Source organism: Semicossyphus pulcher, unplaced genomic scaffold (genome assembly GCF_022749685.1).
Source record: "Semicossyphus pulcher isolate SPU_LCO1_2020_fin unplaced genomic scaffold, fSemPul1.0.p SCAF_9, whole genome shotgun sequence".
In the NCBI taxonomy this organism is placed as follows: Eukaryota; Metazoa; Chordata; class Actinopteri; order Labriformes; family Labridae; genus Semicossyphus; species Semicossyphus pulcher.
The window spans coordinates 19,144,628-19,214,214 of record NW_027211770.1 but is presented as its reverse complement, the minus strand read 5'-3'; the positions used below and the strand labels follow the sequence as shown (position 1 = coordinate 19,214,214).

Below are 69,587 nucleotides of genomic sequence, written 5' to 3'. Positions count from 1 at the left end.
GAAACAAGGCAGAGAATGAAAGAGTCAAGTGAAAGCATCGTATGGAAGGATGACAACAAAGAGACAGAGGGACCCGCAAAGTGTAGGAGGAAGAAATGGAGATCAATACACAGCGACAAGGAGGGAGAGAAAAAGAGGCAGGCTGAGAGGCAGACGGAGGTAGAGAAGCGTGGAGGAGTGACAGAGAGAGAGAAAGAGCAAAAGATGGACACAGTCTGACAGTACAGGAAGGGAGGGGGGGTGGATGAGCGGAATCTGGTGAAAGAAAAGGGAGAGCAACAAAAGGGACGGATGAGACGGAGGGAAAGAAAGAATCTTTACATAAATTACTGTTGCGGTCCGAGGCACAATGGAGCATTGTGAGGGCATGAGAGAGTGCTTTTACACACACGCTAACACACACATGTATGTATGTACACACACGAACACACACTGGGCTATTGTGGTCGCTCAGGCCGGTTCAGAGAAAAGCAACAATGGGTGCCCCCCTTTTGGTCCAGCCACATCGGGAGCAGAGCGATTGTGTGTGTTGTGTCCACATCAAAGATAAGGCGTAAAGTTGGTCCAAATGTCTGGCTCTGGGGTTTGTGTACTGAACGGGCCGCGGCGCTGCACACTGAATAATGGCATTAGAACACTACAATGGTATTAGAAACACTAATGGCATTAGTTGGCTCAGCTCTTCTCTGCGGCTCCCACAGACTATGACACTGACACACCACTGTCTCTGGGTCTCTGCCCACTGCTTCAACAAGTGTGGATCCTCGCAAACAGGAAACACCTTCACTTCCTCTGACAGTCAGCTGATCCAAACATGGGACCATGGAGGGGATGTTACATTGACCTAAAGAGGTCAATCTGTCAAACAAAATATCTACTACTTGGACAACACAAAAAACATGATGCTACAAGCGAATTATTCACAACAAACCAATTTGACAACCGGTATGGAGTATTTATGTAAAAACAAAGCGATAAAGAAAACTTAACAAGTTGCTCACAACGCAGATAACGTGTCCACCTTACACCTTGCAATAAGTCAAAGGCGAACGCAAGGCGGAAACGCCAATTATAGGGTCAAACTGTTTAAACTAAAAGAACCGTTGAACTTGAAAATAGCAGTTTGATTAAATATGTCTTAAATATCGTATTTTTTAAGAGATGTAAAAATGTAATACATGTAAACATTTTTCAAAAATGTTTTTACGGTGGCCAACAAGGGCCAACGTGCTACAAAGGCCCAAAAGATTTCCATTAGTACAAACGGGCTGCAACATCAGAACGAACCAAATTCAAAAATCCAGAAAAATTGCCGCATTTTAAAAAAATAATAAAAATAATAAAAATAAAAAAATGTGCAAACGCATAAATGATACAAAGTCAAAAACAAACAAATCCAAAAACAAATGCAGCAGCTAAATGCTGAAAAAAAGCAGAAACCCGGGAGAACTTTAAATGTCATCATTTATGCATTTGTGTACGTTCCTGTTGTATTTGCTTTCGCATTGCCTTAATCTCTGAATTTACGGCACGTTTTTTTCTAATGGAAATCCGTTTGGTCCTTCTGGGCCACCCTCTATTTATCGACATTTTTGTCACTTGAGTTTTCAAGTCCCACATCTCACTTGTGTACGTTTCATACTAGACAATCATTGGCTTCCAAACCAGTCATGTCGAAAATCCTGATTGTATTTATTCAACCCAAACTCAGATTAAGGGTGAGCAGAGACAAACGGCCCCTCTTCTCCCGTATGGTATGTGCAACCAGCCGTCTGGTGTCGAATTCTGGAGAAAGTAACAAACTCAATTTGAATGGAGGAGGACGTCAAGTTGAGGTCAGAGCTAAAAAGAAATGCAGTAAGTGAACCTCGAGTGAATATCTGTTCTGTCAAACTGAGAAATAAAGCTCATTAGCTCATCTCACAACATTGCATCGCATGTCCAGGCATGTTCACCAGTTTCCCGTAGAGTGTTAGAGTACTACTTGCAAAATATCTCTATCTGCTACTGTTTGTATTTTGCTCAAATTGCCTCTCAGTTGTTACATTTATTTGCAGCATTTGTTTCTTATCTGACATGTATCACATGTATGATTATTCCTTGTGTTGTTATGTGTCGTCCGTCTGAGATGAGCTCTCTCAGCCACCGTAGATAGCGCCTTATCACCCTGCACACTGTTATTCTGTGCCGTATCTTATCAGCTGAAATTAGAGACACAAAGTGAGACAGACTGCTGGCGATCATACACTCAGCTTGTGCGGAGGGGCCCTGTTGAGTTAGCAGCTGTTTGTGAATAATTCTAACATAAAGCCATTTAACTGCAGTTTCCGGGCAGATTTGTTTTATTAAAGCAATACTACGCTGACAGGTAATACAGCTGATGTTTGCCGGTTTTCCCATGTGAGCCGTGATCAGTATTGATATCGGCGCAGTTCCAGACTTTTATGGCTGCACTCTCCATTGTGTGTTTTATTGTTTTTATTTAGTTGTGCAGATTAGTGTGAAAAATGTGCGTCTCTGTGACACAAGGAGATGATGTCATTTTTTCTACACTCGTATCATGTGTTGCATGAGGCATCGAGGTGATAGAAACAGGAAAACAACGTGTGCTCTTGTCATAAAGATTCTTCTAAAGTACCAACAGAGTTCTGAAAAGTAGATTAGATTAAAGATTTCACTCTGCAGATACAAATTTCTCTTTTTTATGACGCGTTAGCATTTGAACACCAGCTGTTTGTTGGGTTTAACAGATATGAAACATATTTTTTAATCTTTCTCCTTCTGTCTCCTTCTTCTCTCCAGCTCTGCCCACAGATGAAGGCCCTCCTCTGCCATGTATGAAGCTGCGTGTCACCGTGTGCTGCGAGTCTAGTGAGTACACTCGTCTTTTCATCTGTTCTTCCTTTCATGCTTCCCCCTTTTTTCACACCGAGAGACTCCTTTCACTGCCTCTCTCATCTCTACTATCAAGGCTGTGTGGCATGATGTTTAGGCTGCTACTCATCCTCACTACTACCCCCTCTGTTTCCTGCTCTCTTTTTGAACAACTCTTGACGCTCTAATCTCCCACTTTTACCAATGGAACTAAATTTATCTAGTCCCCTTAATTGTTATATTATCTTTAACCTTGTATAATAAGACTTACTTTTTTCAAACAGCTACATTAACTCCACTCTCAACTCCATGTTGGCTCTTAAACCTAATTCACCATGTTAACACGGCGGCCATTTTCCTTACACTACATGCTCAGGGTGGGAAGCTCAAATGCTGTTATAATGTTGTACTGCAGTATTCCAGGTTGTAAGTAACCCCATTGCGAGTCAACAGCTAATGTTAGCATTCAAGCACTTTCTAAATAACATAAAGCTAGCTAACATTGCGTTAACGAGTAAGTGCGTTAATTATTTGTTTAATTATGTTAGCTAGGACTTAGCTAGCTAGCTATAGTTAGCTAGAAGCCTTTCCTATTTACTCTTTGTAAACTGTCATATGGTAATGAAGCTTTCAGCCACTTCCTAGCTAACGGCTGGCTCCTAACATTAGCTGTTGTCTTGCGTAGCTAAGGGGTTATCAAATATGTTGTTTTATCTTGAAATATGACCAAATTTTCACTGGACAGTATAGTGAACATTAGTCAAAAACCCTAAATCCATGCTACGAACAACCTGAAACACAGCAGTATGATATTATAACAATTGGATTGAGGTTTTTTGAAGCACAAGTTCCCTCTAAAATACACCTCTCTTCTCCCAACACCCCTCCCTCCATTCTCTCCTCATTTTTTTAACTTCCTTGTCTCCCTCATTCTCAGGGTACCTGAAATCTGGAAAGGATATCTGGCCATGTTTTATTGTAAAACAACGTATTTGATCACCTCATTAGTTAGTCAACAGTTAATGTTAGCATTCAAGCACTTCCTAGATAACCTAAAGCTAGCTAACATTATGTTAACTGGTAAGTTGGTAACTTATTTGTTTAAAAACGATTATAATGTTAGCTAGGATTTTACTTAGCTAGCTATAGTTAGCTAGAAGCCCTTCCTATTTTATCTTTGGAATCAAATGGTAATAAAGCTTTCAGCCACTTCCTAGCTAACAGCTGGCTGCTAACATTAGCTGTTGTCTTACGGTAGCTAAGGGGTTATCAAATATGTTGTTTTATCTTGAAATATGACCAAATTTTCACTGGAAAGAATAGTGAACATTTGTCAGAAACCCTAAATCCATGCTACTAACAACCTAAAACATAGTATGTAAGACATTATGACAATTGGATTGAGGGGTTTTTTGAAGCACAAGTTCCCTCTAAAGTACACCTCTCTTCTCCCACCACCCCTCCCTCCATTCTCTCCTCTTTTTTTTTAACCTCCTTGTCTCCCTCATTCTCCCACTCTCCATCTCTCTGTCCCACTGTGAAAAATTCCCAGCGTTGATCTAATCCAGAGTGCGCCTGGAGTAATGTTAGTCTTCCAGTCCAGTGAGCTGCCCATTCCGGTTGGGAATGTTGCCCAGTCACTGTGGGAATCCCTGTACAGTTGTTGGAGTGTGTGTGTGTGTGTGTGTGTGTGTGTCTCTGTGTGCATTTCTATGTGTATGACAGGGTTTTTTTGTTTCCGTGCACTTTGTGTTTTTGTGCGCTTATGCATGAGTCTATGGACATTTTCGGAGGGTGCATTTATCCAAGTGTGTGTGACCTCATGTGCGTGTCTGAGACGTCTGTCCCAGTTCCCATCCCAGTGCTATCTGCAGGGGGGCTTGTCGTGCCGTCCCAGGCTGAACGAACACACACTTGTTCCAGGAAAACTGGTGGTGAGGTGTGTGTGTGTGAGACCCATTCACTAAATTCCTACATGTTTTCTAACGAATACCTCCCATCATGGCCGCCTTGATTAAATTTGTGGTGCAGAGAGGAGAGAAAATATTAAAAACCGGAACAAAAAAGGAGCCCCATCCGTCTCGAATGAATTCTTAAATGCCATCACTTTTCCGGTGCGAGACGGGGACTAATTTGCTGCGTTATTACCACAGTGAAGGCTGATGACTTTTTTTATATGTTAATTATCCTGCTGTCATTAATTAGAAATACCGCAGATAGTTGCTCAGCGAGGAAATGCTAATGTAGTCTTGACCTTCTGACAGAATTCCCCGATCAGCCCGTGTAAGCCAGAAATAATCAAAATATGTGAAATCACCTGGATTATCCCAGACTGTAGGCACATGCACACACACTTGACTTTACTGTTAAAGCCCATTACTCCACATTAGAAACACTTCTACCTACAAAAGACGCACATCCTTCCATCTACTGTCTCCTTTTCTCATGTTTTTTCTCTCCTTCTCATCCTGTTCCTTCACCAAAACTAATCCCGACTAAATTTGAGGATCTCCCTGTCCTTGTCTTTCACCCCCCGCCCCCTTCGCTCTTTTTTTCTCTCTCTCTTTCTCTTCTTCTGTCATTCCTGAAGTGGCACTAATCCTCCCCTTCTCTCTGTCTCCTCAGCTCTCTCCTCCCTTCCTCATTTTTTATGATCTTTCGCTACTGGAGCAAAACTAATCTAGGCGCCATCCACGGCAGTACTCTTACACTCCCCCCCCTCCCCACCTCCTCTTGACTCCTCCACCTTCCCTGTGTCTCCTCTATCTCCTTTGTTGCATCTCCATATCTACAATACGGTTAATTCCTCTCTCCCGTGTTCCTCCGCTCTGCTTCATCTCTGTCGTGCGCATGCTGTGCGGCGAGTGCGGCGGGATGAGGGTACACGAGGCCGCAGAGAGAAGCGGGCGGACGAGATGGATGAGAGAGGAGATGAAGGAGAGTTGGAGGGTCTTCCTCGCTCTCTTTCTCTCTTTGGCTGTCCATTAGTGGCGGTTTACCACAGCTGTTGTTGTGTTGTTCCCCGTGGTAACACCTCACATTCTCTTTGGTTCCTTCCTGCTCAGGTTGCCTTTTATCTGACAGGTAGCATGGCAGCAAGGCCAGTGTGCGTGTGTGTGTGTGGCCCTCGGTTATGGCAGCCTCTCTTGTCCTTCAGCTACATCTCCTCTCTTGTCTCAACTTCAAACCGTGCACCTCCTGCCCCAAACTTGCTTTTTTCCCCCAGAAGAAGCCCATGTGATGAAAAAGTAGTTCCATGAGGGGATGCCCTGCTGTACCTCTTTGAATTAATTACCAGCACACACACACACACACATCTCACACTGGTCTGAAGGACAGAGTGGTGACAGTGAGAGTGGTCCGTCAGGTACGCTGTCATTGCTCCAAGGTCAGCCACCACTCACCAGTCCCTCGGTCTCCTCTCCAGTGTGTGAAAATGTGTGTTTATCGCCTTAATTTAACCTGAGAACATAAACACGCCAGGCAGGACAGATTCAGTGACGCAGGAAGCTCCTAATGACATCCTGCGAGTGTGTTTGTGTGTGTTTTCGGCTTGTTTTGCCATCCTTGAAGCACAGGAAAGCGTGTTTTGGTTTCCCAGGTTGTGGTTCCGTTTTTTCCGTAATGATTTGATGTGTATTTGAACGCACCGCTGTGGAGAATCATGCCAGAGACAGAGCTTAGCAGAAAGGTGTTGCATCAGAAAACAAGGCTTTGAATTGGCATCAGCAGACTGGTGTCATGTGAAATCTCGGGCGCCCTGCCTGCAGCCCTCTGTGCATCTTTCACCGTCTCGCTTCGCCTCTCACTCCATACTTACCTTTTCCTTTTTTTCTCTTTTTTTTTTTTCCTGCTGCAACCTCTCCTCAAAAACTCCTCCTGTTGTGTTTATCTCACTCGTTCTCCTTGTCGCTCTGCCTCTCTGCCTTTTCTCTTTTGCAGCCGTCCCACTGTGAGAAACCATTACAGAGCGACTTCCCTCTCTCTCTAATTGATTCCCTTCCTCTCTCCGTCTCTCTTCCCTCCTTTCTGTCGTCCTCCCGCTGTGAGCAGTCCATTGCATTCATTTCAGTTTGCAGAGCTTCACCATTTCCCCCAGTTTCTTTCTTTTTTTCCTGCTATTTTCCCTTTTTTTTTTGTGAAATTTCTTACATCGCTGCTCTCCTTTACCCCCTCCGCCCTCACCCAAATACCTTTGTACCCTCTGAACTCGACACACACAAGGACAAAACTGGAAGGCACACACACACACCGCCTCCCAAAACCTCTCTCGAACTCGACACTGCAAATTTTACTTTAACTGCTTGGGCCAATTTGCATCTTTCGTTCGTTTTTTTGTCACCTTCGCCGTTTTTGTTTCACCTTTCATTGTAGTGCTAACAGTCAGGGCGGGTTAGCGTTAGCTCCTGCTCGTGTAAAATGGCGGCGTGAAGAGTGAAGAGGTGGGATGGTGGAACAGTGTCAGTCTCTGCAGTGGGGCGTTCTGCCGACTGGATACGCACACACACATACACTAACACGCGCACGCACGCACACACACTCACACATTTAGCCATGGTTGTGCGTGTACAGTCACACATGCTGCACGTTTTCTGACTGCAGTGCAGACACACCACTGTTTTTTACAGTCACACCACCATGGGCGCCATTTTGTGGCGGGCGCTCGCCATGACCAAAATTATGACTCTGACACGAACTGGTGTCCTCAGTGTTCCGTTTGTTGCACGAATGATGTGATTAAAGCCGGATCAAAACACACAAATCACACACAGACGGGTAATCACGAGGCATTTCGGCAGAGTGCAGTTTTAGTTTGGAAGCGCGGCTCGGAGTTACACACACGCTCATTATTCCAGTCGGGTTAAGTGTTTATCGTTTACCAAAGTCAGTAAGAAAAGTGAAGCATAATTTTTCAGTTTTCGTAATAAGAAAATTCGTTTTATTACTTTGTTTGCAGCTTCCAAAATTTCCACAATAAAAAACGTACTTATTTAAACACGTTCAAGCGATAAAACAAAAAAAACTCCTTTAAATCTTAAATAAATCATTTAAAAAGTTTTGTAAATTAATTTAAAACACTAAGTTGACAGTGTTATTCACATTTTATGTTTTTTTTCCAAATAAAACGATTTAAACCAAACAGGATGGCTCATTCATGAATATTCATGTGCCATTAAATTGCACTAAAACATGAGCTGTGTGAACAAATGCAACATTTTTTAATAGGAAATATTTCATTAAAAATGAACCCAGCAGGACTTTTTCTCCCGTCTTCTGCAGGTACGGCTTCACTACCTTTTATTCTTTCCTGTTTGCTTTGATTTTCCCCTCAAACAATCACAATTACAGCCTCACACACGCACACACAGCCGCTGAGAGAGAGGCCCGGACCCAGCGTGCTATTTAATGCTTCGTTAACCCCTCGATGGTCGTTAGTTGTACAGATCCTGGGAGTAATTTAGTCTGTCTGTCGCAGCGACATGTTGCAGCTCAGACCTGTAGGTACAAGATGGATCTTACAGGCAAACGCCGTGTTTCCTCACTAAGCCCTCATTTAATAAATCCTTTCTCCCTCTGTGCGACTCCGCAACAGATGAGCTCGGAGTGTCCCATTTCCTCTCCCGTAATCTCAGTCAATCGCTGCGGGATGTGGATAGGTGGTAGTTTTCCCGGAGACATCAATACACACTTTGTCTTCATGTGTGTGTGTGTGTGTGTGTGTTTGGGGTTGTGTCAGAGGTGGCTTCAAGGCCGTAAGTCGATGTAATAACAGCTGCGATTGTGCAGCCTCATCCCTGTTTCCGCTTTTTAGTCTCACCTGAATTTTTTTTTTTATGTCCTGCTCCACGTCTCCTCTCTCCCAGCCTTCCCCATCCCTCCATCCTTCCCTCCATTATTTCCTTTTAGCCCGCCCCCTGCTGAGAAAGTGACGCCCAGACACAAACACCCCCCTATCCCGTCTCTCCCTCTCTCTCTCCCTCCCTTTTCTCTCTCGTCTGACCTTGTTTCAATCTTTTCCAACCTTCTTTTCTTTTTTTTTTCCTCCCACCAAACTTTCTCACTCGGGTCTCCGCCACTCTTCCTTTCATCTTCTGTCCACTTCTTGGTTTCGCTCTGTCGTTTTGAATTTTCCCCTGTGTTTTCCCCCCTTCTTTTTCATTTCCTGTATCCCCTCTGTATAATCTCCATCATTCTTACTCCTCCTAATTTCCATAACACTATCTTTTCCTGTTGCCGTGCTTCTCAAGCTCTTTTTTTATCCGACCTTTAAGAGAATTTGCATAGGGGACATATTTAGGGTTGCACAGCTAGTCAGTCCTCATTTTTCATGGCGTTAGGCTTTGAGTAATGGTAAATACCTCCCCCTGGTCATTTGTCTGTTTCTTGCTTCTTTTGTTCCACAGAGCCGTGGCTTTATGAGAAAGTTAAGCATGCAGAAATGACTAATCAGCAACTTGTTTCTCTGCCTCAACTTTATCTAAGTCTTCTCTCTGCTCTCTCTCCTATTGCAGCGTCGGAGGGTTCAAAACAAATACAAGGTGAGGTGATTTATTCGCAAGCACGCTACGGTTTACATAAATACAACAGCATGTGTAATGTGTTTTTCTGTCTGTCTCAAGTTCAAATGTGGCTGTTTTTCATGTATTATAGCTGTCGATGCATATAAAGTAAGAATTTGGCACATTATCTGTATGAAAACATAAAAAGGACGCCATATCGGGGCGCTGGTTTAGCTCAGAGGTTACAGCAGGCGGCCTTCATACAGAGGCTACAGTCCTCAACGCAGCGGCCGCAGGTTCGACTCCCACCCCCACGCTCTTCTCCCAATATTTCCTGTCTCTCTTCAGCTGTCCTATCAATAAAGGCTAAAATGGACATAAACAGCCAATTTTATAGAGAAAAAAGTGGCAAAATGGCAAAAGGCATTTGGACAATGAAGAAGGGTTGTTATACGAGCAGCATGTACCAAAATGCAGCAGCAAGGAGAAGGAGAAAAGCCCGCACGCTCACTCAACGCCACATAAAGTTTCATAGGCTAATCTTAGCGTCTTCAGGTGATAGTTACCGGAACTATACCTCAGAGCACGTGTCATACTTCTATATGAGTGATAGCTACTGGAGCTGTCACCTGAAGAAGACAATTGCGTTGAAACATTGTGATTAGCGTATGAAACTTTTAGTGCCATTAAGTAAGTGTGCAGGCTTCTCTTCATTTACGAAAACTATTTGGACACCGGGTACACGTCACACCTACATATGTAGAAGACAAAGAGTTGTGGTGCTGGTTTTGCTCAGTTGGTAGAGCAGGTGCCACGTGTACAGAGGCGACACAGTCGCAGGTTCGACTCCTAGTCTGCTGATCATTTGGTGCACGTCATCCCCCACTCTCTACTCCCCATGTTTCCTGTCTCTCTTCAGCTGTCCTATAAATGAAGGCAAAAGCCAAAAAATAATCGTTTAAAAAAAAAACTAAAAAAGACAGACCTATGTTAAACCACCGATGAGCAGACACTTGGCAACAGTGGCCAGAAAAATACATCCTTTTAAAAGGCAGAAACCTCGAGCAGAACCACCCTCATTGGTGGACAACCATCTGCTGCGACTGGCTGGGCGGAGGAGCTGGCAGCTTTATGTTGCAGCTGTAGGATTGTTCGAATTAAAGGCGCTGAGCCCAAACCAAAGAAATCTGGTCCAAAACAGCGACCACACACTTTCAGCCATAGCGTATTTTTTGATTCTCCCTTAAAGTTGCTTTCTCTCCTCAGAAACTTCACCTACAAGAAGTGTCTCCTCACTGAAGACAGCCTCACCTCCTCTCCTCCTCCTCCTCCTCCTCCTCCTCCTGCTGATCACCTGACCTCCTCGACCTCCCTCACCGCCTCTGACCTCGCACCTGTCCTCCGTCGGACGGGGAGACACTACTCAGAGTACACCACGCAATCACCGCTCAGACAGTGAATGACGCAACGAATCTATGCTAAGCTATTGCTAATGACACACATCAGCGTGACCCTGTGGCTGTTTACCAGCGAAATTCCAGGAAGAATCAGGTGTTTGGGCAGAACGGGACCACAGTGACTCAGGGACTGGCATGTCGCATCACAGTGATTCATTACTTGTTATTTTCCTCTCCCAGATGTTGTAGAGCTAGAGCTACTCATATCCCAGTCTGATGCCAGAGGAGCCTGTCAGGACTCATTTTTCTCTCTTTTTCATCCCTTTTTCTTCTTTTTCTACGTATTGTGTTTTTGTCTTTTTGTTTAAAAGTGGCCAAATAAACTCACACGGCTGTTCTGATTGGCTCAGGCCGAAGGTCAATCATTCACTCTTCTGTTCACTGAGGCAGAGACATAAATATCTGACACATCTTTAACACCCTCATTTGCATCTCTTTAAGATAAACGTGCTAAACTTCTGTAACGTAGAACATTTTGGCATTTTGGAAGGACATGTGGAATATTCTGGAAAAGTCAGGCAGGGCTGCTGCGCCCCCTACTGGGATTGAACTGGTTTAACTGGTGTTGGACTGGGCTGGAAACTGGACACTAGATTCTGGTGCTGTGTGGTAGTAACGGGACCTTGGACTGAGTTCGTCCTCTCTGATTGGACCCCCGCTGTTTGTTCTGCCTCGCCTCTTCTCACTCTGCTTCAGACTGAAGCACAGAACAGAGGGGTTTATGGGTAAACGGAGAGCTCGTCTCGCTCCACTGCGGACCACTGAGGAGGCTGAATGTTCCATAAACCAGATGTGTTTATATGCACACAAGCTTTTTTTGTACCTTTTTGTTGTTTTGTTTTTTTATTGATTTTAGGTTTTACTTAGTTAATATATTCTACAAATTAAGAGGAATTAACTACATGATTCAATGTTTTAGTGAGTTTTGTATTTAAGTGCAAACGTCTGATAAAAAGTGATTTTTTACAAACACAAACATCGATCAACATTCCTGATTTTCATGTGTTTTCTGGTTTATTTTCCCTTTGTTCTGCTGCGGTGTAGTTTCACACGTTAAATAATTTGATGGTGGAATTAATTTCATTTTATTGCCAATTAATTATTTTAAAAAATCACTTTAATTACATTTAATAAAAATATAATAAAGAAATGATCAACTCATTTAATTTCCTGATTTTGTAAAATGTAAATCAGAGTTTGTGAATATTTTTCCTTGAAATTAAATGATTATATATTTATAAAATTACATAATCATTCCCCACAATATTTGAGTGACTTCAGATAATTTAACACAATTTATTCTGCCAAAAAAAAAACTACATTGTGAGCACTTAATAATTATGTTCCTGAGAGATGTCGTGCTGTAAATCACACCTGTCATGCTGATGTTTTTTTTATGTTCATTCCTAAAATGTTGATAAAACCAATGTTTATTTGTTAAATAATTTCAGTGATGTAGAATTGTTTCCAATCATGTCTAACTAGTCGTTGATTTCTTTATGTGCGTGTGTCCTGCTTTCACATTTTAGTGAAGAATGTCGCTTCTTCTGTGAAGAGCCTCCTGCAATCTGAGCCTTTTTTACGCGGCGAGACAACGAAATAAATATGATTGCATTTGAACGCATCGAGTCGATCTTCATTTAACTTATCAAGGTATTGATGTTTTTATGTAACCGCAGGTCTCGGTGACGCACACACATGCAGTGTAATACACAGGAGTGTGGAGATAAGGACACTTAAGGGACTTTAAATGACCTTGTGGTGTCAGAGGCAGCTGTAATGTGAGTAACCTGGTGGCATATTGAGTTTTTATCTATCAGATACCCAATAGACCCCTCTGCAGTATAAATAGACCCTGAAGCATTATTGCCAATACATCGACCCTGAGCTAGTAACTGTTTTTATTTTGAATACAGAGCACGAGCAGATGTTTTTATTTTCCATATAGAAGTGTACATCAAAACTAGCTGTAAATGCATTCCCATCTCTGTAGGCTGTAATGTAGAGCCCTCTGAAGCCAGGGAGGCAATTTCCTGCATAATGGGGCTAATGCTGCTATTTCATGGTTTATGATCCTTCCTGATGACATGTTTGTCACTGTGGAGGCATGTTAGGAAGCGCCTTTGATTTTGACCTTCATGTGGAAATATCCAAAGCTTGTGTTCTCATTCTTTTGGCATTGTGAAAGATGAAGTAAGCGCACTGAAATAAGCAGAGAGTGCGGCGGCAAAGTGAGCGTTCAGCTGTTTATTCCAGCTAAAGCATGCACAAACCAAAGCTTTCATGTAACCGTGTGATAACAAGCTTTTTATGTTTGATTCCAGACAGGACATGCCTCAACAAAAACACCAGCAAAATCTTATTTTTTAGACTTTCTTCTTACTTAATGTTGATGTTTTGAGCTGTCTCTGTGTTTCAAAGCTGGAACTGAACGCGCCCTCCAAAATAAACTTCATAATTATGGACGGATGTTGCCATATTATATAAATTTAGAAGATCGTAAAAATCCCACGTCAAAGCGTCCTCTTAGGTTTTCTGGGGCGACTGCGATCATAAACAATTTCTGGGACGACGAATTTAGTTTTTAACTATCTGCTTGCAAAATAAAAGCCTCATTATAAATCCATATTGCAGCTCTCCTTTTCCACCAGCGACGCTGTAATTACACTGAATCATATTTCAACAGCAGGTTCAACTTGGCTCATATCTAATTGGACCTTTGAAGAATATTTAAGGCTCAGATTACCTGTGATGAAATACAAAACTCTGGCTATTAATAGAAGCCAATAAGGAGTATATGGTTGTATTATTACATGAAAAAAGGCAGATTTTAAAGGGCCTCTTCATACGTCAACATATCCATCTTTTAAAAATTACCTGCTAAATCATCTCAGGGTCACGTGTTTGTCTTTCAGCATCCAGCAGGAAGTGGAGGTCTTGGACACATGCTCCTCAAGCCTCGCCCTGAATTTTGAAGGGATGTTTTTTCACGCTTAAGAGTTCCTCAGCGTGTAATCAACACCTTGACCAAGTAGCGACAATCTTGTTGAGAATCCTGACCGGTGCATTTTTCACATATTTCAGAACCAAGGTGATCTGAGGTGAGCTGAGAGGGCGTCCCACCCTACAATGTAACAAAACAAATGCTTCAACTTGAAGAGGTACTTTAGGAAAAATGTGTTTTAAATTCTGAATTATTTTTTCTTTTAGGTAGCTATTTCTATTTTTGTGACGTCACAGCAGCTGTTAGAATACAAGCACTTCATCTCCTCTGGGCAGGGTAGTCAGAAAAGGCCAAGGAGGCTTTCTGTTGGCATCCTGTGCTTGGAAACCTTCATCTGGTACATTTTTGTACCCGAAAAATTACAAGGATTGTGAAGCTGTGCCTTGAACATCTCCCAATCTTGTAAGGACGCTGTGTATATTTTAAAGGGAGTTATGTCTCCTCCAAGATTTGGGTTTACAGGCAGACTGAGCCAATGAGATGGGATTGAATCACAGTTGGATTGGTCAGTTTGTCCTGACCTCACCATAGTGCAGCTCTGGACATAACACAAGGCGTGTTTCAGCATGAAGAAGTCGCAGAACTGGGTGTTATTTACTTCTCAAAGTAGCTTCTCAGCTGTGTGTGCAGTATCATAAAGTCCCACAGAAGACGTATCACCAAGACAAAGGGCGATGTTCAAGTCATCTCTTGCACATATTGCGTCTACTTTTTCACCACTTTATAATCCCATACAGAATAAACTGCAGATTGAATATCTGACCCTTCATGTGGAGAGTGGAAATCTGACTTAAGATGCTAAATCTGTGAAGTGGGTTACATCAAGCAGACCCTCTTAACTTAAATGACTTTAGATTCAGAACAAGAAGAAGATCCTCCTTATTTATTCGGGGACGTTTTACTTCACTTGCTTTCTGCAGCGAGGAGAATTTCCAATGTCCCTCACAGCTGGTCAATAGTTAAACCACAGTAACCTCACATTCACACAGAGATAACACAGCTGCAGTCGGGCTATTAAGGCTATATTCAACCGCCAAAACTCACCTACAAAATCGCATATTTCGACTCATTCATCAAGTTGTAGATTTTAATGAACATCTCCTTCTGAATGGCTGACTCCATCAAAACAACACATTTGCATTTAGACATTCATTACCGAAGAAGCCACATCACCACACCCCCAGCCTTTGGAGCAATCTGTTCCTCTTTAAAACTCGGTTTGACTTTTTTTATACACTGTGTTGTAATTTACGGCATCATTTACAATGAGCTTCCTGCTAGGAGAAGAAAAACACACATGGTTTCAAAGCAGGCTCCACGTGCTGCTTAATGTTTGTTTGTGCCCGAGACGTTTGGCGGTGGAAACCTCGGAGGATTATCGTTGAATCATATTTTAGCCTTGATGAATCGGTGTGCTATTTAATTTCAAGGTAATAAATAAAATAGTCTGGGCTTTTATTTCCTCTTCGAGTGTAAGCAGAGTTTGTTTGTTCTAAATAAAGTCTTTGCATCTGCTTGTGGTATCTTACTCATTTATAGGTGTCAGATTACGGAGGCGTTGTGCTGCCACTCAGTAAAATAAAATAAAAAATGTTTTATATTATAATTTCAAAAGTTTATTGTCCTAAAAAGATGTTTTTCACGTCAAAATTTTATTTCATCATATTTTTATGTTATGACACCAAACAGAATGTTTTCATTTATCTTGTTAAAGCGAGAAACTTTTCATTTATTCATTCAAATTTTATTTAATCTCGAGAAAGGGCATTTTCAATGACATCAAGAGTTCAATTAAAACAGAATAAACAAAAAACAACAACAACAACAAAGAATTCAATAATAAGTAACTATAAACAAACAAAATAGAAATATTAGAAATTATAAGTAACCAGAAATTGAACAAGTAGAGAAAGCAGAGTACGGTTAAAAACAGTTACATTCCTGAGTAGTTTGTAGTCATGTTTCTAAATTGACGTTATCATGTTACCAGGTGGTTGCACAGTGGTGCAGTGGTTAGCGCTGTTGCACACAGCAAGAAGGTTCCTGGTTCGAATCCCTATTCGGACAGAGTGGGCCTTTCTGTGTGGAGTTTGCATGTTCTCCTCGTGCATGCATGGGTCCCCTTCAGGTACTCCGGCTTCCTCCCACAGTCAAAAGACATGCTGGTTAGGTTCATTGCCCATAGGTGAGTGTGAGCTCTCTGTGTCAGCCCTGTGATTGATCAGTCCAGGGTGAACCCCGCCTCTCGCCCAATGACAGCTGGGATAGGCTCCAGCTCCCCCGCTACTCTGAACAGGATAAGCGGTATAGATATGGATGGATGGATGGACGGATGGATGTTACCAGGTGATAACTTACTGAAAAAAATATAACTTTATAAAAAAAAATCAATTTGATTAAGATCTTCTTCATGCTTGTGGTGAAACATGGTGAGATTTTGCAGTTGTTTTTATTTATTTAATGCACTATATTCTATAAGACACAGATCCTTTTTTTATCATTTTGGTGGGTTGGCAGCAGCATGCCTCTGTATCAGAAAGCCAGTATGAATGTCTATCATTAATGTATGCTCACAAAGACTTAATATCAGCCTTTTATTATCATTATTATAATTGTTAATGTTAATCCTAAAGCTGCTCGAATCCGACTGCTATAATTCATATTATCAGTCTTCCCTATATTATCAACATTATAGTTGCTAATGGTAACAACAGACCTGTTGACTTCAACTGTTACAATTATTATTATTATCAGTCTTTCATCATTACTTTGCTGTTATTGCTAATATTACACATTTGTACAATTATTATTGACACTAACCATTAGTATGTATTATCTCTTGTCGTTGTTGTTGTTGTTGTTGTTGTTGTTACAAGAACAAGTTTTTCTTATTGCCAAATGTTGCTAAGTACTATGTCACATTCATCTATTCACACACTGATGGCAGAGGCTGCTACGTTACGTGCCCAACTGTCAATCAGTCTTCACATTCACATCGATGGCTATGCCACCAGGAGCAATTTGGGGTTCAGTGACTTAACCAAGGACACTTCGACATGTGACTGCAGCAGTCAGGTATCGAACCACCAACCTTTCCGATTGACCACTGAGCGACAGTCGCCCTAACTTTTTCTTGAGGTAACTGGTTATTGGCGCTTAATAAATAAAAACTGATTAATTGATTGATTAAAGACGGCACTTCCAATGTGTCACACAAACAGTGGTACATTTTGAGACGGACCAGATTCTAAGTAGGAAGGAAAAAAATGACATTACATGTTTTGGTCTTCAGCTCAAGTAAGAACACAACCTACAGAACCTACTTTTTTGCCTCAGTCAAAGCTATTTATTTCACATTTATATGATAATCCAACCCAATGACACTCTGAAAATCATTGTGAGCACAAACTTTAAATACTAAAAAATAAGATAAACAGGAAGTCATCTGAAAGAGGTAAACATAAATATCACTTCCATGCCTGATTTGGGATATTTCACATAGATTCACACAAATAATTTGCCTTGTAAAAGCGTCCTAATCTCTAAAAGCAGGAACCAGTTGACATTGGCCGGGCCTTTCTAGTGTCGAACACCTCTCATCTCTCTAACAGCCTGCACCATGTTTAAGTTATGGCTGTTGAGTGCAAATGAGCTCCAGTTGAGTCAGTCTGAGTGGATTCTTCTTTCCTCATCACTTTTCAGCGTGCTGCTTGAAGCTTCACAGACCCTGGCCCTCTTTATATTAAAGCGAGCCCGGGCTGTGTGAAAAGGCGCTCTCTGAATGCATCCCATGTGTGCGTCTGCGAGCGGGGGGTCCTGGTTGTGTGTACCGGACTGCGAGCTGTGACAAACTCCGGATTATGAGCCTGGCTTTTATTTGAACGCTCCAGAACCAGACACAAACGAGCAAAAGTCAGTCACACTTCACATGACAGCAAGCAAAGACGCCTCCTCTCCTCTTTCTCTCTTACTTTCATCCACTTTTAATGTGCGACACTTTGATACTGAACATCCTATTTCCCGTGTTCTGGTCGATTGGCTTTACACGCAGATGGGTTTGTAATTTGCATAGACTCAAAAGGTCTCCACTTCTCTCCTGATGCTCTCTGACAACGCGGTGTCTATTCATCGTCTGCGTTAAGCATCTCCCAGGACTTCGCCTGAATTGCTGTCTCATGCTGCTTCAAGTCTCGTTTTACACTGCAGGAAGTGCTGAGGAATTGGATTAGGAACATATGCCTTAAGAAGAAAAAGCATCACAGTCTGAAAGGGATAGTTCAGTCTGATATCAAAGCTCGTCATGTGCTTTGTCTACAAAGGGGGTAACAGTGATCTTAAGTCACGCTGAGTCCATTTCACACACTCAGGTCTGTTCGGTAAAACCTCACAGTCCCACCTGGGGGATTGGAGGAGAAACACTGGAGTGAATCAGCAGAGAAGCAAAGAATTATGGGTCTAATACAGAGGCGGTGACTCTTCTTATCCTCGCATCACCTTAAGAGGCGGCTGTGATCATACCTCCAGCAGAAAATCTGTCTTTGGAGGGGCAATTAAGCTTAAATATGCACAGGAGGAGAAAAACATCCACCTTTTCTCAATTCCTGCGTGTTCTACTTGATGCAAAAGTTGCTGCGTCAGAATTACAAGAATGTTTTGTTTTATTTCAGTCCGGATACTTTCAGGCCCCTCGTCAACACCCATATCCTCCCAACATGTCACCCCAGATGTTTCTCTGATTCAGTCTTCCGATGAAAATCAAACCATCCTAAGAACGACTGAACAAAAACTCCAGAGTTATAAAAGCAGTGAGGAAGGAAGCTGTGACTACAGTAGATAAAGTAGGTGGATACAGTAGTGAAGCACAAACAGACATGAAGGATGAAACAGGCAAGTGAGAGTGATGGAGTGACAACTGAAAGAGGATGAAGATGAAACTGTGGGAGACGCAGAGCAGAAGGGACAAAGGTAACACACTTTAGGAAGCTATCATACAAATGTCAGCGTCAATTTAGCATTCGAGGCATGCTCGCGGTGACGGCAATGCAGGAGTGGGAGAGGTACTCAGATCTTTTACTGCATCGTACTTTTATGGCCTATTCTCAGGTAGGATGCAGGAAAAAACTGCTGCAAAAATCTGTTTTAAACACGAAGACGTCTCTTATGTTTGCTTTTTTAAAGTGAAATATTTAGTTGTTCTACCTCTTTTGGCCCTGTACATCCTGTTAAGAGGGTAAATTGCGCTTTAGGAATAACTGCCAACAGAATGTCTCTTATTTTACCCCCAGGGATTAATAAAGTGTTTCTGATTCTGAGCTCAAAGACATTAAACATTTGAGCAAGGGCCCAAACCAGACTCTAATTTCTAATGTTCACAAGTGAGGAAAATTAGGTACCACTGGTTTAATCTTGAATATATTTATAATATTTTGTTTTTTAAATGTTATTTTAGGTAAAATATTAAGGCTACTGTGAGGAACTTTTGTGTTTGGGTTTGTGTTGATTTTGGCGCCCCCTGTGGACAAAGCCGTACCTCTTATCTCTTCTCCGATTTTGTCCAGTACTTGCTTAAGTGGTAGTTTTTAACAAAATATATGATCATGCTTTCTTGGACAGTCATATGTATCACTCACAAAGGCAGCATGCAGTTAATTGCTTCTTCGCAGTTTCAGGCATTAAAAATAATTATATAGAAATAATCAGTTTTGTTGCTGATGGTCTGGTTTGCTTTTCTAGGTCATGTAGAGCTATCAGAATTAATTTCAGTCTGTTTCATAAACAGCAAAAAACTCCTCAGAAGCTTTAAACTAAGAAGTAACTAACAATGAGCTGTCAGATAATGGATTAAAACACACTATATCTCCATTACATCTCCTTTTAATGTGTAAAGTAAAATACTCTAGAACTCCTCAAGTAAAGTTGTTTTATAGCACTTAGGAAGGCTACATGTTGTTAGGCTAGTCGCCATATGTAAACCATTTTAGTGCAGTGATATACAGAGAACAGAGCACTTAGTCGCACTATCAGCAAAGTAACATATTCGAGGAGGATATCATTATTAAGCAATATTACAATTATCATAAACCAGTCAAATATGAGTCTGTCATTTGTTTCAGAGGGAGCAACTTAATTAATGTAGACATACACGCTCAGCCATAATGCTAATTAACAGTACTCAGAACACCTGGCTGAGGCGGAGCGATACACAGAGTGAAAAGTCCCTGTGTTGTTCTCATTACTCATGGAATGCCTTTTATCTTCAGTCGGACCTAGCTGTTATAAAGCTATATTATAGAGACTCGAAACAAAAAACTAAAAAGTTCCAATAAACTAACAAGAAATTAGCTTAAAAGTTAGGCTACTGTGACAACGACATGCTTTCTGATGTATCAGTATGTATTTTTACGTTTATTTTATACCCTGTAAGTTTGGCAAAGTTAGAGTCACATAGGGGAGTCCGCCCCAGACACATTGTAAATTTATAAGAATATAATTTTCTTCCACACAAACATCATCATTCCACACAGTGTCCCGGTGTTTTTATCGCACACGCCATTACATTCTGCTGTGATTATAAAGCCTCTGTTCATTGCCTCTTTTATTACTGTTATTATTAATAAATCAGGCAAGCCGTGAAGCCCGGACAAATAAGTTAGGGAGGGGTGGTGGAGGCGGTAATTGCCGGTGTAACAGTGTGTGCAGCCCCGCGGTGGCCTCGTAAGCGACCCGCTTTATTAGATCGGCCGGTATCGATCCTCGCCGCGCGCCGTTCACTAATCTCCAGGCAGAGAGAGAGAGAGGATCGATCAGCCTGGATTCAATCATGTCTGGAAACAGAGGAGGTAATTTCTGTAATCACGGCTGCTTAATGGAAAAAGTGAGAACAACGCGCCCGTGAGGTGCGTGAAGAGAACTACAACATCAGGGTGCAGATTATTCAACGTGTACGGACTGCACAGCTGCTCAGTCAAACACGCTGCACTCTGTGATTCTGGATATTCATGTGAGACATAAATGAATCAATATGAACCTGCTGGTTGACCTTCAGTGGTGTGTCAATGCTACCGCACACAGAGCTGTAAAAACCTGATTTTCTCACCCTGACAGCAAACCACCTCACATTATTTACTCATACATTTTGATAGAGGCTGCCTCTTCTTCAGATTGTACTTATTGGATTTAGAAACGAAACAAATGGATTCATGAATACAATAAATCAAGAGCAATATTGAAAGCCGCAGTATGCGAGGGTCCTCTTAAAATAGCGACATGACAGTGGAAAAGATGACACAGATTGATGTTTTATTCAGCAGCACAGAGAGCGATTACTTTAGACTGAAACTCACATGTAAAAACAAATAGAGTGCGCACACAGGCAATACGCAGAGACTTCATTGACAAACGCATTCTGCAAATAGTCACATGAAGACTTATAAAAATGTTATTTTGTACGTGTGCAAGATTTCTGGGTCTATCAGTAACAGGTGACACAGTGAGAAGTGAGGCGACGTCAGGCACGGGAGTTTCGCTCCTCTTCTTCATTCTCCAGCAGGTAGGCTGGTCTGTAACGCTTCACCCCCCTCCCATCCACCACCTGGAGGGCCGTGTTTCTGCAGGTGTTATCCATACTGCCCAGTGAGGTGTACCTACAAGGTCAACAGAGGAGTTTAAGACCAAGAAATCAGCAGTGATTTTGTTCAAACTGAATAAAAAGATGATACAGGAAGTGTATTCTTACCCTTTGTCGTAGAGAATACAGTAGGGCACATATAACGTCCTCAGGAAGGACCAGATGTCGTGATACGTCCAGTCCTGTATTGTTGGGGGATATCAAATTGTATTGGTTTTGGATTGATCAGGATTGGTTCAATCAAGGGGGAGCACACCCTCCTTTTGAGACGCACTCAAATTATGATACAATGAGGTCACTTATGGATGTATCACGTGTGCAATTGCAGCTTTCACAGTACGACAGCGAACGTCTATTCCAAAAGTATGTGCAACAGAGCTGCGAGCCTTTTATGTTAAATACCTTCAGAGGTGTTGACTCCCATTATCAATTGGTTTCGGATATCGGATCGCATTATAATGTCCAGGTGTACCTATTTGTGTGAGTGAGCGGGGGCGAAATATAGTGTTACAAAATATTCATAAGATCATTTAGAGCCTCACGAATGCAGCGTTCCTGCAGGGCTGTTGAAGTGGATTAAACTGTGCAGGTGTTGTGATATTTCGTTCACACCCTGTAGATCTGCGCTTCTGTTACTTCAGTCAAGATGACAAATAACATTAAGTGTAACAAGGGGAAATTGCCTGGCTGGAGCAGTGAAAACAGATTTGTATTAGCAGTCAAAAAGCTGTTTCTCCTGCAGCTCTATACACACTGCAAGTTTAAAGATGTGAGGAAACAAGAGGACTGCTCGCTTCTCATTTCTATAATTAATGTCTGCAGGTGCTGTTCGGAAGAAATCTCGAAATGCAGCTGTTTTGGTTTCATGTATTTTAAGCTTTAAAGTATCACTTAATTGATCCTAAACCCTCTAGTATATGATTTTGTGCTTCTAAAAGATGCAAGAAGTTTGTGTGTCTTACTAGTAAAGGGTTGACTCTCATGTAGTCTGGCCAGCCGGGGTCAGTGGGACACATGGATGTGAGCGTGTGAGAGTAAGGGTCACTCCTCCTGGTCCCCATCAGGACGGCTTTCAGCTCCGGCTTCCTCTCCTGCACCTCGCTCAGCGCCTGCCGTATGCTGCCCTCCACAGAGAACAGCTCCAGGTCATATCTGTGGGAGACAAGTCGGCCGAATAATGAGCCGTTGTGCTGTGACAAGAAGGCTCGGGACACTTCTTTAAAAAGATAACTTTAATACACAACTATTTTCATTTGTACCATCAAAATATCAGCAAAAAAACATGCTGAAATGTGTTTATTGACGGTATTTATCTCACCTTTTTATGGTGTCCTGAAGGAATCTCTCCATTTCTGGGAAAGGAGAGACAATACGTATATACAGTGCTTTCAGTTTGTCTTTACCATCTGGATATCGCCTGAGAGACACAGGAGAGAGAAAGAGGAAGAAAGAGAAATGGGTTATAAATTAGAGTTCCTGTTTATGCCTATCATTAACTCCTGCTATCTTTACAATTCAGGCTAAGAATAACCCAAACATCAGTCTGTCTGCTCGGAGATCTTACTCCAGTCGCTGCTAGACTCATTTTCTTTCCCACTTATTTCTCACTGCGATGCCCCACTACACAGGAGTGGTATCATTATGTTTTTAATTTGAGTCTCCTGCTCATCTCATCTCTCTCAGGTCATTTGTTTTGTCCTTATTAAATCACTCCACCCCCGACAGTAAACGATCTCTCTCCTCTCGTCTTCCTTCCCTCCTGTTACCGTTTCAGCGCTGCATAATAGAGATGGAGCAGCGCCGTGCAGTCTTTGCCTCCGTTGAAGCCGACGCAGACTTCCTCTGTCGAATACTGATCCAGTGCAGCTTCTATGGTTTTCAGAGCAGTCGTAACTTTCTCGCCCAGCGGTGTGCCTGTGAGAAATGAAATCCGCAGCAAGAGGATGTTTCACAGTGAATGGAGTCGAATTTTGTTGGCAATAATCAGTCTCATGCCGGTTTTAATCTTTTTTTATAACCAACTATGATTTTACAGCTTTAATTACTTTAATAATGTTTTCTTCCTTTATTGGCCCCAACGCCTGCGTAAAGTCAAAGAGTTCTCTACAATAATCACTTCATATTAACTTGACATAGTTTTACTATCTCTGTCTCCACTTACCGCTGTTGGCCAGAGTGTACACCTCAGCCGTGGCGATGGACACCGGGTCGGTGACTAAAGGCACCACGCTCCCCTTAGGCAGGTCGTCTAGCAGCTGAGTCCGGGCTTTGTCCACCACCTCCTGGCTGTTGGAGTCCAGGACCAGCCTGACTCTGTGATAGTTGCTCAGCCAGTCCGGGTAGGAGCCAAGAGCCACCTTTCGACCCAAACTGGCCTGCAGTTTGGCCAGCACGGGGGCGATTTCTGCTTCATCTGCATCCACAAACACCTGACACAAAGATCTTTTCTTAGCTCACTTTCACTATAGAAAACACAGCGTTTAAAAGGATTGGTAATAATAGGTGTGGTTCTGCTACCTCCCGAGAGTGGAAGGTGGTGCCTGAACTTGCAAAGAGGTGCTCCAGCCCACTGAAGGCCCTCTCCATTAAAGATGGGATCCCAGGAAAGATGTACACGTTCCGCACGCTGACCTGGGAGAAGAAGGTGGAAACATCATGCACTGAAAGAACATAAGGGCCAGACAGTCGGTGTATCTTACATCAACAAGGTCTGTTGTATTTTCTGTTACAAAATGGGAAGTGAGTTTATTTTACTTTCATCACATCCACAAACCCAGAAGGAATCCTAGTGGGATACTGTCAATTGCACAAAAAGGTTAAAAGTCATACAAACACCAAGCATCTAACAACACAACATCACGTTAAGTATCTTATATCCAATAATAAATATTAAGTTCACACTAAATACTGCTTACAATGTGTGTTTTTAGATATATACAGCTCTGGAAACAATTGAGAGACCACTTCAAATGTCCCTTAAATCAGCATCTCTCTCTACATTTCATGACCAGCCCAATCCCGATCTGAACCCACTGAAAACCTCCTGAATGTGATCGAGAGGAAGATGGATGTTTACAAGCCATCGAACAAAGTTGAGCTGCTTGAATGTTTGCGCAAAGAGTGACATAATGTCACCCAACAGCAATGTAAAAGTCTTCCAAGATATACGAACGCTGTAACTAAAAACCAAGTTATTCCACCAAATGTTGATTTATGAACTCTTCGTAAGTTAAAACTTTATTTGAGGTCTGAAAAACATATTTTTTTGCATCTTTTTGTTGTCTTAACCAGGCGTCATTTTCTACAAATAAAAGACCAAAATGAGAAGTGGAGAGAAATGTTGTTTACAATAAAAGAGAAGTTTATCTTGCACAAACACAAACATATAAATAGAAAGAACCAGAGAAAAAATATTTTTTGCAGTGGTCTCTTAATTTTTTCTGTATATATCTCTAACTTGTGTCTCTCTTGTTACTACAGTTTTTAATGTCTGTAAAATTATATGAATATACTGTTTTTTAAGTGAGCTGCTCTTGATCTTTTTTGTACTTGAAAGACATGTTTTTTCCTTAAATTTGACCAGTGTTTAATAGTTTTTTGCCTGTTTGTATTTCTTCAGTTTGTCAGGGAAAGCATGGCCTCTTTATATCCTGAGTGTTTTATGTTACAAACAATGTTGTTTTCAGCACAGCCTGCAGTATGAATAACAGTTATGTTGTCACATTATTGTAGATCTGGCACATTTTCGGTCACTAATTTTAAGACAAATTTGTAGTTAGGTACATGTTTGTTTCTTGCATGGCTCAACTTACAATATAATTACCTTACAATTACCATGTAATTGTAAGGTAATTACCATGTAATTATAAGTTCCTACAAATGTTAACCAGCCAGAGCACTGTGGTCTTCAAGAGAAAACAAAAACATGTTTGAGTTTCAGATAAGCTGCAATACAAATAGGTGTGCATATCTGACACTGCTGTTGTCTGTTAATGGTTAATTTAATGATAGTGCCCTCTGAGAGAAGCGGCCATACACTGCTGCAGTGTCTGGTTAGCAGTTGATGTTGCAATCTGTCTCCTGATATAACCTCGGAGCAGACACTAAGTGACTGTGAGTGAACGTCTTGCTGAAAGTTGTGTAAGCTTAACTATTTTCGTTCGCCCCAAAAAAGCCTCCTGAAAACAAAGATAGCACACAGCACCTTTTTAACAAGGCAGTCGGTGGATGGGGGGTTCCGATCCTTAATTACTTTGATATAATTCAATTTAATTCAGTGTTTTATGACAACATGATCTATGGCATTAAAACAATGGCTGTTCAATTAAACTAGCTAATCCGCCTCCATTCTGTGTTAACTCACCAGCGGGTAGCGGAGCGGCTGTCCGGTCTGAGGGTCAGTCCCATAATTGAGTTTGGCTGAGCGCGGCACCATGGCCAGCTTCATAGCAGCACTGTTTTTATCCGCCACCCCAAAGAATTCCTCCACCAGCCGGGACAGCTCAGGGTGGGGATGCAACTCCTCTTTGAACGCCATGGCAATGCTCTCGAAGGTGACGTCGTCATGGGTGGGACCTATGCCCCCTGATGTGATGAGGTGTGTATACTGAGGCGAGAGGAGGGCCACCTCTTTGGCAATGAGCTCCTGGACGTCTGGTATGACTGTTATTCGCTGCACAGACACGCCGAGCTTCCTGAGTGCTTTCGTCAGAAAGGTGCTGTTGGTGTCCACTGTGTGACCCTGAGAGACCAAGGACAACACACACTCAGTTTAGTATTTACAGTCTTACTTAATGTTATGACTTAACAATGACTCCAAGGTTTGCCTGATGAAATCCACTGACTGGCAGTGAGCATGTTTTTAGCTTAAGACATGGCATTGGGCGAAATCAAAGGCTTCATGTTTTAATCATGATCACTTCACATCAAGAAATAGCAGTGAACTTGTCATTTTAAAACCTAACACTGCTGTCACATCAAATCACCATCAGAGGGTTTTCCTGAGGATATGAAGTGTTGATCCTGGACTGCATGGCGGTCCAGTGAACCGAGGCATACTGATGAATCATAGTGTCATGCAAGACTGTAGATATAAATAAAACCACACTTTAAAGTGTGCAGATTTATGACTAAAAAGTGTACATTTTGGCTTTGTCAAGGATCCACAGTAGGATACTGTCAATCAAACAGCTTCAAAGTCATACAAAGCACAAGTATAAATCAACACAGAATCACCTTGAGAATCTCATCTCCGATGATGAGAATGGCTGCAGTGGGAGCATCCCCGTTGCCTGCAGAGGACGGAATGGAGCCCTGGCGGTCTGTCGACATGGTTGCTTTGCAGAGATGAGCCGCCAGTCTCCTCACACGCACGGTTGCTCTACTCAGCTTGGGAAACGCAAGGCTAGAAGACAGAGGACAAATGCTTACAACACTGAACATGAAGTACTTCCACTTTGTGAATTGCAAAAGTATGTTCAGGAATCAATGAGGTATACCATATATTTTCTATTGCTTTGCTGATGACCCTTTAAAGTTCATTTTGACTCTTACATCAACATGAAGAACCCATATGGAGTTTCCCAAAATGTTTCAGGACAATTCAGGCCTCGTCTTCATAACTCCTGGCCCCATACATGGGAGTATCTTGGGAAGAGACACATGAACGAGCAGATTACAGAAAGAAAAATACACAAGGGGAAGGACATGAAACTGTGAGAAGTTAGTGGGCATTCAGGAGCACAGACCGTACATAAATTAACAATCTTTCCTCTTTTGTCCATGTGCTAAACTGTTGTACCTGTAAGTACATTCAGAGAAACCTAAAAACACAGAGTCACATTCCTTGTGTGTACCCATACTTGGCCAATAAAGCTAACTTTAATCCTGATCATCTATTATAATAGGGCTTGGAGTTGAAAATGAAATATGATACGACATTGATGTAACTTTCTACTGGATGGTCAACTTTACGCTGTTAAAATTGTAAGTATGAGTTGTCTAAAGTAGACCTGAAGAACGGACAAATAATACTAAAACATGCAGATAGGGTCTGTTATAATGTTTGCCTTTACGTTGTATGTATTCTTCATATAGGACTGACAGGTGTTACAGTAGCATGCTACTACCCTTGACCCCACTCTCTATTTGCTTAACACTGTAAGTTACCTGACATGTTACTTCATATTCAAAAAGTACCACGAATTGCTTCAGATCAATCAAAGCGTCACGGACCACGATGACAAATCTTGGCTAACATAAAGTGTGTCATGTCCCCTTGCTAAGTTCACGTTACTTAACACATTGTTGGTGGCACTAGCACCAAGCAAACATTAGCATTGAAGTACACATACATAGTGGCTTGTCTGTTGTTTAAACTGCAGATTAATCTCGACTGATTTATACTTTGAAGAAAGACACAGTATATTGTTTTTATAATTTGCAAACCAAACTCATGTACGCCGGGTAAACTTACTCCTTAAACGCATTTGTCCTCGTTACGTATCCTGTCGTTTGTGTCTAAATATCATTTTGAAGACGCGTCGTGAGCCGTCCAATCAGAAACGAGAATGGTTCCCAGGAGAGGTCGGAGAGCCAATCACAGCTAAAGAGGTGGGTCTTAGCGGTCAGCCTTTTTATGTACACGGAAGTAAAAAAAGACAGTCCTGTTGAGCTAGAATCAATGGAGTCGATGCTAAGCAATATTGGTCTAATAAAGTAAATATGATAACTTTTAGCTAAACGAATGGTACTGACAACTCGTCTATCTGCGCGCTGACATTTAGCTCTCCTCGGATAGCACGATGATAACAGCTGCTGAGACGGGACTTCTTCTTCTTCTGCCCCATTCCAAAGCGATACTCGTCTGCCCCTGCTGGTTGGAGGAGTCAATAGACCGATGATTTACCCTAAAATATTATCAGAGGCATTACAGTTTGAACTGTGTGCTGCTATTTGTTTTTTTGCCTAGGGGTGGCGCATGTTGGCATGTTAAGGTCAGATTTAGGTTTGCTTAATCTCCACAGTATTTTAATGATTTGAGAATAAATTGGTGGTTTAACATAACAGTTAACTTAAATGCAATGTATAGCCTTAAATGGTAGTTTATGTGTAATAGCCTATAATATTTTCATGGTGTCTGCAAAAAAGGTATATGCAGGCCCTTTCCTGCCAACAAAAGAAGTGGATGAAAAGTAAGGAAAGATAAAACACCATGATAAAACATTACTAATAATGAGTCAAAACAATGACATAATAAGGCAGAATTATGGTAAAAGTGTTATATAGGCATAAGTAAGCGATAATGTCTAAATATATATTAAAATGTAATTATTACTTTAAAACGGTAACTTTGAATCGTTTTTTTCTGGCAGTGATATGCTTTCCATAATGTAAAGATTGAACTATTTCACAGATGATTTATTTCGACAAGCAAAAGCACAGGTAGGCTAATAATAACATAATGTTTCTATTTGAGTGTCCCTGTAAGCTGTAACAGTGACAATGAGCCACAAAGCTGGCACAGTGACAGGACCCTGAAACCAAAGCAGCTAAAAGGAATTGAGCCATCATTTATTCTATTATTTACACCTTGTATGTATGTGAATCCTACAGTGTTTACCTGTTGTTTATATCTTTATTGTTTAGGGTGTTTGTCCCTCACCGAGTGGTTTAATCTCTTTCCACCATCATACTAAGTCACTTTAAAAATACATTGAGCTTAAAGGTAAACCTGTGTCTTTTGACAGTGATATCAATCAAAACAGTGCCCTAAGCAGTGGGATCAGAGACTGTCATAAGTCATATGTTTTGATACTGAGCGTGTATTGTGGAGGACTACAAATATACACTTAGTTTACAGTTAACTATGCACAAAATGTTTCTACTATTCATTCTGTCAAAACCATTTATATCAGTAAGGGTGGGCTAATGCATCTCTGTTCAATGCATAAACAGCATCAAAAACTACAACGTCTAAATGAACAGTTAAATTACAATCTCTCTTAAACAGTTTAAACAATAACTCAACATTTTTGCCTACATAAAGGGCAGATTTTATACCTGGACTGCTGAATAGCTGCTAAAGTTTTGGCTATGTGTACCTATTAAACTGCCAACTGAGTGTGTGGCTTATTGCTGTATGCACAATAATACAAAAAAATACTTTTCAGTAGAAATAACATTGTAATAATAAAGTACCACATAGCAAATAGGCTATGAGGAATACGGGAGGAGTGTTGTAAGGAGATAAACTAAAATTAAATTGATGTTAACATGATGATAAATAATGTGGTCTCGTGGTTACTAAAGGATTAGGATATGTTGTGTTGTTTTCATGTAACATAGTAAAGCTTTTGGCGAGCAATCCGGGATTTTTACTTTTTCGCAATGTGCAGAGAATGGGCCAGGTGCAAAACATAGCCAAACACGCGCACACAGTATGACTCACGCACGCACGCACACACACAAAGACACACACAGGATCCGCGGCCAGATGACGTTGCCATTTGTTCGCGGAAGTGGCTTATGTCGTGACCATAGAGGGGGGAGGCAGGGGGAGGAGGAAGGAAAGGAAAGGGAGAGGAAAGAAGAAGTTTAGACTCATCTCTTATGAAGTTAATCAAAACTGTAAGTAGCTTGGCGGACAATTTCGTCGACCTCTTGTCCTGTTGGATGAAATTAAGCCGAAGTTTGTGCAGCAACAGCTTGGTGGGCAGGAGGGGCTTCTCGAGGGGAAAGGAGGAGGAAGAGAGCTGGTAAGTTGCTCGTTAAAGTTGACCACACTTTTTTGGGGCATGGTTTGGGCTCTGTGAGTGCTGTGCGTCAATGTAGCGCAGTTATTGTACATTTGAAAAGTTTGAGGACATAGTTCTGTCTTTGTGATGCCTTCAGGGACGCGTTGCTCTGCGACTGTGTGCTTGTGTTATATTAAGACAACAGATTGTAGTGTAGCCTGTCGGGTTACTGTAAAAAATGTAGCTCATGATCTGACTGGGCTGTGCACACATTAGCTAAACGTTAATTTGTCCTAGCGCTGTCAGACGAGTGTTCAGGCTTGGTTATTTTAGCCTTAAGTCCCAGTAGCTGTTAGAGAGCAACCTTAAAAGAAAACAGTCACCTTAGAACCACAGTTAGTTTGAAATAAGCAAAGATGACAAGTCAACTTCAAGGCCCCAAGCTTGTGCTTCTTTCAGGTAACAGAGAATAAATCACTAAAATACCCTTTGCTTAGCTTTTAGATACAGACATATTCTTAAATTGAGTAGCTACAAGCTCAAGTTATTTGTTCAATAAGTCAATAGGCGTAAAATGTCGAAAAATGTATCTTGTATTTTCTTAATAAGTTAACTAATTAAGACGTTTTCTATTAAAAAATGCCAGACATCACTTCTATGTGAACATTTGTGCTTTTCTGTTTTGTATGATGACAATTTGAATATGTCACATTTAAGATGTTCTGATGGTCATTTTTTCTCCGTTTTCTGATGCTTAATGGACAAAAATTGAGAAAATAATTGGCAAAGTAATTTAAAGTGGAAATAAAAAAGTTGCAGCCTGAAGCGTCTAGGTAGTGCTGAGTCAAGCTCAGTCTTAACCGTAAACTGAGAGAGATACACTCTAGTCTCTAGATTGCACTGATAGAGCTTTGAGTCAACAGCCTATCAGTGCACAAACACAAATCTGTAAATAATCGCACATTAAACTCACAGCTCTGCTCCGCTTTGCCTCCTGGGTCGAGCATATCAATGGTGACCTATTTGCAAAACCAACCACAGATCTGTTGAAACAGGGTCACTGTGGCAGAGTTAAGAGTTCAGCGTGAACGAGTGAAGGACAGACAGACGATTATGGCAACAGGCTGAAGGGTATATGTGCGATGATTGAAGCGACTGAGAGCAGGGGGCTCAGTGCTCTTATCAGGGTCAGCCACACCGCTCAGACCTGCAGCCCCTGACGTGACATTATTATACGGTGGAAGTTATCTCCGCTGATGAAACGGAGGAGGAAGAGAAGGTCCAATCATCAACTGATCCCAAAAAATGGTAGATTCAGACACATGTCAGGAGCTAGACAAACAGGACACACGTGCACCTACACACACACACACACGCAAGGAGAAAACCAACACAAAACAGACAGGACAGGCCGATACACAACCTGTCAGTCAAAGCGGAGCATCTCGGCCACTCAATCACAACACTGACACAATCCCAAATCCACTTGATTAAAATTGGATCTGTCCAATTCTGCTCGAACTGCATCAGTCACCGGTGAAAGCTGTAGTCCTGATTGACGGCACAGCGTGACACTTGTGATTGTTACAGCTTCACTTTGACAGGTGTGTGCACACAGACAGTCACAGACACACACACACACACAGCACTTTTCAGAAGTGGGTTTTTTTTGTAAGCGGTGAATGTTAGCGCTGATATTAGCCTTGAATGTTTCTTGTGATACGTGAAACTTTGCTATTGATAAATCACATAGTCGAGGTACTAAGCTGCCTTGAAAATGTCAGGACTATTGACAGGACATAATGTGTGTGTGTGTGCAGGTTAGGATGTGTTTAGCTCTGCCTTTGTCTGATATACTGTAGCTGTCTGGCACTGTGGGGTTATGTTTAACTGTGTGTTTGCCACTTGTGTGTGTGAGAGTGTTTGTTCTGGAAACAAGCTGTGGGAGTTTGTTTTCGAGGTCGTAGCATGTGGTTGTCCGCGTCTACTTCTACACAATGGGGCTGAGCCTCAGCTGTGCTTCCTCCCGCACCGCTCAATCGGGTGCACCATGTAAGTTCAGAGCGCAACACAAACCGCACGTTGATTGAAAACCAGCCCTGTGTGGTGTTCAAAATGAGAAGTGAGCGTAGCTTTTGGTGGGGGTTTTTTTTACAAAGGAAAAAAAAGCACAAGTTACACTTTTATGAATGCTAAGGTGTTTGAAATCAGTTCATCGGTGTGTCATGTGCTTTGGGTGAAGAAATGCCTCTTTTATCTTTATCGTGGGAAGTTTTTTTTTTTCTTCAGGAAGCTGAGATTGCATTTTTAGAAGTCACCTCTTTTTGCAGATCAGGGTTCCTCCAGCCCACGTCTAGCTGAGGTAATGTGTCGGCTGTGAGACTGAAGATGTCCCGCCGCCAATCAAGGTCACCGTCGTATTAGGAGACGCCTGAATTCTCATTTCCTGGCCTGTCCCTGTGAGAGCTGTTTCATGCTCTGAAGATTGTCCCCTACGCTGATCTCAGATTAATAAATCACCATAAAGATCATTATCACACTTATGACATTGGTATATGTAAATGCTTGTACAAATATCTGACATAACACTTTTTTAGATTAGGACTTAGGACTTTTTGATGAGTAGATAAAGATGGACATAAAACAAAAAGCGATTAAAGGGATTGTTCTGTTCTTTTGAAGTGGGGTTGTTTGAGCTCAATATCACAGTTAGTGCTTGTTCTTTTACAGACTGTTAAAACATAAGCCCCTTTCACACACGCACTGCAATCCTCAACACTTCCTGACGTTACCCGGGTGGGCTGCGCGTGTGAACACAAACGGACACTTTTTTGCCCTTGACTTTATCCCGACTTTTTCCTGCCAGCCTCCTCGTAAAATGTTACAATGTTACAATTTCTTTAGCAGACGCTTTTGTCCAAAGCTTTGTACATCTGAGAGTTAATGATCTTTGAATTCATACCCGATGGCTATGCCACCAGGAGCAATTTGGGGTTCAGTGTCTTGCCCAAGGACACTTCGACATGTGACTGTAGCAGTCAGGGATCGAACCCCCAACCTTCCGAGTGAGCAACAATGACTTTACAATTGAGCCACAATGTCAGGAGGAAGTCGGGGACAGCCGATGGATGAATGCAGCAGGTAATAGTCAGGAACATTCACAGCAAGGGAGGCGGGGGTCCTGGTTACCTTATAGAGAACACCGACTTCTGTTGAGTGATAATAGCGTTAGATAGCTGCGGCTAGCTCGGCTGAATGTCATCACTGAGACAGCTCCACGTCTGCAGCGATCATTGTTCTAAAAAAGATTATTCAAGACCTGAAAGAGCACGACTGTACCCGACCGTCAGGAAAGCTAACACTAAACAAATAAAGGACTGAAACAAGCACCAAACTGCCACAGCCCCCCCCCGTCTCTCTGTCGGCCAGTCTCATCTGTAAAAGTACTTCCTTGTGTTCTCTGGTTAGTAAAAGTATCCTCTAGTCTCCATTGCGAAGAGCCAGCAACAGGTAACACCTCGTAATGTGTCACAAAACACAGGAATAGAAACATGAAATAAAAAGTGTACGTTTGAAAAGTTATGACTGAAATCGTCAGATCAGAGAATGTGTTAGCAAAACCTGAAAAAGCATTCAATGCTAACTTTTAGCACCTCATAGTTTAGATACTCAATGTGTTAAGTTGGTCTAAAGGAAGTTCTTCTTGTAACTTAAGTGAAGAAATAACAGTCTGTGTGATGCATTAACCGTTACAGCGAGTGGGAAGTAGTAAGAGGAGAGAGGCAGCAGGAAGGGAATGATGGAAGGAGATAGAGATGTGGTTTGAGGGGGCTGGGAGGAGGAGGGGTAGCTCAACCCAAAATAGCCATCTCACATGTTTGCTGTGTGCGTGGTGAGCTATGAAACCAGCAGAAAGGCCTCCCGCTGAATGCCTGCTTAATCTAATGTTCACTGCAGGCCCTAATTTTTGGAAATTTGATTGCTGCTTCCCCCGTCCAAGTATACGTGCGTGTTTGCACGTCTTTTCCAATCAGAGAGGTTTCGCCCTTGTGAGTTAACGCCCCCTCCCACTGTTCCCTCTGCGCTCATCGTCTTCATCATCGTCTGTCTCTTCTTAGTAATGTGAACTGATGTTCGGCAGCGTCTGGCAGGAGTCCAGTAGGGAAAAGGTCAGTGACTAGGCCCGTTTACTCGTATACGCTCAGTTTTTTGGCTCTAGTGTACGTAGAGGAGGACTGAGACGGGTCAAATCAGATTACACACACACACACACACACTCACACACACACAGCAGTATAAGAGCAGACATCAGACCTGGCCCTGCAGCATTAAACCCAGGACTCTGTCTCGCTCCGTCTCTGTCTCTTTCATCTAATAAACAGTGACTATCTGCAGCTTCCACACGCAGTCGCTCCATCTGCTTCATGCATTGAAACAAAACCATCCCGTCGGGGCAAGCCGAGACACAAACATCCTACACATGCGGTCCTTTCAGTTAATTCCTCTCATTCCACAGAGTGTGTTTCAACACGCACGCCGGATTACAGCCCTCCTCCGATCACTCTCCCTCTCTCTCTCTCCCTCTCCTTCACCGCTCTATCTCTCTCTCATCTCAACGTTTACGTCTCTATGTGCTTAATCAACTGGCTTTTTTATATCAAGGAGGTCCCATGACCCTCTCTCCACAGCTGATCCTGGGAGCGAAGCATGCTGGGAGTCAAGTAGCTGCAAGGGCCGCGTTGGAGCATGCTGTGATTGGCTCTCGAGTTTGTGTGTGTGTCTGTGTGTGTGTACAGTGTGCTGATGTGCACTCTGGTGTTTTTAGGGCTACAGACTTACAGGCAGCCTGTGTTGGCCGATGGAATATATGGTAAGATGTTCAAATGCTACAAGACGCTGATCAGAAACACACAGTGACACGGTGGTGAGGGGGTGCTGCTTTTCACTGTAGTCTAATGTCAGATAGGAAGGTCCAAACTCTCATGTCTGATATGAAAATCATTGTTTATAATGGTGTTAAGAGATCGATGAGAGGTTTAAAGGGTAGATTAAAATAAGATTCTGGAAGTTTTTTTTCCCACAATTCTTGTAAATTTAGGGCTGCATGATTATCGCAATTATTGATTATTTGTAGGGCTGCAATAATTTTCAAAAATCACATTTTCGGGGCGGCGGTCCCATCTTTACGGTGTGGCCCCACTGACAATTCGTCTCATTCATTATCTATTGCAAGCGGCCCATTGGCTGCACAAAGCATGATGGGATACCTAGCGAAGCGCACCAGGCAAGCGGCGCCACTTTTAAACAGCCTTTCTCCCTCATTGTGTCATAATCATGCATTTAAAGAAAACGGTGATATACTAGTCAATAAACCCTGTGGGGTGTTGGTTTGATTGAAAAGACTCCTCAATTCACGCCACTAAGTGGCCAGCGAGGCTGAGTGGATGCGAGTGTAGGCGAATTGGTCGGTCTGCAACGCTAGAGGCCCAGTCCCCGATGTGACGGCCCTTTGCAGTGTGTCGTCCCCACTCTCTTATCACCTGTTTCTAACACGATCCTCTATATCAATAAAGGCGTAAAAGGCCATGACATATTGATTAAAATATCGTTTTAATTTTAGGCACTAAAGTGGAGTTTTCCTATTTAGAACCCTTTTTCATCAAAGCACAACCTTATAAGTTACAGTACAGTGTGATACATTATAATGTTGCAGCCCTGCAGAGAATTCAAGAGAACAAACTATTTTAACGTTTGGCGCCCTATATGACTGAAAAGTTTCCCCCTGCAGCACTAATAAAGTGATGCTAGTATCGCAGGTTTGCCCTCCAATCACATGAAACTGGAAACTAAAGTCACGGTGTGTAACCATGCATGAATAATTGTGCAGCCCTGCGAATGTAAATCTACTGTGGTTTGAGTAAATTACTGTCAGCTGCATTAAGTTGCCAGTTTATTAGGTACACCTAGCTGTAAGTGATCGGACAGCCCTGCAATGAATCCGCCCTCAATGAAGGATATATTGTTCTCTCTTTGTTTTGTAACCTTCATGAAGCAGGATTGTTGTATTAGATTACATTAAGTTGGATGTACCTCATTTTAATATATATCCAGGTTGGAATGATTAACTATAAGAAAAAAATACAGTCTAATCTGTCTGTCACCCCTAAGCCACTGTGTCACGTGTGTCACTAGTTAAAAGCATGGTGCAGGCTACTGGTGGAGGTGGCTGTCTTCTTCATCAATCACTATCTTCCTCTTGCAATCTCACGTTATATGGGCTGCACGGTGTTAGATTTTACCTAGAATGACCCTCTAGTTCTCTGCAGTTGTCTGATTTCCCTCTTTGTCCCCAAGTGCCCTGTTAGACTATATGAGGACGTAGCAGTGGCCGGACGCAGTACTGCAGGGACTGGATGTTGGGGTGTCATTTGAGGACTCCTTGCTATCCACTCGGCTGAGCTCTCGTGTCACTCTATGGGTGGTTTCCTCCGCTTTCTGCAACACTGCCTTCTCATCAGATATGCTCGGGTGCAATCTGTGGGATCTCTGCTCACTGTTTGCCTCTACAGAGTCGCTCAGTTGTTGTGGGGTTTTTTTGCCTGGTGATAACCTGTCCTTTCCCCTAGACACTTCTAGTTCTGTAGAAATAGGGGGGGACATTTATTATGTGAATGCCAGTCTCTCTTTTTGAATGTGTCCACTTTCATCAAGGTTACACAGAGTGACCTCATGTCACACTCTCTGTACAGCACTCTTCCTGTCTGTCTCCATCCTCCCTCTCTCGCCCTCTTTCACCCCGTTTCTCAGGTTACCAAACATGAATAAGGGAGGAGCATTGTATAGTCAACATACACAACCCCCCTCCCCTCACTTGCACACACAAACACACATTTCTCCCCCTTTCTCTCCCTCCCTTCCTCCCCTTCTTTTTTTTTCCATATCTCCATCTCCCCTCGGAGTGTGTGCGTTAATGTGCAGGAGCGCAGCATCTTACTGTGCATGCACATGTACGCCGCTAAATGACTGAGGTTGCAGAGAGGAGGTGGGGGGAAGGGGAGGAAACAGGAAGGAGGTAGGATGGGAGGATAAGAGGTGGGGAGGGCAGAGGCAGCAGCCACGAGTGTGTGTGTGTGTGTGTGTGAGAGAGAGAGAGACAGTAAGAGAGAAAATGGGAGGCAGCATCACCCACCCAGACTGGGAGGAGGGGGAGGACAGACAGCGTGATCGTCCCTCCAACAGACAGAGGTGGAAGGAAAGTGGGAGACAGACGTGAGGGGGAGAAGAGGAGCACAATGAAGGAGTGCCATTGTCCACACTGGCAGCACTGCCATTTCACCATCTGCTGAAAGAGAGAGAGAGAGAGAGAGAGAGAGAGAGCAGAGGAGGGAAGAGAAGAGGAGGCAGCCAAACTGAGGAGAGGATAGATGGAGAGGAGCTGCCGGCAGTGACTTTGTGAATTAATCGAGCGGAAGAGCGGATCAGAGGAGAAGCACGTTTTTCAGGGAGTGGACGGACGGAGAGCCAGAAAGAGGAAGGAGAGGACGGATGACCGGACAGTCTTTGTGGCTGTTTAAAAATTAATGTGCTTCTCATGTGAATATGGAGCCCAGCTTTAGCTAAATCACCATGGATTATCAACTGTATGCTTTTTAAACCAAAAAAACAACTATTGATGTTTTTCCATTCATTAAAAAAAGACAGAACTCTTAGGGAAATTGATTAGACTCACTTTCTACAGAACCTTTCAATTACTTTTTTTGTAAATATAGACTCTTTGTGACTTCTGATTTTCTATTCTAAAAGAGCAGCAGATCTACTCTGCAGGATGTTATACAATCATTATCTTTGTTAGCTGCTGCACAGAATATTCAGGTTGTTTTTATGCAAGTTTTCTTAACCTGTGTGTTGTCTTTTAGGAGTTAAACTCTGTTGTTGTTGTTTAAACTGCTATTAGAAAAGTGATTTGCTGTTTGAACACATTTCTGATACAGTTTTCATGCCCTTGTTGGAGTCGGTGCATGCAGCCGACATGGGATGTCAACATTGATCGTGTTTTATGGCTGGCGCGACGCCGGTCAAACTTTGATCATTTCCTGAAACCTTATCGATCGCTGTAGAAGTCTTGTTGTTTTTCCTTGTTGGATGAAAAGACGCTCCAGCGTGGAGCCTTTAATGCAGCAACTAATTGCTGCCATGTGATTCGACAGAGCAGTTATCTCTTTGTCTGAAGATTTCTGCGGTTGTCGGGACTTCTCCGCGTATATCCTCCGCAGGCATCTCTATTAATGTCTGTTGCCATAGCAACGGGCGGCAGCTTCAGACGGAGCAAGATGTAAAGTTATTTAGTCTCGTCTTATCTATTAAACTGGTGCTGTTTCATTAGGTAACTGTACATATTTAGCTGATAAGAAGCAGTAGACTTGATTTGTTAATAGTTGTGTGTAGTTTTCCGAGTTTCTGTGTCAGACAGGGTGTTTTTTTCTTTACCAGACAGTCTTTGTCTGCGCGCAGCTCGGCAGTCGCCGGGAATCAGGGTTGTTTCAGGTCACCTGTCTCCCCCTCCCCATTCTGTGTTGGTCTACGCGTCGGCTCAGGCTTGTTTGTCCTGAACTCACCTTTTATCAACAGCATCTCCCATCTTCATCAGTCAAGCTGATGTGCCATTGCCAGGAATGACTGGATAAATTAGATTATGGTACTAATCTCACTTGTACATATCACTCTGTGCAGCTGCTTGGCCTCCTGGCCACTAATTACCGATCATTAAGTGTGCTTTGTTTGAGACAGTCTCTTCCTTAGCTGTCTCTGTGTAGGTGACTCAGGATTTCTCCTCATGCTGGGGTCATCTCCTCTGCAGTCACCTGACCTACACTGTGTTCTGTGCACTAAAGCATCCTCGGCAGCGCGAGGGTTAACTCTGCTGATAGAGCAAATCAGGACCCCTGTGTATAAGAACACACCTGGATTTTCTCTGTCGTGTTAACAAATCCATTTATGTTGGATCTTTCGCCTTTTTTTAAGAGCTAACTTCCTCCCGAGACTTTGTGGTTTTCTTAGGGGAGCGACAGACTGTTGTGTTTGTTCTGCATGTTCTTTGATTGTCCAAAAAAACTGGGTGTCTTTTGTGACTTTTTCCAGCCATACTTCTTTACAGCTTTCTGGAGATCAGCCCTGCCTGTCTGGCCGTGCATGTGTGTGACTGGATCCTCCATGGTGCTTCTTGGCCAAGACCAGATGGATGACTAGCTAGAATTGCTAGACAATCCCTCTGTGGTGCTAGACTGGTGTAGGCGACTGTTCCTTTGCCATGCATGCAGCGCCCACTACAAGCTGGCCCCGCCGTACTTGAGACACAGTAAACTTCTGAAATGTTAGCGTGTGGAAAAATCAACCCTTTCACTTGGCATCACTGAAACTTTGGTGCCGAATTTACAACCTTGTGTAAGTGGTCGAGGCAAGGCGTGTGCAAACTTTGCTCTCCTTCGAGCGGGTAAAGGTCGGCGGAATTGTAAATATGACGAGTGCCTCAACAGCACTGAGTTGTAGGCCAGCAAGCTTGGTGCAGCACTGTAGGTGTAGCTTCGCCTCTTAGTGAGGTTAAACTCCTGCAGACGCTTTTGTTGGTGAGACTCCGCGAGAGACTGTTAATGTAAACAGACTGTTGTTTGCCTTCAAGGTTGGACTATGCAGAAAATGAGATGTTATGTGCTAGCTTGAAGTAGAACTGAGAGCTAACCTGCTGCTTGATAAGCCCTGCCTTAGATAAGGAAGGAGACGGTTCCAACTCTTGGCTTGTTCATATCATATGGGGCTGTGTCAACACTGTTCTCTCAGGTAACTGACTATAATCTGGGCTTGTTATTCAAACCAGGCAGTAACACAGTAACAGGGTGAGACGAGACGTTCGTAGAGAGACCAGCATCACAACAGAGTGCGCTTTTCATCTGAGCATTTCAAGCTGGGTGAGCGAGTTCACGTTCAACTCTGATGAGCCCCCAGCACCGTTCAGGGAACCCTGGGTTGGGAGTTCAAACTAGACCAATCAGGTCTCATTACCATCATAACAAACCCACCGGTAGTCGTCATCAGCCAATGACCTACATTCTCCAGTTACATCACCACCGTGCTACTGCAGTGTGTGTTACTGTACCAGACACAGACAACATCTCAGAATAAACCTACCACTTTCTAATGGTGCTCCAGTGAAAAAAAAAACTATCCGAGGTGGGAGGTTTTAGGGAACACACTTGAACCAGGGCCGCCTCACTTGTTTTAGCCATATCAGGAACTTCAGTCAGGAACGGGCCCAACTGTCCGGCCCAGTCTTAAGTTCTTACTTTCTTCTTTCTGATTTCTACTGGTGTCTAAATAGGTGACCATGCCGAGCCTCTAGCCATCCCGTATCTTTAAGGTCAGAGCGGCAGGCAGGCAGGCAGGACCCACCATTTATATATTAGGGACTGTTAAACAGGACAGCCTGGAGAACGGGCGAGCACTCGAGGGAGGGGGCGAGGGGGAGCGAGAGATCATCTGGAAGAGGAGAGAGGAAGTGGTGGCGCGGGAGAGGGCGGAGGCGTTGGAGAGACAGAGGTTGGCAGACTATATTGTGTGGAGGAAGAGAGAGGACTTCCAGGAGAAGCGAGGAGACAGAGACAAGGGAGGAAAGGGTGCAGAGAAAGGGAACCAGGCAGTGCCAGAAGTAATCTGGAAGAGGAGAGAAGACGAGGAAGGAGACGCAGGGAGAGCGAGGGCCATTCAGAGAGGACATGAAACCATTTGGAGGAAGAGAGAGAGGGAGTAAAAGAGGAATCCGGTGAGAGATCTGAGGAAAGTTGGTGTTAAAGAAAGCGTGCTGCGTTGGATTCTAGCCATACATCAGTAAGCCTCCTCTCTCTTCTTTAGCAGTTGTGGGCTTCACTGAGCTCTGCAGGTGCTCGCTGTAGTATCGACCAATTGGAGCTGTGTATTGTGTGTGTGTTGCTGCCGTGTTAGTGTGCGCGATCCCCTCGTTGGCTGCTAATAGGATTTTTATGGGCCCGTGTCAAGAAGGATAGAGCTGCCAAGGGGAGCTGCTTCACGCACGCACGCACGTCCGCACGCCAACACACACACACAAAGAGATAATCTAAGAAGCGTTGTGGGCAGGAAGGTTTATGCTGCCTCCCGCATGTAAACGCATCACGTTCAAGTGCGCGTCCCTCCGTGCAGTAAGACACACATGCGACGGGGGTGTTGAGAGACAATCACTTGTGTTGATTCTCCATGGTGCTGGCGACAGCTGGGCCTCACTGAGAGGCTGCTAAGTTGGGATAAGATACTCAGATATTGTTTTACATTATGGCAAAAAGACCAAGATGAACACTTCTTGGAGAGCTAAGACCATCATCAGTCCCCGGGAACACAATGAACAATGAAGCAGATTTAAAAGAGAACTGATGACAACATGATCTGCACTGGTGCACTAGAAACAAACTTTTTACATCTGCATTCAACCATTAACTGGGACACCCCACTTTCCCCCTGCGCCTCCTCTCATCCTGCTTTCATTGTGGGTAAAGCCGACGTTAAAGCAGTTTGGTTTCGGACGCCGGGTAATGAGCGGAGGACAGACAACCAGACAGATGGATGCAGCTCTTGCGCTGAGAGAGACAGACAGATGGCTGTGTGTTCTTTTAGGGAAAAACTTTGAACACTAAGACAAAGACACTTTGATTGAATCACCAGAGCCTGTGTGGACTCGTGTGGATATAAAAAACTGACTCTGCAGATTCATTATGGAGCTTGTCCCAAAAACCAAGTACACCCACTTTCGGAGTGAATCGCTGAGCTCAACTGATGAAACAAACTCTAATCCATCATCGTTCCCTCCTTCCAGTCCTGCTACCCCGCTCACTCCCTCCCCCGGTTTACCTTCTTCTCTCTCCTCCTCGTCTCTCACTCCCATCTTGCCCCCCTCTTCTCCCCGCCCGGCTGAGAACAGCCCCACCACGCTCTGCTCCTTCTTCCCCAGAATGGGATCCCTTCGTCTGGGCGTCTCCGCCACTCTTCTCCCAGGACTCAAGGCCTCGAGCAGGCCGCTGCAGCCTCTGGCACCCGTCGAGTCCTCTGGGGATGACAGGAGCAGCTCAGGCTCCTCCCCTCTGTTTCATCACCCGCTTCCTAACCTAACCGCTCCTTCTCCCCCTCCTCGACCTCCTCTGCAGGACATGAACCGGCTGGGAGGGGCGTCCAGGAGGGCACGAGTGGAAGGAGGGCAGCTGGGAGGAGACGAGTGGACGCGCCATGGCTCCTTTGTCAACAAGCCTACCCGCGGCTGGCTGCACTCCGACGGCGTGGTCAGCACCGCCGGTGTTTCCTACACTGTCCGGGTAAGTACACACTCTCACTCACCCCCAGCTCAAATACACAATCACACATCCTTCTTGCTGGTCAGTTCCTTTGTATAAACACCTGCTCTCACATTTTTAGAAACTGACAGAAAGAGGAAAGGGCACCATCGCTTTCATCCACTGTTTTGTTCCATCCGTCCAATGGGACTGCGATGTAGGAAATGTCGGATGCTAATGTGTTTGACTTCCTGTTTCCTGGGCAGTACATGGGTTGCGTGGAGGTGCTACAGTCGATGCGAGCGCTGGACTTCAACACCAGAACTCAGGTCACCAGGTGAGATACCACACGAACCATCTGCTGCTGGTTTGCCCTTTCTTTCATTTCATGTGGGGTTTGTGCTTGTGGGGGCGAGAAGGTACGAGCGTGGCGAGCCTTGTGCAGTGTCCATCGACATGCACCAATCCTCTTGCATATATTCCTGTTTTTTGCACGCTCTACATCCGCCTTCTTTTGCTCGCTAGTTTTTTTCGTTGTATGTGCATTTGTGCATATGTGTGTGTATGTGCGTATACACGCCTGCAGCTCTCCCAGCCCCTAAATTAGAATGTTCTGGAATCCTGGTGGTTTCCTTCTGGTTTCCGTAGTGATGTTTGTCTTTGTGGCAAAGCAAGTACAGTTGCCATGGACGATAAAATTAATCGCCCCCCCCCCGATCCCCTCCTCCCCCGCCAGAACTCATTTAATCCACATAATTGTGAGTCTGGGAAGGTGTGAGGGTTAATGACATGCTATTGCAACTGTTGTTAATGTTTCAGGGAGGCCATCTCTGTGGTGTGTGAGGCCGTGCCCGGAGCCAAAGGAGCCCAGCGCAGGAGGAAGGTACAGACTACACACGCTACCAGCACACACCCTTACAGGACATTATTTATTTATACGGCTTAAGTGGGCGGCAATGGGAAGGGTTTTCTGGATAAGAGCTAGATTTAGCCTGATTGTCCACTCTGTGGTCAGTTGGCTATTCTGTCACACACTCTCCCTTACACACACACACACACACACTTTGATTTAGGCTAAATGTACACTTCTGTGGTTTGCAGACTACTCGCAGGTAATTACCAATCACTCTCTGGTCTCTGTTTTCCCTCCCTGCTGTCACAGGGGAGGCTGGAGAGGTGGAGTAGTAGCTCGTGTGGAGCCATAGTCAGGCCAAGGAAGCACTACGGATTAGCAGACCCAGCAGACAGTCTGCTGTTTAAAGACTATGTGTGTCTGCGCACAGTGCTGCTGTAAAACTAAAGCATCCACCCAAACAGTCCATAAAACAGGTGGCTAAATCCAGCAGCCTGTTGCTATAGCAGGTTTTTGACCATGGAATGTCTGGCATTGCAGCACAGCAGACAAAACAGAGTTATAGGACTCAAACTAGAATAGATTGAAGTAGTCTCGTCCCTCTGATTTGGCTGCACTGAGGTTAATGTGGCTGCGCGCGTGCACCCCGTCCTGATGCTGTTTTTCTCACAGCGTGCGCCAAATATTCTGGAGCAGATATGGACGAACGCCATGAGAACAGCAGGAGGATTGGGATAAACGGGGCTGGCACAATAGTGCTGGCGCAGGCTGCGTGATGCTCTTGGCCCTGCCTACAGTATGCACACTGTCCTGTCTACTCCCCATTGGTCACAGTTGGCCTTGGAGACAGGATCACTTTCACAATTGCAGCTGTTCTTCCACTCCCACACACACAGGCATTTCCACACATACGCCCACGGGCTCATGCACGGCCAGGGAGCACTCAACGGACCATCGGGCCTTGTTTGAAAAAAACAACAACTTTTGAACACCTTGTGTATTTGTTTCTCCTTCGCAGCCTTCCTCTCGCTGCCTGACGTCCATCCTGGGGAAGAGTAACCTGCAGTTTGCTGGCATGACAATCAGCCTGACTATCTCCACCAGCAGCCTCAACCTGCTGGCCTCCGACTGCAAACAGGTAAGACTTCAACCAGCTGACCAATAAAGCCGCTGCTGTGTGTATTTTCTTCCAAAACTCTACTTCAAGTTCGGTACATTTTTTTCCTGAAAGGCAGAGATTTAACTGTGAGTCAGGGATACATCTGAGTGTCGCCACAGGTACGTTTGACATCCGGAGTGCACTTAGCCTGGGCACTTTACTGACGCAGAGTAAACCTGAGGATCTCTCCTCTCTGAGGATTTTAAGGACGATACAGACTTACCTTTTAAAGATCACCTCTGGACATTTTTCATTTATTTTAACATCCTATTTTTAATTGTAAATATCTGCCTGTAAAGGCTTGTTTCTGTGATTTACCTGCATTGTTATCGACAACTGTCTGTTATTAACAACTAACCATGTTTTCAAAGATGCACAATACAGAATATTCCCACTGCTTTTACTGTTTTAATCATTTTTATAATTACATTTTCCTGAGGGTGTGACCTTAACGATTTCAACGTCAAGGAAATCTCTTTATAAACCAAAGTATTTCGTAACCAATGACTGTATATATAGATGGACGACGCGTCTCCATCTGCTCTCATTGTACGAAATTGAAGCCAAAATACCCCCTTGCGATGGTGACGTCATACGGAGCCAGAGTTGTGCAGTAGAGATCGGCGGGTGGAGCCGCCGTACCCACTTCCACTAACCAAAACACACACTTAACTTACCGAAAAAAACGGCAAGGATCCCGCTTGTCAGCGTGTTTAACATCAGAACAGCTTCTTGTGTCGGTCTGAAGCGGACGTTCACAGTTATAGAAACTTCACTGACTGTAGTGATTGTTTTAGATACGTCTCCTCTCTTCGATCCTCCTCTACTCTGCTAATCCAGAAAAGATCGGCTGCAGGAGCCGTATTTGTCAACAGAGCTGTCAATCATCCTTTTTACAGCATCAAATAACTAATTAAAACTAAACTTGTCAGAAAAATGAACACTTGGACATAAATCAGCTTGATGAGAACTAACTATAATGACAGAAACCATGTTTGAGAAACATTTATTTGGTGTGTGTTTTGATTTTATAGTTTGACTCATGTCCCATCTGTTAACATGGAGGAGGCGGGCTTTATGACCTATACTGCAGCCAGTCTGCAGGGGACAATGTTTTGGCTTCACTTTTAGGGAGCTGTCATGTCGTCCATCTTTTTATACAGTGTATGGTTTGACCTCAAGGGATTTTGACTTCAAGGAAGTGAGTAGTTGTGACCTTTTAAAAATTAGAGCTTCTTCACTTAGTTTGCCTCATTAAGTGCTGCTCAAATGCACCCTCTCAACCATCGTCTTAATTCTATTAACGATGGGACCGGAAGCGATCCTCCTCCAAGACCTCTAATGAGTTAATAGCTAGTGAACGATGTTAATTTCTTTGGCAACATGTAGCCAAAAAGAAAAAATGCCACGTTCAAACATCCATTCACAAATTAAGCCTCAGATATAGACCACACATTATGCAGGGAGCATTAGCAAGTGTTGAAGTTGTTATTGATCCGACATGGGCGGTTGTTTCAGACTGTTAAAAAGGTGTTCCATCCATTGTCCCTACTTAGTTTTTATCTCTGCTGCAGCTGATGGCGCTCAATGGAGGAAAAAGGCACTTTTCTCAGTAATGATTCCACATTTGTCTCTTCCATCCACATGCTTTCATCTCACTTCCCACATACTTCATGTCACCCACGTGCTCTCCTTCTGTCTCTCTCTTCCCTCTCTCTCTTCCTTTCTTTCTTTTTCCTCCACAGATAATCGCCAACCATCACATGCAGTCCATCTCCTTCGCTTCTGGAGGAGACCCAGTGAGTCACCCAACACTCTCTCTCTCTCTCTCAGCTCAAATCTCACTCTGGCCTTTTTCCATCTTTCTTCAGCCTGCATATCCTTCCTTCCTGTCTTCTGTCATCATCTATTTCTATCAATACCACTCACTCCATTGCTGCCTCGCTGATTTGCGGTCCTCTTCCGAGCTTGATCTCATTACTTCCTGTCGTTTCTCTTTCAGCTGAATGTATGTTTCTAACTTCTGTCATGAGTGCAGCTTCTGTCTTATCTCTCTTCTTCTTCTGTTTCTTTCCGACCTTTCTATCCTTAACCAGCCCTTTACTTTTTCTTCCTAACAATTTTACCCCTCCCCTTCTCCCTTAACCGTCTTACCCTGTCTCCCTCAGGACACGGCCGAGTACGTAGCATATGTGGCCAAAGACCCAGTCAACCAGAGAGGTGAGCTGAAACAGTTCATTCATTCTGTCTTTGTCAATAAATGAGCATTTCGCCCTGGAAGAAGCCACTGTCAGTCAAAGCTGGAGTTCTCTGTAATAATATTTGAAATTAGCGCCATAGCTGTGGAGAAAATTGTACAAACAGCTCGTGGTTTCGCCCATTCTACATTCCTACAACACCCAGCATGCATTGTGCCCCTCCATCTGAAGGGAAAGGCCCAGTGAGAGACGCTGGAGTGAAATACTACCGTTTTCCAGTCAAGGACATTGATCGCTGCAGGCAATGGCTCAGAGCGGTCTGCAGTCTACATTTCAAACATTTTGAACGAGACATGACATCGGAGGTGGGATGCCTAGATTGAGGAAGTGTAGTTTAGCAAGCTCCCTGGCCTCTTTTACGTCGCCAGCGGAGGTTTTCCAGGGCTCATTGGAGAAGCAGAAAGCATCCTCCAAAGGCACAGAGTGAAATTGCATTTTTTTTCTACCATAATGGCATTAGCTTCCCATAATAGCATGATAGGACTGAGGTTGAAAATCAGCCCTTTAATTACAGCCTATATGTGCTTGAGCGATGCACATGTACATGAATGAAATGTTGCTGAAAATGTCATAATTTTCCTGCAGGTTGGCATATTTGTTTGCGTGTACATGTTTCTGCAGCCTCCTTAATAAACATTTGTGCCTCTTTTCCTTCAGCATGTCACATCCTGGAGTGTTCAGAGGGTTTAGCCCAGGAAGTCATCAGCACCATCGGCCAGGCCTTTGAGCTACGCTTTAAACAGTACCTAAAGAACCCTCCCAAACTGGTCACACCACATGACAGGTAAGTCTGAAAAAAACACATGAGGCTAAAACACGAGCTGGTGCGTGTGTTTCATCACCCATAAAGCCTTTCTGCTTTTTCTTTCCTCCCAGAATGGCTCCGTTCGACGGCTCTGCATGGGAGGAAGAAGATGATGAGGCTGCTCCGCCTCCAGACGTCCCTTACTATAATAATTTCCCTGGAAAACAGCCTCCCCCTGGTGGCCTGGTTGACATGAGGACCCGCCCAGGTGCCACGCTGGTGAGGAAAAGTGCACACAAACACAGGAGGAGGATGAGACACTCATGCACATGCTCCAACACATCCTAACTCTCCTAATACTGCAGTTGAATCACAGAACACTTGCATGGAATCCGATAACTACAGGGTATATGAATCAGAATTGAAAGGTAACAGTTAATCTAGTTTACGTCACTCGTTTAGTGGGAGACAAAGCATCATTGACCTTTTTTTAACCCTTTTTTAATGGGCTTCATTTCTGCACATGCTCAGTAGTGTGCCCTCGTGTGGCTGTGGCTCATTACTTGTTTATATGCCTCTGTGTTTGCAGCCTTACGGACAGCCAGGTCAGAATGACATTCACAAGCAGCCTCTGCCGCCTCTACCCGGTGAGCTCTCTCTCTCATGTCTCTCCCTCTCCATTCTCTGTAAATCTCTCCGTTTTCTCTCTCGTCTTTGATGTTTCATTTTATCTTTCGACTCCTGATAAAAATTCTGTTTAATGTGCTTTGCTGATGAGGAAAATGGGAATATGTGCCAAGGTCACTGATTTGTATTCTTTTCATAGTGGGTGCCAAAGAAGGAGGACGGGAACTGTTTGATGACCCTTCATACGTCAATGTGGATAAGCCCCGCCCCCCGGTTGCAGCTAATGGAAATGCTCACAGAGATGCTTTCGACATGAGTAAGTGCTCTATCCGGTCCCTCTGTGTCATGTTGGGAATAGCATACTTGTGCTTTCTAAAAACACAGAAGCAGTGCAGATAACTAACCAGCTTGGTGGAGAATAAAACAACAGGAAATGGTGATGACATGATTTATTGTAAATAACAATAAGTGTGGGTTTGTAATTACAATCACCAAAATTGCTGGTAGCTTGTGGAAGGAAAGGGGGTTAATTAGTAACTAAGGAGACGGGCAGAGTGGTATGTACTGTACATTCCATATGACGGGCTAATTGAAGAGAGGAGCTGCCCACAGAAGGCAGCCCCGGAGGAAGATAAGGGAATTAGAGTGCCTTTGTCCATTACAGGGGCATTTTATGTAACATGATTGGTTGACTGCTTAAAGCTTTTCACATTAAAGACACAGCCCACTATCAGCGCACAGCACGCAGCAGTCTGAACACTTGGACAAGGTCCCATTTGTTTTAGTTCTACCTAGAAATTCATGAAGACATGCATTTGAGTGTGATGATACAAATGTTCGTGTTATTGTTTCTCCAGAGCCATTCGATGATGCCCTGGGGGTCTCTGGGCATGGCGGCCCGAGCTCAGTGACAGCAGCGCCCCCTCTGGTGCAGCAGCTGCAGTGTGAGACCTGGTTCCATGGTAGCTTAAGTCGCAGGGAAGCAGAGAGGCTGCTGACCCGCGATGGAGACTTCCTGGTGAGGGAGTCTGGGACCACGCCGGGGCAGTACGTCCTCACGGGACAGCAGGGGGGTCAGCCCAAACACCTGCTGCTAGTCGACCCAGAGGGAGTGGTGAGTCAGGGGGGAGGAGGAGATGTGGTGCTATTGATGTGATTAGGGATACACGATAGTGGATTTTTTTGCCGATATTTTCCAACCCTTTTTTGCAGATTGCAGATTTTGATACAGATATATTAGGCATGTTACTTTACCCTTAATTGCAGCGAACATCAAGTCTCCTCTGTAGTGGAATTGATATCATGCCTACTCTTATACCCCTTTCCACCCTAAATTTAGTGTGTCAACACAGGTTTTTCAGACCCGGGAAGACCCACATATAAATGCCGATTGTCTCTGTTCCTATTATCATTGGAGTAAACTGGTTTTAGTCTCTTTTCTGCTGCGTCACCGTCTGACTTCACAAACGCGCCGGAGACAGGGTTAGTAAACAGTGAAGATGTTACGTTGATTAAATCTTACTCATTACTCTATCTATTACTCATTCAGTCTGGGTATCAAACTCGGCACGGACAAATTTGGAACGATGTTCGAGCGCTGCTTGGACGGAGACGGGCCGAATTTGTAGCTGAAATGACAAGGAGTTGCAGAAGTTACTGAAAGGGGGGGGAGGTTAGCGTGTCGACATGGGTTCTGTGTTCCCATCACTGCCGACTGGAGCCGAGGCGATAATTACCCGGGTCTACTGAAGAGTCATTTGAACTGAATGCCGATTGTAGCCTTTCCCATTAAGCAGAAAAGCCGGGTATTAGCGGGTGTTAGTGGGTTTTTTGACCAGTGGGAAAGGGGCTTTTTTGTAGTGGCCCACTGGCAGATGCAGAAATAATATAATACAGTGCTTTTTGTACACATTCACTGGGCAATATAAGAAAACTACTTAAACTTAGGTTACTTACAAAATGCCATATTTATTTATATGTAACATTTTCTTTCAAATAAAACTGTAATATACACTTCAAACAAGCTTGGATGATGCCCTCCCTGAGACAGTCCTGACAATAGCCACAGCTAGGGCAAATTTTACCCATTGCACAGAACAAATGCATAAAATGAAATCTGTCCGAAAGGATCGTGTGAAACTAAGTGCATTGTACAACTTTACAGCGATTAAAGCCAACTGAAATAAAGAATTAGTTTACTCTTTTTTGCAGTGTTGAATAAATGAGACTAATAGGCCATAAAAACTGCCATACTGCAGACATCTTGCACCCTTCTTCACTCTTGACAGAACAGTTAATGTCGTAGCATTACATCAAGCTTTTTAGGGAATCATTGAGCATTTAACAATAACAATAACTTTATTAATCCCCAAAGGGAAATTTAGGCATAATTAAAGCGCTGTTTTATCGGTGGAAAATATCAGCAGAAAAATGACATATCTGCCATACATATCAGATAACGTCAAGATAATATCATGCATCCCTAGGTGCTGTGTATTTAAGCTTAATCTATGATCATTGTTTGTGTTTTTTAGGTGCGTACAAAAGACCATCGGTTTGAAAGCGTGAGTCACCTGATCAGCTACCACATGGACAACAGACTCCCCATCGTGTCGGCTGGTAGCGAAGTGTGTCTGCAGCAGCCAGTGGAGCGCAGGGCCTGACGTTAAACACACCAATGAAATACTCCACCAAATAAACACACACTCCTTCAAGACATGCACACCTTCATATGCTATGATACACACAGCAACACTACACTTAACATCCACAAGAGTACAAATGCACACACCATAGCAAGGAAAGCCAAAAAAGAAAAAAAGAATCACCAGTTTCTCTGCAAAATCACTCTCATGCTGCTGTTGCTACACATTTCTGTCCTTTCTGAAACTGAACTGAAACTGTGACCTGCAGTCCTCCTCTTCAACAACTATCAGGCGCATCCCTCCGCGACGGAGAAGCACTGCTGCAATCTCTCAACAGCCTACTGTGAACCAGGGAGGAGCCCTTTGCTCACTTCAGAACAGGGCAGAAAAAAAAATGCAATGTTTTTTTTTTAAAGAAAAAAATATCTTGTAGTGCGATTCAGAAGAAAAAAAAGAACATTTTACTAACATGGATTGATGTACAAAAAAAAAATATGGAACTGTATAGTGAAGAACGGAGCATACATGGGACATTGAATGAGATTGGAAGCATGTGGTCTGTAAATGACGGGAAGATTTCCCTCCTTAGACTGTTGCTGGAGCATATCAGGCAAAAAAAACCAAACTGGACGGATGGCAGTTCTTTGTTTCAGAGGCTGAACACGGCCCGAACTCTCCCTTCAAGTGTCACTGGAGCACTTCAGCAGCAACTTTGAAAAAAATCCTGCCTGGTGAATATGCAGGGAAAAAATTGCTTCCATTCTAATCAGGACGGCCGCCCTAACACTTCCCTCTTAAGGACCTTTGAACTTTGACCCCTGGAGTGATACCTGGTTATGAGGAAAGCCTGTATGCAAAACTGGGGGACTGCTATGCCAATGATCATTTTATATGCTCTGTTTGTTTCTGTTATTCTTGGGACTCATTACTCATCGGACACTCTGAGTTCAGGAGAATCTAAGCAGCTGTAATCCCTATGTAAACACAGATACACCTTTACACCACACACGGTCTGCACCTGTCATGCCAAAGAACATGAACTCGGTTGCTTAAAGAGAAAGCCATTACAACTATCAAGTGATCTGTTTTGTGTGCACTGAGAGCGAAGTTAGTAGGAATATCCAGACGGGCCTGTTTTAGAGGGGAATATGTCAAGTGTTGATGTCACCTACAAACACCATGATTAGTACTTTTGAGAAGCATCGACCAGATCATTTAGACCTGTTGCTTTTCATCGACTCCTTAGTATGTGTTTGCATTGACAATCTATGGGTTCTATCTTTACGGAGTAGTCTGACTGGAGGTAAAAGAGTGTAAGTAACAGAGACCCCTTTAAACGCCGGCCACACATTCTAAGCAATGAATTTTTCTCTGCAAAAATGATGCAAAGCGTGTTGTAATAACTGGTTGTGTAATGTTTGTGTACCGTGATGTTGCTTTATTTTTTAATCACTTGAGGGTCCTTTTTTTAAAAATGATCAAATGGACTGGGTCGGGGCTAATTTAACATAAGGACATAAATGTTTCCGGAGCGTTGCTAACGATGAAACGTTAAGCCAAATGCCGCTCCTCCGTGTGCTGTTTTCACAAACTTTTGAGGATCTTGTTTCTCCTCCTCCTCCTCCTTTCTCAGTTCATGGTGTTGTCTTTTTATGTCTTTTTTAATCGTGCCTTGTTTCTTCAATGCAGTCACGTCACTTCAATGCAGTCACCTTATGTACTTAATTCAAATGTAGTCGCCTACAGGAGAATCTTACACAAGCCTCTCAGTTAAACAAAGACTCTGCAAAAACGACACTCCAACAAACACACTCAAACAGATCCAGTGATGGCAATCTCCTCTGATGCACATTTTTGCATTCAGCTTTTAGTCACAGATACTTGATGTCACCATTGGGGGGGATATTTCTCGACCATCTGTAAATATCATCTACAACTTGGATTATTGTTTTCATAATTGTATATTTAATGACTTATTTGATAAGCAACACAAGAGCCAGACGCCGCAGCACCGAGGTAGCTCTTCTTTAAGCCAACCAAACTTGTCAAAGAGATTTAGGCCGAACTCTTCACACATGAGAAGGGATCTTTTAACCTAACTGTCAACTAGTGCTCAGACCCCCAAGTGGGCTCGCATGTAATCCAACATGCACACACACACACATGCCTGAGTGAAAGCTGGGTCATTCAGACACACACACCCTGCCTGTTCAGGTGTTTGTAGGTCAAAGATAGGAAAACCAGAGCTTTAAGTTCTGCCATAACTGCGTGTGCCTGCGTGTGTGCGTGTCCCGAAACAGACCCTCACCATCATTAGTGAACTGGTCCCCGTTGTAATCATCGCTCATCACAGATGCCTTTGTTGCATGAAAATCCTTTTTCTTGTTTGTTGTTGGTGTTGGTGATACCGTGTTGATGATGCTGTCGTACTTTTTAATTTTTTGAAAGCCAAAGTTTCCTTTCGAATAGCGTGCACAGATATTTTTACTTTGTATATGTTTCTGTTTTTAATACTTTTTTTGTTATTAGGGAAACATGTTGGTTTACACCTGTATCTGAAAAAATAGATTGCATATATAAATACATATATCATTCATCTCTTTTTGTGAGTGTGGCTTTTGTTGTGGTAAGTGTTTAAGCATGGGTATTTACTCCTTTGTTGGATTGACTTTTTAAAGATCCCCTTCATTTTTCTATCAAAGTATAGCACAACAAACTTTGATGGAAAATGTCACAACAAAGCACACAAAGCTAGAAGGTATGATCGCCTGTCACATACTGTCCGGAACAAAGAGTGGGATGTAGCAGGGGGTGTATTGGAGCTGCTGGAACTCTCTTGTTTGTGAGCAGATGAGCCTGTAACAGTAGGGGGCTGATTCAGGGATTATTAGGGCCTATAGGGGGAGAGTGCTATACAACAGAGGGGAACCAAAAAGGTAAACAAGGCCTTCAATCAATCACTGGACGTTTGAAAGCAGGGAACAGTCGAGAAAAAGCAGGATGTGAATGTAGGAGGTTATAAGTAGGGGAGCTAACTGTGCCAGAACTCAGCTGTTGCGCGGGCCCAGTCAAGCCTCACCTCCTGCTTCTCCTCATCAGCTGCCCTCGTTTTTCTTTCCCTCTGCTATAACGCTTGTTTTCTTCCCCGGAGCCATGCATCCCCAGCGTCCTCTTCCCCAGGCCATGCCCTCCTCCTCTCTGGGACAGCACCTGCGGGACATGGCCATGGGTCTGGGACGAGGCAAGAACTTCCTGGGAGGAAACTTTGCCTATGGATTCATTCAGTCAGTTAAAGAGTGCCTCTATTTTCTTCTGTGCTGCTGGTGCATCAAAGAGATCCTGGACTGACAGACTGGCTGAGAGAGTGGATCAAGTGGTCAAGCATTGATTTTTTTCCTTTTTTCCCTCCATTGGCACCTAGAGTTTAATTTCGACACGCTGTTATTTCATCGGGAATTGAATGTTTGATCAGCGGGGCTGGCAAAGCATTGGCAGGTATGAGTCTTGCTTCATTTGATAACTTGAGCACAAACATATTTTATATTATTTATTTATTTAATTCCTACAATTGTTTGATGTGTTAATATATTTTGTATCTTTATTTTTCAGTGTCTAGAGGATGCTCCTCTTTGGTTCCAGTAAACACATTGGCACATTTCCAGAAGCTACAAATACTGGTTGTGAGACTGGGTCAGATTTTCCTGAATTCAACCTCCTGATTTTTAGGAATGGCACCCCTGCTGATCACTGTACAACACAAACTGGTGTGCACTGAATAAAGGAAATAATGGATAGAAAAAAAATTATCTTTACGTCTGCATTTTTGTTCATTTTATTGTGGTTAATCATGTAGTTAAAATATAGTGCCTAGCTAAAGAAATACGTTTGCCTTTGATAATACTAGAGGCTTGTTTTTATTACATTAAGTTGATGATGTGGGTATTGAATGGAAAAATACCGATACATTAAGCATATATGGGAAAGGACGATATGTGACCCAATTATCAACCTGGAGTCAACCCAACCCTGTGGACTACCGGTATTAAATGCTGACGACTGGAGGTGTGTGAAGAAAAAACTAACGTATGTAAGATGTATGTTTTACATACACAACATCACCTGCGTCTGTCAATCACCTTGGACGCTTTCCGAGTGAAGAACAGTGACGCCTCACTGCCATTGGGCGAGCAGGAAGGCGAGGGGCGGGATGAGAGCGAACAGTTGGTGTGATTGGACGAGAGGCGCGTCGATCATGCAAGTTCAGGAGGCACGTTCTAAGTTCCCAAGTTGGATGAGGAGATTCATAAGTGTTTCTGCTGTATCTGTGACAGGCTGCGGGGTTTGAAGTAAAGCGACGAACCACGGTAAGAATGACCTACATATCTTACCTGAAATGTTTTTGTTTTTTTAATGTTACAACTTCCTTCCTGTTGTTGTTTCTTCTTCCACTGCGTCGACAACGTCGTTAAACTCACTTTTTCCTGGTTCTCGGTTGACTGCTGTAACGGTTGGAAAGTTTTGTTTTTGATGGCTAATGTAAACAATTTAGCTGCTAATTGGACCTTAAGTGTTACACCTTGCATTCAGTGGTTTTTAACACGTTAAAAGTGATATTAACTCGGTTTTTTGTTTTATTTTTTTAATTGAGCCCATCGCCATGATATTTCCTGTCCCAGGCTTCACACCCCTTTACTTAAAATAGCTTGTTTAACTCGTGTTTTGAAGTACTGCCTGCTTTCTTTGTGATGCTGCGTTAGAACTGCTGTGGAAATGGTGGTTTTGTTGCTTTGGCTGACAGCCTTACAATAGCCTGTCCTGCACGTTTTTCTCTTGACCTTTTTTGGTAATTTTTCCCTGCCGAGGCTGAGATAATAAGATTAGGCTTACATTTGTAACCATATCTCTTTGGCTGTATTTGACTTAAGTGTGGCCACCAATGCCTAGTAGAATTTTACACAATCGCTAAACTAAAAGCAGATTATTGTTTGCAGGGAAATGTATTAATAAACCGAGATCAAGTATGATGTTAATTGTAAAATTCTAACGTAAAGATCTGATGTAGAGCTTTACAGGTTGAAATATATGTCACGCATAAAGACCGGAGAGTAAGACCAGAGTTTAATTTTTCTCTGTTAAAGCCATCTGCTTTGTGGTGCATTTACAATAATCCTTTTAACATTGTCCTTTGAATATATTGCTTCCTGTGCCGTGTTCCCCCTGGCCATCTTCTGCATGCTCCCTCTTTCTGTCTCTAGCCAATCTCATGGCAGCTATATTTAGCTGATATCTATTTAAGCCATTCCACTATATGCTCCACAATGCTCCCAGGGCCCTAGGCTAGATTCAGTAGACCTCTCTTGGGAGGCACTCGATTAGGAGACCTAAATTGCGGAGCTGAGAGAGAATTGAATTTGGGGAGTGAAGTGTGTCATTACCCAGACGGTGTGGTGTTAACTTAAGTGGTTAGTTCTTTCTGCATCCACTGAAGAGAGCCAGACTAAACATGAGATATATGCATCTCTGTTATCGTCCTGTGTTGTAAAGGAAGGCTTTGTAACAATGTTATATCTACGGTAAAATCATGTATGGCTGCTTGAGTCATCCTGCTCTGGAAAGACTTGTATTGGCCAGATACAGATTAAGGAAAATGAGGCTTATCTTACTTTAAAATAGCTAATTTCTTAATAATATGCCTACAGGAATATGTTACAGTTGAATTTTGGTGGGTTTTGGACATATATTAACCGAGCAGTAGCTTTGAAATGGACAGCACATTCTGCTGTCTATATCTCCAGAATGGTGCTGGCCTTAGTTACTCGTGTCTCTGCCAAAACATTTCCCGGCTAGTCAAAAGCCAGGACGACCAAAAGCCCAACAACACACACAAACTACTAATGAAGAACTGAATGGTCCCAGGGACCTGCACTTCCTGCACACACATAGCAAAGTGTTAGCAACAGGTTACAGTAGGTCTTTTATTGGCATAATGGGTGAGGCTGAATACAAAACCACATGTATTCAAATATTGTGCCCGTGTAAACAGAGGATGTAAATGTCTTATAGCGACAGCACCGTCACTGTCACTGTAATTGTTGACCAGAGGCAGGCCTCTGAATAATACACCTGCTCACTTGGGGTTGGTAGCTGTCGCTTTAGGAGGTGCACTTTTAATCACAAATCAAACCGTATATTTCGCACTCTGCCATTTTTTAAATTCAGGATTAACGATGTTGTAAAACCATACTAGCTAGCTTTGGGGCAGAGGGTATGAAGAAATAATGGAGTAAATAACATCAGTTTATTTTCTTCTTGGTGAACTGCTGTTGATAATGTAATCTGCTCTGTGTTCCTCTTGTGTTGCAGGAGACAGAGACAGCCTCTAGGGGGCCATGTCTGGTGGCAGCAGTACTAACAACAGTTGGACCATCCTCACTCCTGAGGTAGCACCGCTTTGTAAAGCGCATAGACACACGTAGAGTGGCTGTGCATGGCCTCATTGACAATACATTATTTTTAAAAAAGGAAAATCATTGTCCCAGTTGATTCCCTTTTAGGTCACCTGAATGCAAAGTAGGTTTCTCTAATAAAACGGAGTTTCTTTTATGTCTTTATGATTAAACTAATATTCTTAAAGCATTACTGGTGTAGGAGGTCCTGGCCTGAAGGCTAGGTAAGCACTCGCTGCTGAGCTCATGGGCTCTTTGGCACTACCAGTTGATACTCACTCACTACTCCTCTAAATTATGATAATGGTTTCTGTTTGTTCTAGGAGACTGTCGCTGAAACCCTGAAGCCTTTGGCAGAGGGGACAGAGCACCATGAAGAAAGCCTTACAGCTGCAGCAGGTGTTTGTCACAATAGATTTGGGGATTGTGAGAATATTTATAGCACAGTAAAACTCATATTTGTAACACAAAAGCCTATTATAATTCTAGTAAATATAGTATTTCTGTTTTTATTTACTTAAGTTTGACCGTTTGCCGTCTCTGAATTCTTCTCTGAATGTTAGAAAACTTTCAAAAACCAAATCCACAGGTCTTTCTTTATTTGGTTTTATACACACTGGTGTACATATAAGAGTCACAAGTTATATATAATGTGTTGCCCTGAATGTCTCCCCTCTCGCCCTCTGTTTGTGTTTTAATGAGCCAGGTTCTGGGGAGAACCAGCCTGCAAACGGTGCAGAGGGACTCCCTGTGGAGGGACACCTGGTAAGACTGTAATACCTATAATTTCCTATCATGTAATAATTGCTACACAGCTGCTGTGTTACATTTTCTAATAATATTGTGGTTTGGGTTAATTCTTGTTTCTATATTGCTAGAGGAAATACATTTTAGATTGTTTCTACTATATCCATCATGGCTACTTGATTGTGCTAGGCCAGCCGTAGTGTATCCACATATTCACCCTAGTATTGGTTCCTATAGGATGACTCATTCCAGTTTTCACTAGGCTGAAGCCCACTGCAGGCTACCTTATAAGTATATGGACTTGAACCAGCTAGCCTGGCTTAGTTTGAAGGTGACATTACCTGACTTAATTATTGTGGACTATTTCATGGACATGACTGGTAACTTCCTGGATGTTATTCTGGTTGCGTGGCAACCGATCCTAGTCCAGCACATGGTTTATGTTTTTACACATAGTTTTTTGTACATATTAAAGCTCCTGGTAGGAACGTTTGGTTTGTGCTGATTTTAAAGATATATTTTTTGGCTTTTTATGCCTTTATTGAAGAGAGAGGACAGTGGATAGTGGCGGAAATGAGGGAAGAGAGAGTGGGGATGACACGCGGCAAAGGGCCGAGGGCAGGAGTTGTACCCAGGGCTGCCACATCGAGGATCAGCCTCTGTATATGGTTGCCGATTTAACCTCTAAGCTAAACTGGCGCCCGTTGATTTTAGCGCCCCCTGTGGACAAAGCTGTACCTTTTATCTCTTTGCTGATTTTGTCCTCTTCATGTTTAAGTGGTGGTTATTAACTAAAAATGTCATCCTGCTTTCTTTAACAGTCATATGTATCACTCACTTTGAATTAATGCTGTTCATCACTTCAGACAACACGTCTGACACCTACCCCCACCCGCAGTTTCAGGCATTAAAAATAACAACATAGAATCAGTCTTGTTGTTGATGGTCTGGTTTGCTTTTGTAGGTCCTAAAGAGTCATCAGAATAAATTATAGTCTGTTTCACAACCAGTGAGAAACTCCTCACAGGAGCTTTAAACAAGAAATAAAGTAAAATAAATAACTTAGTAATTATTAAGTTGTATAAGTGCTTGGTTGCAAAAGTATACACTTGGACAGAGCCAAGCTTTGCTCTGTTTCCAGTCTTCAGATTGACTTAATGGCAGCTGGCTGTAGTTCCTTCTGTTCAGCCTCCAGGTATAAGAGTGCTTGTTTTTAGAATTTGACGTCTTATTTGAGTGTAAACCAAAAATACTTAAAGGGAGCTCTAAAGTCTTTGACTGACAGTGGGATACCTTAAGGAGTTAATTACCTGTTTTGTTTTTAACCAGGTACCAGAAGGAAACACAGCAGACTTAAGTGAAGACACAAGCACAGAGCAACACGCCCCTGTGCCCACCGCTGTCACTGATGCCCCTGTTCCAACTTCTCTGGAAGTCTCCGGCAGTGTCGTCCCTGACAGTGATGCACTCAGCCAGTCAGAGGGTCTACCTGAGGGCCCGACACAATCCAGCCCTGACCCCGATTCTTTTTCCGACTCCTACACCCACATAGCCCCGTCCACTGATGAGCCCCCAGCCTCACTGCTGGAGACAGAGAATCTGGGAGGAGGTCAGTTTACACAGGAAGAAGACGGGCCGTCACAGGAAGGAACGGTGCACCCGCTAAATGGAGAGGAGCCACAACAGGAGTGGGAGGAGTCAGACCTGTCTCTAAGGGCGACTGATGTAGGGAAGCAGGCAGGTATGAATTACAAGACTTTAATTCAAGTAAATTAATATTCTAATAAGCACCACCTCAGTTTTTATCCTCTCCTTTTTAATAAGCCGTATGTGCTATTTGTGTTTGAAGTGTACTTGGTGGACCAGCTGGTTATGGAATTGTTCAGTATCTGGGCCAGGAGGTTGTCTGGAGAGGCTGTGGTTGGTATGAGGCAGGGAGCATGATGTGACAGAGGATTTTTTAGCCGCATGACACCCTGCAGAAGTAAATTGGCTTCAGAGGGACTGGGACCTCGAAAGTTTTTTGCAGTGTGTTGTTTTTGGTCTGCAGTTCTTTTCTTTTTTTTCTCGCTACAGCATTAAAAATGAGTCTCCTTTTGCTCTCTTGTGCATTTTTTGTCTTACACTTTGTGTTTACAAGCTGGAGTTCAGTGTCTCTGAGTTCAGTAAAGAACCATTTCTCCTCACCAATAAAATGATGCAAACAGTTTAGAGGCTTGCTCAGGGGCAACGGAAGTTTTAAAACAAAGCGTTTGAAGCATTTTCCAGGGAATTTGTTAAAGACTGAGGCTAAATAAGGAATGGCAGTTGAGCAAATTAACCAGCTTCCCATGCAGAGCAGAGCGGAGAAAGTTTTACCTCCCATGAGAGGGTTTGTCTCATACTGCAGCATCAGACCGGTTCTAGCGCTATCGCTGCTGTGCTGTCTAACATCAGCTGTGTAAGTGCAAGAGCAGATATGTGGCCGATGTTGTGCAAATGGTTTTGACTAAATATGTCAGATAGATACCTACACATTAAATGAGCCGCTGTTTTGAACATTTATGCTTCGTGGGTACCCATAAAAAATGAAACCTGTAATTGCAAAGCGACAGTCAAAAAAACACTAAAGCTTTCCATTCTTCCCCCTTCCACTGCTCCAGACTCCCTCGTGGGATCAGAGGTGGGTGAGGAGCGGACTGAAAAGACGGGAGAGGAGGGAGAACCAGAGGTGAGGAGAAGGAGGTCTCTCTTAGCGGCTCTGGATCGAATTGGAAGGAGGGCGGAGGAAGAGGAAGCGGAGGAAGAGTTCCAGCTGCCGCCTCGTGGGGATGACAGCGGGTTCTCTGTGAACAAGTGCATCCTGGGCGCTGTCATCCTGTTGGGCCTTGGCACCATCTTTATCTCTGGTAGGCACCTCCATGTGATATGTTGGTTCTGCCAGTTACAGTTTAAGTTTTTTTAGCTGAATTAAAAGAGGTTGGCTAGAGGAGAGCGATGAGTAACTAGTACGTAATACAAAGGAAGCTCTGAGACTGAGGTGTATTATACCTGCAGGTGTCTTCATGGACCTGGATGAGGGTATGTTGTCCTTGTACATTTGTGTGCTAATGCTTTCTTGCATACACGCTGCATGTGTTTGTGCATGTAGAAACACAGTTTTGCATCTTGGCACTATTCGCTATAAAGTCAACTTTAAATGCAGCGCACGCTTTTAAACACGGGCGAGCAAGAAAGAGAGAGAGAGAGATGCATACACTTTTGCAGCACGGCTTCTTTGCTGTTGTACCACATCCTCCCAATGTGAGTCATTCACAGCTTGTACACCAGATCAACCTGATTTGATGGTTCCATTAATTTAAATTGCATGATCAGAACTACTTTCATGAACTTTCTAAGAACATAGACGAGATTTCAAAAGCTGAAGCTGAAAATATGCAACATTGGAGATACAGGTTTTTAATCAAGAGTGCATTTTTTTTGTTTATAAATCTGTCTTGTGTGTTTTTTTGCTTTCTACATTTGCAGACAGTGATTACGGTACAAGGGACCTGAAAGATGCAGAGTTACCAGGGAAACAGGTCAGTCTGACATTACTTTGTCGTGTTTTCTGTCTGTGTTCTCTCTGGTCCAACCTGTATTCATTATAAAGCCATTGTGTGTACCCATTTTACAGCACAATAAGTACCACCGCATGAATTTTAAGTGTGATTTGCTCAGCAGGAAACCACCCACAACACTGGCAGCATTACTGCTATTGTCTACCGACCGTGCTTCTCTGGACTTTTGTTCTTTCTTGACTCATCATCGTGTTCTGTTCCCTCGCTTCACAACTACCCCGTCTGCCTGCCAGTATGATAACTGCCAGAAGTCGTCTAAAATCTTACCATTGTGTTGTACTGCATGTGCAATTTGTTGACAGGAGTGGCTTAATCCAGAGGTTCCTCCAGCACCAGTAGAAGCTGACAGTACAGAGCTTCTAAATAAGTTAGCCAAAGGGAACGAGCAGATTTCTGTGCTACAAGCCCAGCTTCAGGTGTGACTCCATTCTGTCTCTCAACTGATCTATCCTGTGTGTGTGTGTGTGTGTGTATACATCTATACATATAAACATTAATGTGTGTCTGTGCCTATCATGTCACAGAGTGTGTTATATTCTCACTGGACCTGTTTTTTCTGTTCTGTTTTTTTCAAACAGGCGCAGGGAGAAGAGCTAAAAGTAGCCGAGGGAGCGGCAGCCGAGGGAGCGAAGGAGCGTCTGCGGTGGGAGGAGGTGGAGAAGGAAAACAGTAGGTTGAAGAAAGAAATGGCATCTCTCCCTGTCCTTCAGAAAGAGAACGAGAGGATGAAGAGAGAGCTGGAGTCTGTCGGGGCCCTACAGAAAGAACTAGAAACACTGAGATCCACTGTGACTGAATTAAAACTCTCCGCAGGTACAAAGGGACAGAGGGAGGAGGTAGGGAGGGGGCGTGGAGGAGGGTAGAAGGATGATAGTTATTTGACAGCAAGGGAAAGTTCAGTGTTTTGTTCCTTTTTCTTGTTATTCTCACTTAAATAATCACATCTCGTGCTTGTTGTTAAAGTGACTTCTCGTGTTTCCTCCAGCAGCCAAAGAAGAAACTACATCGCCCTCCAGTGGCCAGCCAGAGGACAGCACGCAGGACACAGCTGGAGATACAGAAACGCTGCACAAGAAGCCGCTGGATGAGCAGAAGGAGAAGAAGAAAGATGTTAAAAAGGATCAACATTACATGAGCGATAAGAAAGAGAGAGAAAAATCTGTACAGAAGGAGGGAGAGAAAACAGAGCAGAAAGATGTAGGTAAAACAGAGTGGAAAAAGGGAAAACATGAGCACGGGAAGTTTGAAAAGGAGAAAGATAAGCAGAAGTGGCACAGTGATGAGATGAAGAAAGACCATAAGAAAGAAAAGGCCAGCAGAGGTGATGAAGGAAAGTCATGGAAGGACAGGGAAGGGAAGAAAGAGTGGAAAGACAAGACTGGGAGGAAAGAATGGAAGGAGGAGAAGGACTTGAAAAAGGGAAAGCATGAGAAAGTGAATGAGGGAAAACAATGGAGGGGAAAAGAGGAGAAGAAGGATTGGAAGGTAGGAAAAGACCATCGAGACAAGCACAAGGGCAAGGAGGAATGGAAGGGAGAGAAGGAGTGGAAGAAAGGGAAAGACGGCTTCAAGGAAAGTGGCAAAGAGAAATGGGAGAAAAAAGATTGGAAAGAGAAAGGAGAGAAGAAAGAGTTGAGGAAAGAAAGTGAGTGGAAGAGTAAGAATGACAAAGAGAGTAAAGAATGGAAAGGAAGGGGTGAAAGGAAACAGTGGGAAGAGAGCAAAAATCATGGTAAAGAAAGAAAGGGGAAGGATGAGAGGAAACAGTGGAACGAGAACGAGCGGAAAAGTAAAAATGGTAAGGATGATAAGGAATGGAAGAGAAAGGATGAGAGGAAACAGTGGGAAAAGAAGGAAGAAAAGTGGAAGAGAGAGGGACAGAAGGAAAACGGAGATAGGAAAAAGGACAAATCCAGCTCCCTGAAACACAAAGATGAGCACAAGCTGAATCACCACCCTGGAGAAGAGCACCTCTGGAGCGACAGGAAGCCTGCTCACTCACACCGCACACCCTCCCTGGAGCAGCCCGAGTACTGGGTCCAGCAGAGAGACCGCCTCCAGCACAACCCCAAACCCCCAAAGGATTGTAACTCACTGGAGACCTGTGCCCAGGCGGAGGGTCTGCTCCCTGTCCCCCTGCCTGAGTTTGAGGCCATCCTCCAAACGTACCTAGCCAAGGCGGAGGGGGCAGGAGTGGATGTTTCCAAAAGAGAAGAGCTCAAAAAGCTCGCCACGGAATTCTTCAAAGATGGAGTCTTTGTTCACGACCAGATGAGCTTTCAAGATTTTGTGGAAGACGTGGGAGACATTTTGGAAGACATGGTGGAAGGGGATGAAGACGGGGACGAGGAGGAGGAGGAGGATAGCGCCATAGAGGACGAAATGGAAGAGTTTGAAGGAGAAGTCATGAAAAAGTTTGCAGTGCCAGGAGCCGAAAAGAAGGAGGAGAGATCCAAAGGGGAGTGGAGGAAGGAGAGCGCACGAGGACGTGGCTGACGGAGTGGCAGAATTGATGGATCTGTGAAATGTAGCGGTCGTGACAGATGAGGGGTTATTCAAAGGGAACATTTTATATCGGACCACAAAATGCTTACAAGTACACATTTATCATCCTGCCGTTCTTTTTACAGGATCTTATTTTACCACTTACATCTGCTGCAAGATGCTCAACTTAAAGATTGATTTAACTGTTGTGGGTCGGGTTGTGTTTTCTCTATGCACATGCACACACATTAACTCTGGATAATAGATACATTGTTGCATTTACATCACATTTTGGGACGGACTTCAGTGAGGAGAAGCATGATGCGTACATCGTCTGCTCTTTCTTTTAACAGTTAATCCATAAGGAAAACTAAAACCCTATTTCTGGCTTTTTATTTGTGACTGAGCACATGCAGCTAATGTTTAACAGTGTGAAAGTCATTTCTGCACACAGTGCTACTTCCTCACTTTGCATAGGGGAGATCAAACCTGTTAGATTAAGTTGGATGCTCCAAGAATAAACACTGTACAGTCTTACACATGCACCGCACCTCTTCCTCTGCAGCACTGAGCACTGTTGAAGTCTTCCTATTCACTGAGGAGGCCTGTACCTCAACTACTTCATATTTATGTATAAAGTGCTTTAACATGACTCCTAGTGTCAGATTATATCTAAAGCATTAACACTTTTTGTAAAGCGTGGAGTGAACTGCTGAAAAAAAGCTGAAAAAAAGAGAAGTCTGCGTTGATTTTATTTTGAATGTTTGTACATACTGCTCTGCTGGACTGCACTGATACAAGATTAACTTATTTTGTAATGTCGGCTTATTTTAGAAGATATTTGGTTGGCACATAAGATTTCAACATGTTAAGCATGTATGTTTCTTTCAGGTACTGGATTCATGTTGTGCACTTAAATGTTCTTAATTCTAGTTTGATCATGAATGTAGCGCTAGTGTTGTTATGGCACTGTTTCTATGCTAACTTATTAAATGTGGCTGATTCAAAGTCCTGCAGCCACTTAAACATGGTTTTTCAGATGTAGTAGATGCAGAAACACACACTGTAGGCTCTTTGTCAGCATAGAGTACTTGTTGGATTATCATGTACTTATTGCCCTTTTTCTGTCATAAGAGAAGAATAATAAATTTGATGCATCCCTGTGATGAAATAACTCGATTTTGTCTTCTTTGCGTTGACTTGAAGAGTTTTTAAGACATATATATATAATGTTACAATGTTGGATGTCGAGACTAAACGTGGGTGAAGTTTCACATCTGCAGGTAAAATTATGTTGGAGTAATCCCCAGGAAGTGGGTTTTTAGGGGCCTGCAAACAGCTACTCTTTTTGTCAGACACTGTGATCCTGTTGGGTTAACAAGTCCTGTTGATTCTGCATGTTTGTAACAAGGTGAGGTCTCTGCTTTTATTTGTTATTTATAATAGTGAGGTCATGGTTAGTCCTGTCCCACCGATTTCTGCTGAAATCTGAAAAAGTTTGCAGTTTTCTGACATTGTAGAATAATTATTTGACTGTAGTTTGATATTAGTAGTGATACTACTTTTGCCGTGCCTTTTAATTCCCTTGAGTCCTGATGGGTGGAGCAACTTGGCAAGTGGTCGCAGAGGAAAAGAAGTCAGGTGAGATTAACACATCTCACATCACTGTGCCTGTTTGAGACTAGGAACAGAGTACCACTCAGGACGATGGCAAAACTTGCAGAGTAGATTCTGTATGCTATAGATACTTAACTAAAAACTAAGAGAAATTCAGTGCAATGCAATCTACACTACTGCATCAGTGGAAAAGCAGCATCCTTAAAAATCACATCTGTGCACTAAATAAGTGCCTTATAAAGTCTGTAAAAGGAGACACTGTAAATCAGCCTTGTGGCACTTTTATACACTCTAAGTGCATAACTTGTATTTTTTGCATTAAACCTTTAGAGCGTAAAATGCATCTACTCTGAATTATGGTTTGAATATAGACTTATAAATTGTTTCACACAAATACACTTCCAGCGAAGCATCAATCACAAGGCATTAATTACAAGCAACTAGCAACATCACCCCAGGGGAAACAGATTCTTTTACACCTGTATGTGATTCCTCAGTCCTCTCTGCAAGCCATTTATTTAGAGTTAGTCGCTGCACTCTTCTTTCCTCAATGATGGCCGAGGGAATGGAAGGGGAAGAAATGTAGACTGCTGTTTCAGGCATATGGGGATACAGATGTAAGTGTGCGTTTGGGAGTGTTTGTGTGTCATGCAGCTGAGACAAGAAAACAAGGTGCGGGGGATATTTGGATGTTAAAGCCATTGTGCTTGTTAGCGCTAACTGCCTCCCTAATATGCCAACTGTGCACATCCTGTCAGAGCTTTGGCTTAAATAATTTGACTTTTCTGAAGTGAAACCCAAGTGCCTCATTCTCCAAAGTTTCTGCAACACAGACTTTATAATTACACCTGATTTACTGCCCTCGTTTTGCTCTCTAAAGCATTTCCCTAACTGTCTAACACACAGACACAGCAAAGGAAAAATGTAGGGCCGTTTTCCATGCATTGGGCATGAACTGAGCAAAACATTAAACTACCTGTGCACACACATTGTAGTATGTTTAACCAGGCGTAACTCTGATTGTTAGTCTAACAAGATGATTCACCCAGTAGTCTGTGTCTCCTGCCGGTAAATATAGTTACACGCTGAAAATGCAATCACGTCATGGAAAAAAGTGAGGAGTGTTTGGGAAATGTGGTTTAAATTTTTACAGAAAACACAAGCTGTAAATATACAGACAGGAATAAGTGAATGATTTGTCTTCTTTACCCGGAGAGGAAGGCTAGAAAAGACCAGGAAGACTTGGATCTTTAGTGCTTACCTGCGCACATACAAGCAGGTGAGTCTATGATTTTGTTGCATATCAAATTATAGTAAAAAGTTCTGCTCTGTTCTTCTCTTCTATACTAGATTCAACCTAATCTGTATCATAAATCAACTGCATTTTTTTTCTTCCCTGAAGTTTTGCTTAGAGATCCTCCCTGTGCGTCTCTGAACCTGTGATGGAGTCTGCTATCGGCGTGCTGGTGTCCCAGTTCAAGGCGTACGCAGGCACTGACGGTTCCTCGGACACCCTGAGCAGAGATGAGTTTCACGGACTGGTCAAGTCTGAGCTCCCAAACTTTGTCACGGTAAGGATTGTAGGTTTATCAAACTGTAACCCTGCAATGATTGTATTTGTGAAGTTAACTTATTGTCAATAACAGCTAGTTGTGAGTGTTCAATCAACTATTTATAACCTCAATTTAAATATTTCGCAAATTATGTTTTGGGTTCAAAATGTACTGTAAAGGTGCTGGTTTAAAGAGGGGGTTTTATGCTGTTTCACATTGTAACTCATCTGTTACAATGTTGGATGTCCCTTCATTCAAATCTGTAGGTAAAAGTATGTTGGAGTAATCCCCAGGCTTCTCAGCTCAGTCTGCAGGTTGCTGTGAACGCCAGGTTTCACACAGCTTTTTCTACACGCTGCACTTTCTGACATCACAAAATGCAGCCTCGGCAGGCTTCGGAGAGCTGGCCAATCAGAAGAAAGTGAGCTTATAGGGGCGGGGTTTCTTAGAGGGACAGAGCTGACCGAGTCGTTTCAGGTAGAGGCTGTATGAGGGCCTGCACAGAGCGCCAGTGTGGGAAGAATTAGGAGTTTTTTTAACTGTTTAATGCTAAGCTACTCCACAGGTATCACAGAGTGAAATATGAAGCTTGAAATTAGCATACTGTTTTTTATTTCTTTTGAAAAAACAAAGGTGAATTGATAGTTCTTCCTATGTAAGTAACATCTGCTAGGGGGTGTTGGTTTAGCTCAGTTGGTAGAGCAGGCACCTCAGATACAGAGGCGAGAGTCCTTGATGCAGCGGCTGCAGGCTCGACTCCTGCCATCGGCCCTTTGCTGCTTGTCATTCCCCACTCTCTCCTCCCCATATTTCCTCTCTATCTTCAGCTGTTGTGTCAATAATAGCAAAAATTACAGTATTAAAAAAACAACAAGACCATGTTATTCTTCTTCTTGTCATAAGATTAGTTGTTGAATAAAACAGACAAAAAACTGACTATCACCAAAAGGTACGATCCCTGTTTAAATACAGAAGTCACGTGCTGGTAAATGATTCAGAACAATCAGGAACACATTTAGGAAGTTGCCTCTGAATTTCTTTGTTTGACAGGAAACTGCTCTCTCATGAGGGAGGATTGTTATTGACAGACTATCATCTGGAAGCCACATTGGCCCTGTTAGCTACGACCATGTAATTAACTGTTAGTCATACTTGTGCTCAAAGGCTACTTCTGCTCATTTACGTGGGCCGTTTTCAATGCATGTGGTCTCCCTGTACCTCTGAGCCAAATGACAATACTCTAACGTTGTGGAAGATTGTTTCACTCTTGCTCTTCCTGCCTGTGGTCTCGAGCAGGAATTAGCTGTTACGACTCGTGTTGGGACAGGAAATAACTTAACATTTAATGCGTTCCACAAAAACAATGGATTTGTCATCGATGGGGAGCTGCCAGCCCTTTAGAGAGTCCAGAGTTTTCCTCTAGCTGTTGCTACTTTGTCCGCACTCTTCATTTTTAACCAGAGCACCATGGCAAAATAGAAGTTCCTGAGGTCCAACTCAAAAAAACACAGTGCTGACTTTTCCAAGTGTGGAATTTTCCATGTGTTTCTGCTTACACGAACAGCTGGAATTCTCACTCTGGCCACTAGATGGCGACCGAGATATAGATCCCTGTGCCAAACCACCTCTGCTGATGTTGCATGAATTATTTAAACTGGTGTACGTGCCAGTGGTGTCGGCTTGCTCTCACCCCCCCAAACACACACACACCACCAATAACATCATAGTGTGTTCACAGAGACTGTCACTATTGTTTTCAGAATTTGATGTATTATTTTCCTGTATTCCTGCAGAATGCTGGCGACCCCACGGCCATTGACCAGCTCATGCGCTCATTGGACAAGAACAATGATGGAGAGCTCAACTTCCTGGAGTTCTGGCAGCTGATTGGGCATCTTGCGAGCAGACATGGGGGGTTCAGCCAATAGAGTGTCCTCGGATACTCTGTTACAGCTCCGTGTGTGTCACTCACTTGATTGTGTGCCCGACAGTTTGAAAAAAATGGGACAACTGCCAGATAGGAAACACCCTAAAGTCTGTTTCAAGTGCAGAATGATGTGTTTTTATCAGTATTTCTTCGCACCCAGCAACTGCCAAGCTGGCACACACTCTGAATACTATTATAGAAATATTAGAACCAGCCCTAGCTGTTTCCCAACACACACAGCTGCTTGTGCTCACAGGTCTACAAGGGTGTAGCAGAGTGGGAATGTATTTTCTGAAAACTGAGAATGTGTGTGTTAGCACTATGTTTTCTTGGCTCGTCTAATTCTTGGAAAACGCTTCTTGTGCTGTTTAAAATCTCTCTCCAGGACACAAACAGAGGCGTGT

The 69,587-nt window shown here is 43.2% G+C and overlaps 6 protein-coding genes across 14 annotated transcripts in view; 5 read left to right on the top strand and 1 right to left on the bottom strand.

Annotated features, from left to right (window-relative positions):
- The window catches only part of LOC138584303 (ephrin-A4), a 35,390-nt gene extending 22,939 nt beyond the window's left edge, over positions 1-12,451 (top strand). Inside the window, exons 3-5 of the mRNA XM_069656500.1 lie at positions 2,803-2,871; positions 9,387-9,413; positions 10,641-12,451. Coding sequence (XP_069512601.1) covers positions 2,803-2,871; positions 9,387-9,413; positions 10,641-10,732 — 188 coding nt within the window. The 3' untranslated portion in view covers positions 10,733-12,451. The remainder of the gene's footprint in view (positions 1-2,802; positions 2,872-9,386; positions 9,414-10,640) is intronic.
- Positions 12,452-21,112: 8,661 nt separating this feature from the next.
- On the bottom strand, positions 21,113-28,290 carry flad1 (flavin adenine dinucleotide synthetase 1). 2 transcript variants are annotated; one of them, XM_069656303.1, is made up of 11 exons: positions 27,938-28,290; positions 27,016-27,108; positions 26,698-26,866; positions 25,826-26,203; positions 23,980-24,093; positions 23,624-23,891; positions 23,229-23,376; positions 22,781-22,879; positions 22,425-22,614; positions 21,571-21,644; positions 21,113-21,478 (listed from the first exon to the last, which is right to left on the bottom strand). In XM_069656303.1, exons 2-11 carry the CDS (start codon positions 27,021-27,023, stop codon positions 21,343-21,345), a joined length of 1,584 nt encoding a protein of 527 aa, XP_069512404.1. In that variant the 5' UTR covers positions 27,024-27,108; positions 27,938-28,290; the 3' UTR covers positions 21,113-21,342. The 2 variants fall into 2 exon arrangements, with proteins under 2 accessions (XP_069512404.1, XP_069512405.1); XM_069656304.1 differs by lacking the exons at positions 27,016-27,108; positions 27,938-28,290 and adding an exon at positions 26,961-27,013.
- A 1,733-nt stretch (positions 28,291-30,023) lies between these two features.
- On the top strand, positions 30,024-53,406 carry shc1 (SHC (Src homology 2 domain containing) transforming protein 1). Of its 4 annotated transcripts, XM_069655453.1 has the most exons (14): positions 30,024-30,218; positions 35,023-35,067; positions 42,401-42,565; positions 42,790-42,860; positions 43,343-43,406; positions 44,395-44,514; positions 46,281-46,334; positions 46,704-46,755; positions 47,451-47,577; positions 47,670-47,817; positions 48,128-48,185; positions 48,365-48,481; positions 49,023-49,279; positions 50,700-53,406. In XM_069655453.1, the coding sequence occupies exons 2-14, from the start codon at positions 35,056-35,058 to the stop codon at positions 50,826-50,828; spliced, it is 1,374 nt and encodes a 457-aa protein (XP_069511554.1). In that variant the 5' UTR covers positions 30,024-30,218; positions 35,023-35,055; the 3' UTR covers positions 50,829-53,406. The 4 variants fall into 4 exon arrangements, with proteins under 4 accessions (XP_069511554.1, XP_069511555.1, XP_069511552.1 ...); XM_069655454.1 differs by lacking the exon at positions 35,023-35,067; XM_069655451.1 differs by lacking the exons at positions 30,024-30,218; positions 35,023-35,067 and having other exon boundaries at positions 39,450-42,565.
- A 557-nt stretch (positions 53,407-53,963) lies between these two features.
- lenep (lens epithelial protein) lies at positions 53,964-54,574 on the top strand. The gene is made up of 2 exons (XM_069657104.1): positions 53,964-54,305; positions 54,420-54,574. The coding sequence occupies exon 1, from the start codon at positions 53,964-53,966 to the stop codon at positions 54,156-54,158; it is 195 nt and encodes a 64-aa protein (XP_069513205.1). The 3' UTR covers positions 54,159-54,305; positions 54,420-54,574.
- A 516-nt stretch (positions 54,575-55,090) lies between these two features.
- On the top strand, positions 55,091-65,247 carry pbxip1b (pre-B-cell leukemia homeobox interacting protein 1b). 5 transcript variants are annotated; one of them, XM_069655750.1, is made up of 12 exons: positions 55,091-55,174; positions 57,174-57,250; positions 57,580-57,655; positions 57,963-58,021; positions 59,333-59,744; positions 59,853-59,927; positions 60,646-60,891; positions 61,040-61,063; positions 61,511-61,563; positions 61,905-62,018; positions 62,181-62,271; positions 62,591-65,247. In XM_069655750.1, the coding sequence occupies exons 2-12, from the start codon at positions 57,200-57,202 to the stop codon at positions 64,096-64,098; spliced, it is 2,709 nt and encodes a 902-aa protein (XP_069511851.1). In that variant the 5' UTR covers positions 55,091-55,174; positions 57,174-57,199; the 3' UTR covers positions 64,099-65,247. The 5 variants fall into 5 exon arrangements, with proteins under 5 accessions (XP_069511851.1, XP_069511850.1, XP_069511847.1 ...); XM_069655749.1 differs by having other exon boundaries at positions 62,588-65,247; XM_069655746.1 differs by having other exon boundaries at positions 62,181-62,415; positions 62,588-65,247.
- Positions 65,248-67,145: 1,898 nt separating this feature from the next.
- Positions 67,146-69,184, top strand: LOC138584760 (protein S100-A11-like). Its single transcript, XM_069657070.1, has 2 exons — positions 67,146-67,274; positions 69,050-69,184. Exons 1-2 carry the CDS (start codon positions 67,146-67,148, stop codon positions 69,182-69,184), a joined length of 264 nt encoding a protein of 87 aa, XP_069513171.1.
- The last annotated feature ends 403 nt before the right edge of the window (positions 69,185-69,587 follow it).

Bases quoted from the DNA above. Each gene is read 5' to 3' on its own strand.
- LOC138584760 (XM_069657070.1), top strand. From the start codon at position 67,146: ATGGAGTCTGCTATCGGCGTGCTGGTGTCCCAGTTCAAGGCGTACGCA. The intron at 67,275-69,049 runs GTAAGGATTGTA...GTATTCCTGCAG, and splicing joins AGCTCCCAAACTTTGTCACG to AATGCTGGCGACCCCACGGC.
- shc1 (XM_069655451.1), top strand. From the start codon at position 41,972: ATGGAGCTTGTCCCAAAAACCAAGTACACCCACTTTCGGAGTGAATCG. The intron at 46,335-46,703 runs GTGAGTCACCCA...TGTCTCCCTCAG, and splicing joins TCGCTTCTGGAGGAGACCCA to GACACGGCCGAGTACGTAGC. The intron at 47,818-48,127 runs GTGAGGAAAAGT...CTGTGTTTGCAG, and splicing joins CCCGCCCAGGTGCCACGCTG to CCTTACGGACAGCCAGGTCA.
- lenep (XM_069657104.1), top strand. From the start codon at position 53,964: ATGCATCCCCAGCGTCCTCTTCCCCAGGCCATGCCCTCCTCCTCTCTG.
- pbxip1b (XM_069655746.1), top strand. From the start codon at position 57,200: ATGTCTGGTGGCAGCAGTACTAACAACAGTTGGACCATCCTCACTCCT. The intron at 58,022-59,332 runs GTAAGACTGTAA...GTTTTTAACCAG, and splicing joins TCCCTGTGGAGGGACACCTG to GTACCAGAAGGAAACACAGC. The intron at 62,019-62,180 runs GTGTGACTCCAT...TTTTTCAAACAG, and splicing joins TGCTACAAGCCCAGCTTCAG to GCGCAGGGAGAAGAGCTAAA.
- flad1 (XM_069656303.1), bottom strand. The intron at 23,377-23,623 runs GTAAGTGGAGAC...CATTTCTCACAG, and splicing joins GTACACTCTGGCCAACAGCG to GCACACCGCTGGGCGAGAAA. The intron at 21,645-22,424 runs GTAAGACACACA...CCAACAATACAG, and splicing joins TGAGAGTCAACCCTTTACTA to GACTGGACGTATCACGACAT.